Source organism: Heterocephalus glaber, unplaced genomic scaffold (assembly GCF_053883595.1).
Source record: "Heterocephalus glaber isolate CG9 unplaced genomic scaffold, H.glaber_assembly_v1.0 deba00001532, whole genome shotgun sequence".
Classification (NCBI taxonomy): Eukaryota; Metazoa; Chordata; class Mammalia; order Rodentia; family Bathyergidae; genus Heterocephalus; species Heterocephalus glaber.
In genome coordinates this window covers 33,018,996-33,091,084 of record NW_028258330.1, presented here as the reverse complement: position 1 = coordinate 33,091,084, position 72,089 = coordinate 33,018,996, and the positions used below count along the sequence as shown (strand labels likewise).

General features: G+C 39.0%; 1 protein-coding gene and 5 pseudogenes across 1 annotated transcript; 4 read left to right on the top strand and 2 right to left on the bottom strand.

Annotated features, from left to right (window-relative positions):
- Nucleotides 1-8,597: 8,597 nt before the first annotated feature.
- On the bottom strand, nt 8,598-9,715 carry LOC101714177 (reticulophagy regulator 1 pseudogene; annotated as a pseudogene).
- A 10,600-nt stretch (nt 9,716-20,315) lies between these two features.
- Nucleotides 20,316-21,152, top strand: LOC147824752 (olfactory receptor 7G2-like; annotated as a pseudogene).
- A 2,731-nt stretch (nt 21,153-23,883) lies between these two features.
- Nucleotides 23,884-26,250, bottom strand: LOC101699460 (phosphatidylinositol 3,4,5-trisphosphate 3-phosphatase and dual-specificity protein phosphatase PTEN pseudogene; annotated as a pseudogene).
- Nucleotides 26,251-36,540: 10,290 nt separating this feature from the next.
- On the top strand, nt 36,541-37,698 carry LOC147824751 (putative gustatory receptor PTE03). The gene is made up of 2 exons (XM_087188596.1): nt 36,541-36,564; nt 37,270-37,698. The coding sequence occupies exons 1-2, from the start codon at nt 36,541-36,543 to the stop codon at nt 37,696-37,698; spliced, it is 453 nt and encodes a 150-aa protein (XP_087044722.1).
- A 123-nt stretch (nt 37,699-37,821) lies between these two features.
- On the top strand, nt 37,822-49,991 carry LOC106008251 (olfactory receptor 7G3-like; annotated as a pseudogene).
- Nucleotides 49,992-65,002: 15,011 nt separating this feature from the next.
- Nucleotides 65,003-65,938, top strand: LOC110346910 (olfactory receptor 7G3-like; annotated as a pseudogene).
- The last annotated feature ends 6,151 nt before the right edge of the window (nt 65,939-72,089 follow it).

Here is a 72,089-nt window from a genome sequence, read left to right as displayed (position 1 = left end):
AGAAGGTTGAGTAGCTATGGAAATAGGAGGAGTGGGCTGCAAACACCTCTGTGCTCTCACCAGGTGCTGCAAGATCACCTTGATTATGTTGAACCTGAGGGATCCGGGACGGTCCGTATCCAGCATGGACTGCAAGTTCGTGATGGTGAGGTTGATGGTAAAGGGCACCAGAGTAGGGCTCATGGCTGCAACAAGAAAGACAGAAAAGAGAAATTGTAGTGAAGCCTCCCAAGTTCTCTGTCAAGGGCATCTTCCAGGGAGACCCTGCCCTCCCACAGGGAGTCCGCTTCTCCACCAGAGGGCGCCAGTGAGCTGGACTGGAGATCCTGGGAAGATGGGAACCACATTTAGAGTCCTATGCCACCAGGGTATCCCACATGCTTGCTCAGAATTGGAGTCAGGAGAAGTAAATGCAAGGTTAAAAGTGGGGAAAATATATACGATTGCCATTTACTTATTTTAAAAACTAAGCAGGAGAAATTAATATTAATGATAAATAAAAATTTTCATGCCTCCTTCCCTATAATGATAGGAAGCTCTGAGTGAAAGCCTATTAAACAATACTACCTAAGTACAGAATAAGGTTTTGGGTGCATATTCAGTGATTTGTCATGTCAAGTGTTCTATTTCGCTCGTTATCACCATTGTCATCACTGTCCCCACCATTTCATGACCATGTCATTATCAGCACCATTGTCATGACCATCACCATCATTACGAAGAGAACCATCCCATCAGCAGCAGCAGCATCACAGGCACTGTCATCATCACCACAGCATCATGAGCTCTCTGAGGACAGAGATGACCTCCTCTCCTTGATGAATCCCTGGACCTAGATCAGGTGGAACCAGGATTCAGTTGAGGTGGTGGCCTGATTCCTTATGTGTAGCTTTGCTGTGAGCTTTCCATCTCTGAGTGAGCCACATGAGAGGTGTTTGTAGGATCAAACCTGTTTCTCACAGAACTTCCAGGCACTGGTACTTACCTGTGGGGATGGAGGTGGAGAAAGGAACCCTGGAGGTTCTCAGGTCCAGTGTGGAGGTCCCAGGATCTGAGGAGAAGCTCTTATGAATGAAAGCTCCAAGGCATTCTCTGGGATGAAATCAGCAGGAGAGATTCCTTATGGGGCTTGCTGCACATGGGGCTGAGATGGGACTCTTCTGAAGCTGGGGAGGCATGGAGAGTAAATAAATTTTCCCCCACAGCCTTTGGTCCTGAAGAAGACATCATGGGGCATGAGAAGGGGTCAGCTCCTGCTCTGCCTGCTGTGGGGAAATCAGTTGAATACTCACTGCTGGTGAGGAGTGCAGAGCCCTGATGCATTAATCCTGCAGTGAGAAGGAGGAGGACAGTGGGTTAGGATAAAGGGAGAGGTAGGTACCAAACAGAGGGACAATGGTGCAGGGAGAGGGACATTCATAGAGCATGATCTGTAGAACTTTTTATCAGGATGCTCACTACAGAGAAAAGGCTCTGAAGAGGAAGCTAATCCAATCATGAGGTCCCTAAGAGTCAGCACACAGAGAACACATAGCCAAGGCTTCAAGGGCCAGGTTGGCAAGGAGAGACAATCCAGAGAGGAGAGTCCACTCAGCATGGAGGAAGAGACCCGAGCCACATCCTGATGCTCACCATTGACTTGGAGACTCTCTCTAGGGTGTAGAGGTCCAGGAAGGTGACACTATGGGTCATCTTGCTCATCCCCATACAGCCACTCCAACCAGTCTGAAACCTTGAGTTCCAGGGCTATGTAACCAAATGGTGTCCGTTTTCATGGCTTCTCTATGCCTCTCAGTCCTGGTAAGCACCACACATGGTTGATCCAAGGATCTCTACATCAGTTTCTCTACATCTCTCTCTCTCTCTCTCTCTCTTTCTCTCTCTCTCTCTCTCTCTGCCATCCCTAATGAGGATCTTGGTAAACACTAGCTAATAAGGAATCTACTGTCTTCAGGGTAATCCACACATAATATTAAGAATTATCATGCCAGCCAGCCCTCACTGGGCTGGCAGAAGCCTCCTGAAGGCCTGGATGCCTGGATGATACAGTGTGGGTGCTCTCCTTTAGAGCCAGGGCTCACATGATGTCAGAGAAGTCCTCACATGGATTCTGATGGACACACAGAGGTCCTGCAGGCTGAATTGCAGTGGATGGCAGAGGCCTTTGGAAACTGATCACAGCAATTTATCACAGGATCGTGTGTGGCACTTCCTCTTAGAGGTGGGGTTGTCAGAAACCTTAATGTGCCCAGTTAGATCTTGTGGCTCAGCCAGATTAGGACATTACTACAGAAATGCAATGATGCCAAACAGGCAGAGAGAGACCCTTGTTTGGTGAGTGTGTCTTGTAATGTGGCTGGTCCAACCTGAGGTCTAGATCTCTTCATGGCCCAGAACCTATCCCTTTCTAGAGGACAATGACCACCGACTCAGCCACACATATATTATTGGACAATTCAGAGGGAAAGGGGCTCTTAAGGACCAGAAATATGGAGGGTGCCACCTAGAGCAACAGTTACCTGCAGTCCAAAACTCACTGTTCACAAGACCCTGAACTTTGTACATACAGTCACATATCTCAGACTAAAGGCAAACTTATGGGCTGACATTATTTAATTCTCACAATAAGCCTGCTTTATCATATATGTAGCACAATTCTATATCATTGAATGTGTTCAATATGTAAGTATATGAGATATGCTTCTTTTATTTTTCATATGTTACCACATTACCTTCAATAAAATTATATTCTATGTCATGCCATTCTACCTATACCTATTATTTATGTTTAAATGTTTTATTAATTTTGTTCAGCTAGCTACCATATATATTTAGTAGATAATATGTGGTACATGCTAAAGCTCTATTGCCAAATGCCTTATATACATATACATCATGTATATAATTTACATATATAGCTCTATGTTTATATAGCCATATATGTTTCATGTAGTCATGTACTAAAACTATATGGCAGCATATGAATATGTTTGTATATGTCTCCAGATAGATAACTATTATATATACATGCATATAGACATATATATCAATCATACATCATACCTCTCAGGAGTCAGATAGGAACCCCCTTATATACCTAAATCCTTTGATCCTCAAGTCCCTAGTAAAAGATGAGGTAGTTTTTACACAACTGTGCACACTCTTCTGCATGTTAAACATCTCTAAGTTCCATGTAATATATAATTCAGTGACATGTTTTCAGCTCTCATCTTGTTTTTTTCAGGAAATAATAATGATAACATGGGAAGTCTGATGATCTGTTCTGGTATAATTCCTTTTTCTGAATGATTTCAGTTATTACTTAGTTGAATCCACATTTCTGGACTCCACTGATAAACAGGGATGAGTATAGAATGGGAAATCAGGGAACGGGCAGCTGTAAGCAGGAGCCCAGAGTCACAATCACAGACCTCAGTAAAAGTCAAAGCTGTGACTCAAGCTTTGATTGCTCTGATCTCACTCAGGATCTTAGTCCCTACATCCCCTCTCATCTGTTTCCTCGCAAGAAAATGAAGCCGGGGGTAGATGAATGTGACAAAATAGAAACCTTCAAGAGCCAGACCTGGTGAATATATATATATATATATATAATTTTCTCTCTCTTTTTTTTTTTTTTGAGACAGTCTCACTGTATTTCAGGATGGGCTTAACTCACTTTGTAGCCAAGTATGTTCTTGAAGTCATGGCAATCCTCATGCCTCAGCTTCCCAGTGCTGGGATAGATCTAGAGTCTGTTAGTGCCATGTAGGAGGTGAGAATGCAGGTTTAGAAATGTGGACCCTCTTTTGCCCCAGGTGTCCTGCCACTTGGGCTGTGCATTTCATGAGGAGGGCCTCACCTGAGTGAGGCTATTCTGCAGCTGGCATAGAGAGCTCCCACACTGCTGCTCTTGAGCAAGGGTTGGAGCTGTGAGGAAACAGAAGAAATGAGGCAGAATCACTCAAAGAGCAGACAGGGCCTTAGGCACTGTGGAGAGGCACTGGGCAGGGGTTAGGTGTTTGGGGCTGGTGAGAGTGGATGTGGCTTGGGGTGAGACGAGTGTGGTGTGGGGTGATGAGGTTGGACCTGCACAGGGATGAGGGTCATGGCAGGACCTAAATGATGTGGGCAGGCCCAGAGTGGGTGGTGAGGCTTAGTGTAGTGGGCAGGGCTCTCACCAGTTTCTGCAGGACTCTCTCAGTGAAGTTAAACTTCTTGGACCCAGGGTGACTCATGTCCTCCTCATACAGCAGGTAGAGGATGGTAAAGTTGATGGTGAATGGCACCAGGAGAGGGATGGCTGCTGCAGTGGAAGTGGGAGAGAGACAAGTACTAAGCCCGTGCTGGCCGTGTGAGCCTGAGACTGGGTCACATCCTATGTATATCTTCTGTCACTGGGAGCCTCTTCCTCTAGGATAGACAGGTCCTCCTCAGGCAGGGAGCTCCTCTGTCAGCACTAACTGAACTGCATCGTGGGTAAGTATGAACAATTGCTCTGTAGAGGTAAATACACTGCCAAGCTGAAGGCAAATAGATCTGACCTTCTGGGGAGCAAAATTCCCACAGTCTCTTTTCTGAAGGTTTAGCCCCAATTACTGTTCTCAGATCCACATATAGATTGATTTTTTTTAAATTTAAGAAACAAGTAAGTTCTGCTTCATTGTTCAGGCTCTGCTGTGATAGATTTAGACCCCTGCCGTCCCCAAAAATATTGTATTGTATTGGCCTCATTGCTTTAGCAAGCAACCTCAATATCTGTCTCTCTCTCTTACTCTTGATATCTGCTTTCTATTTCCTGTCCTGTTCCCTTCTCTCCTATGTCCTTTCCTTCTTTTCTTTCCCCTCTTCTCTGAAAATGTTTCTTAATCTCTCTTCTTTGTCTCCTTTCTTTCTTTTCTGGATCCCCTCAGTATTTCCCTTGGACTCTATATGTCTCTGTCTTTATTTTTCTGTCCTCTTCTCTCTTCACCCCAACACCTCTCCACTGTCTCTTGGCATCTCTGTGTATCTCTCAATATTTCTCTCCCTCTCCCTCTCTCTCTTCCTGGTCTCTTCTTTTTCCCCCTCTCCTCCCTCTCCCTCCCCCTTCTTTCCATCTGCCATTACTTGTCTGATGGAGGCCAGGCCAAGGGGGAGCTGCCCTCCCTATATTTTCTCTTGCCTCCCTCTCTGATCTCCTAGATACTTGAACCCTGCAGTGCTAGAGGCCAGGAGTCTGTGGAGGGTTTCCGGGCAGGCCTCTTGCTGGCTATTGGCAAGCAGCCATTACATTCACTAATGCTGATCAAATAGGGCTGCTCAGGGGGCCTGCAGCAGGGCAGAACCCTCCAGATCCTTTCCTGCTGGGAGGCCAAGAAAGCTGGGGAAAAACAAAATAGTGATGGAAGAGGCAGTGGGAGGAGGCTCAGAGGGGCAGGAGTTTTTTAATTCCCCCTCCTAAACATCACAGGGAAGCAAGAATGTGAGTTGTACAAAGTAGAGGCTGGAAGACAGTGATCTGGCTGTGTGACCAGGCTCTGGCCTCCTGCTGAGCTGCTGAGAACTGAGTCAGCCTGTGCTGGTTTAAACCTGGTTTTCTAGATTCCATCTCCTCAAGACCAGGCTGCCTCCATTGTATCTGACATTGGACCCCTGAACTTGGGAAGGTGGAGACTGTTGCAGAAAAGCTCCTGGTGGCTGTCCCTTTCTGTGATGGGCTCTCTGGTTTTGGTAAAAGCTTGAGGTGGGCTGTACACTTCCTTTCTCTGCTTGCCATCCATCCACTAAACTTCTACTATCTAATATAAACTAGATTCGGTAGAAACCAAGAATTAGATTATTATTACTATTATAATAGCAACAAAAACAATGACTACTGAAATAATTCCTATTCTGGACCTCCTACTTACTTTACCATATAGAGACTCTTCTCATTCCCTTATTTTATGGAGGAAGAAACAGAAGGGCAGAGACTCCCCCAAGTCCCTCAGCTGAGCTGGGATTTGAACCCATGGTGTCTGACTCCAATACTCTCCATAACCTTGGGCCTTGTCACCCTCATGCAACATACAGTGGAGTACGGGGGACACACAATTAACAAGCAAGGTAATTTCAGATATTTCAACACTCAACAGATTCTGAATCAGGGTATATTTCTTCTAGTATTTTTTTTTCTTTAGCACTACTTTATTTTTTCAGAGAAAAATACATGCTACACATCTGCTACACACTTTCTACAGGAAGTGAGCAAAACCATGGTTCACATTTTAATAACTGTATTTCACTTAGATCTCACAAGGAAAAAGCCATTCTTTATCAGTGTCTTAGATACTGGAGAAATACTGTTATTGATTTAATTTCTCATGGTAAAGGACTTACTGTCCCCTATCATATTGGATCAGCCATAGGGTTTATTTGGTACTATAGCAACACAGAAACAATGCCCCCACACACAGAATCTTCAGCATCCCTACATTCATTTGAATTAAAAGTTTTGAGAAGAGTACCATTATTGTTTAAATTTGTAATCACAAATTCTTATATAAACCCATCAAATGCATGTATAGTCATAGTGCTCCTCTCCAAAGACTGCTGGTATGTCTCCTCAGTAGTGCTGGTGACACAATCTTCTACCCTACCAACCTTCCATCCCCAAACCCATTTTAATTTGTAGTTTGTCACAGTTTATTCTAGATTCATTGTTCATACAAATACCAGTCCTTGAATTTATCTTCTTGTAAGCTTGTCCAGTGACTTATAACATATTCTTTTATTATTTGGTTATTGAAATTCTTATTTTCTCCTCAATGAAGAAACTGAAATGATGTTTAAACTTTTTGACCTCATAACCAAGAATATTTTTCAAATGAAGAAACACACATTTTTTTAAAAATAAAGAATCCTGGTAGCGACTATTTTATAAATATATGATTCTATATTTTTCCCTCATGTCCAGAAACTCTTACTGAAAAGAATTCAGGCATACTCTTCCAAACCCACACAGTTCAGAGATTTTCTAACACAGGTTTACATTTGTACCAAAATGGGCAAGAGAATGAAGGCACAGGCTCACTTGATACCATCAATAAAGGACATCAAACATAGTAGGAGACACTAACAACATGTAAGTATAGTCAATCACAAAAGCAAATGTTGAAAGTCTTCAGTAACTTTCTTCCCTTTAACATTTGGCAAAATTCAGTCAGATAATTTAATACCTCAGAAAGAAAATATAAATAAGAGATGGTTCATTACAAGATTAGTTACCGAGAGTTGTTCTTTACAAATGTAAGAAAAGGCATGAAATGAAAGGATGGGAAGACGGATTTCCTATACTGTTAGATTATCCTTCCTTTCTGAGAGTCTCAGATTCTGTGCATCTGTAGAAATGCCAGCCATACCTGAAAGTTTAAGAGATGTTTTAGACTTACTGACATGGTTCCTCAATACTACTAAAAGTCTATATCACAAAAACATAACTATCTTGGTTTCTGCTTTTCATTCCTTTGTTAAAAACTGTAAGCCAAATGTGATCATTAAAAGATGATCTAAACAAGTTTAAGGCAAAGGAAAAAATATATTCTAGCTTCCCAATAAGAAACAGGTGACATAGGTAGACTTCAATAGCAAATAAATATTTTAAAGCCAGCTATCTTTTCTATCTATACAGACTAAGAAAACAAGAGTTATTATTTCTTTATTGAGGTGATGACATCATTCCTAGAACATATCCATAACTAGTTTCACAATTTTAGGTGACATTTTCCATGACACAATATAAAATATGAGCAGTGAGTGTGAGCAGGCAGAATAGATCTGCACTCACAATGTCTATTACAAACAGAGGACAAAAATGAGCAACAAAACAACGGAATCTCTGGGTACACCATAACCTCCATCTATGTGATACACAACTACTTACTTTTTTTGGTTAAGACCATGCTTCATATGACCAGCGGTGGCACCCAATAAGACGTCACTTTTCAAGTGTGCCTATGCCTACGACTGCAGAAAACATGGGGAGATGCCCCAGCCTATCTGTACTTCTTATTTTTAAAATTTTTCCTAGGACACTAATTTTGATATTTCCCAAGTCTTTCAACTAACAATCCTTTGATAATTTCTGTCTTTTTACATCAAAATTTACCAGTTTTTTAAAAAATTATTTCCAAGTATTAGGAACAAGGGAGCTGAGACAGCATATATTCACAATTAATTGTTAATATTTTTAATGAGTTACAATAAACTTTTGCATGCTTGAAAATTAATTATAAAGAATACTTACAGAAGGATCTTAATAATTTGGTGTTTGGGTTTTTTTTTTCTTTTTGCTTTAAAAACAACTCCTAATATTTCTGACAACACGGTATATATGTTTATGAAGTCCATGCTTATTACATAAAAACAACTATCAGAAATACCAATCTATCAGTGTTGGCTGATATATATGCAATTAATTCACCACAGAGGGGAAAATAAGACAAAGAAAATCTAAAGTAATCATTAAAGCTTACAGTTAATTTTTTTTTCCATTTTTCTTTCTTTTTTGTTTTTTTTAACTTTTGCTGGGTTGAAACTTTTTGGTGGTGGCCTGTGCCTGCTGCAAGCCTAGTCCCTGCTTAATGGCCACCAAGAAGATGTGAAAGGAAGCCAATAGACTTCCTGCTTTGCTGTGTTTCTGCTTCCTGCTCTTATGTGAGTCCCAGATCACTCTCAATTTGATCCAGCTCCGAATGGCCAAGTAGTTCAAAGTCATCCCCTTCTTCAGTGTCTGTGTCCTTGCTCAGGCTGGGTGCAGCGGGAGCCAGGGCCTGCTGAGCCCCTCCTAGCTGGTCTTTGATGGTAGCCATCACTGGAGCTGTGATGATGTCCCCAGCCAGGCTGCTCATCAACTGAAGGGCTTGGTCACTGTTCAGAGGAAGAGTGAGCCCGGCTGCTGAAGTCCTCTCTCTGGTTGCTGCATGGCCCCGTCCAGCTGCTCCTTTTTCCTCTTCTGCTCAGTGGGCAATCCGAGGCTTAATCCATCTTTGTGGTTTGTTCCTGTGCCATTTTCTACAGATGGAAATCTGAGAAATCTTGAGAGAAAACATCCTCCCTAGGCCTGTCAAGATCATTGGAAGTATCTGTCTGCGGAGTATATCCTTCTGAGAGGTTGAAGGTCCCATTATTGGTCCAAGATACTTCTGAGATGTGTGTGTTAGACACTGATAACTCTTTGGCAGCAACCGTAAGGCTGATCTTAGGACAAATAGCAGAAAGGTCTAATTCACTGTCATCTTTGTGATTCTTTTCTTTGTCTGCTTCAGCCCTCTCGAGTTTCTTCTGATTAATATATTCTCTGATTCCAAAATCTAGTTTCAACTGAACCAACTTGATCCTGCTGTATATTTTTTGTCCAATATCATTACATTTAAACAGTGGACATAGAAATGCAAACAGTAACAGGAGATAGCTGAGGATAACCCCAGGAATATAACTTTCCAAGACTGTAAAAAATGTGCACACGCTGCAGACCAGGAGACAAAACTTCCAGGACTCTGCTATTTAAAAAGAGACATTTCTTGAAGAAATATGCTGAAGTTCACCCATGAATCTGCCATGCAATGACTGAGTCTGGGTCTCTCATCTGGTTTAGAATTGATAACTTTGAGCTTTTGCTGAGGCTTCTCAGAAGGTGGGTACCTCTTGTTCAAGACAGAACCATATCCTTTATTATTTGCATAATGACAAGTCCAAGAATCATGACAGAAATCAAATGATAAACTCTCCATGGAGTCAGTGCAAGGAACCAGAATGGCAGGTTGGCACCTGCAAGGCCCAGAAGGATGGGGCCGGGGCCGGGGATGGGGCCAGGGTGGCACGGGGTGCACTTGGCCATCCTGCGGCTGGGTGCTGTCTCTTCCAGTATTTTTTTATGAGAGCGACTGGTCAACAAGGAATGATGAGGAGTAGGCAACTCTGGGGAAAGCTCCAGAAAGAACATCTGATGGAATGATAGCAAGGCCAAGGCCCTGAGGCACAAATCAGCTTGAAATGTCCAGAAACAGCAGAGGCCAGGCAGCGAGCTGAAGGGGTGTTCTTTTCCCCTGCTTGGGAAGCTTTCTGCCATTACTTCTTGAACAGGTTTTTTTTTTAATGTCGATTGCACTCTCTCCTTTTCTTCATTACTCTGATCAGTCTTATGTTATTTTTCTTTGCATCGTCTATCAGCTAATGGATAGATTTCTTGTGACCCCTTGCTATTTTTAAGAAATATTTCTTTTTCTGGTCAATAATTGTAATCCTGTCTTCTATATCTGAAATTCTGTTCTCTCATTGGTTTGTTCTGCTGTGTAAACTTTCAATGGAGATTTTAATCTCCTGGATATCTGTTTCCATCTGTTTTATGGATTTCATTTGTATTCTATGTTGGGATTCTGTTGTGTTCCTCAGCTACTCTTTTTCTTTTACCTGTTTTTGCTCTAGATTTATTAATCCTGTCTTGCACTGTGGACACAATCTCTGTTGTTATCTGATAAATTATTTCTGATTTCACTTTTTCCAGATCCTCTTTCGTTACCAGTTCAGGGAGTCCATGTTGTTGAGTATCAGATTGTTCCATCTTGTTCCTCTTTGAGGTTTCCTTAGGTGACCTGGAAGTCTGGTTTTGAGGCTTGCTTGCAAGTCTTCTAATTTCAAAAGATGCAGCTGCTGTGCCTTTATTGAGGCAACTTTTTGCTCACCCAGAAGTCTTTAATTCTCAGCAAGCCGTATAGTGGACTTTTCTCTCCTGCTCACCACTACACAAATTCCTGGGTTCAGAATAGCGGCTTTCTAGATCCCTGCATTGCCCTTTTGTCTGAGTGGGATTCTGGCTACTGCCTGTGCACACTTGGGATAGTATCTAGGCGTGCCTCTGGCTAGCACTTGCCCTCCTACATAGCTATTGTCTGGTAGGGCCTTTGGCTGGGGCCTGAACATTTGGTTGGGCAGGCTTCTGGCTGCATCTGTGTGTACTTACCAATGGTATTGGGGCATGCCTCTAGCTGTTGCTTGTGTGCCTGTGTGGCTCTTTTCCAGGCAGCTTTTGGCTGTGGCTTCTTGGCCCAAGCAGTTAGGGTCTGGCTAGGGCCCTGGCTAGAAGTGCCTGCAGCTGCACCACTCTGGTCCCCTCAGACTTTTAACTGGGATCTGCACACACTTACCCATGGTATCAGGACAGGACCCCACCTTCAAGGGCCAGCATCTGTGCTGCTCTGGTACACACTTTCTTCTCACTGGGATCTGCAATCACCGATGGTATGGGGCAGGCTTCTGACAGTTGTTCATGCACCTGTGCAGCTTGTTTCCCCTGCAGCTTTTTGGCTGGAGCTTTTGGGCTCAAGTGGCTGGAGTCAGGGCAAGGCCCTGGCTGGGAGTGCCTACACCTGTGCCGCTCTGGTCCACACTGGCATCTCATGGGCTCTTGATCATAATCTTAAATCTCTTTTAATGTATAGAATTTAGTTCCTTCTTGTTTATTGCTGAAAGCATTTATTTGTTGAATAAAATTGGTCGAGATTTTGCTGATCATTTTTCTATGTCACTGTTTGACATCTTCTGTTAAATTATAACAATATGTTGATGTTTAGTTAATTACTTAATTTTGTAGTGCTGGGAGGTGAATGTATGGCTTTCATGCTGACCTGTACCCTCAGCCTGTTTTTATTTTTTATTTTGAGACAGGTTCTCACTAAGTTGTCTAGGCTGGGCTCAATCTTGCAATTCCCTCTCCTCAGCCTCCCACACTACTGAGATCACAGGCTTGTGCCATGATGCCCACCTACAGTAAATTGATCTTTAGGTCTAGATGATTGATTAGGTTCAGAATTAAATTATGAAGGGAAAAATACTCCATAAGTTGTGCTCGAAATTTTCTTTGATAATATTTATTTTTCTGTTGTCTCTCATCATATGTCATTAGCGATCACTAAGGATCATTGCCTAGATCCATAATTTCATGCTGAGTTGAAAAATGAGAACATTCCTTTAGAAATTCATTTATTAGATATATTTTCACTAAATAACTGTTTTTATTAACTCTTTGACTGAATGACTTTTTATTTTGTAAACTTGAAGCAAATGCTTGAGTCTTTAGATTATTTCCATATTTATGAGGTTTCAAAATATTGACTTGATTCTCTAGTGTCTCCCAAGTGTGATGGCCAATGAGTATGTGTTCTTTTTCTTTTTTAAAACCATTATTACAAACTAAGGGATTTTAATCTTTTATTTATTTTATTTTGTTTTTTGGTAGTGGAGATCAAACTCGGGACCTTGTGCTTGTGAGGCAGGTGGTAGAACCACTGAGCTAAATCCCTGGCCCAATTTTAATCTTTTAACTGTTTCTCTATTACCATTTTTATTTCTAAATGATACTGATATTGCCTTGTATTTTGTCAATAAGGCTTTCAAACTGTTCCCCGAATCCTTCCACATGACTGCAGTAGGCTTTGTTAGCAATACCTAACACAACAATGTATCTTAGGCTTATCTAGAATATTTTCTGCTTTGGATCTGGCATTTTCCATTCCTCCAAGGCACTCCAGATTGTGAAAAAAATGGCACTGCAAAACTACAATTTTGGTTTCATTTATGTCACTCAGTTAGGCATTATTTTTTTTCTCTTCAATAGAAAAAACTAATAAATATTTATTTTTTGCTTTTTCTTTCCTTCTTTCCTTTCTTTCTTTCATTAGTGCCCACTTGTAATACATAATAATAACTTCTATTTTGGGGAGTCAATACACACATATAACATATCCTGATAATTTTCAATCCCTTTATCCTTTTTCTTTAATTGTTCTAAAACATCTGGTGGTTGAATCCAGGTGGCATTTTTTAGCTTCTATGATAATTCCAATCTCCAAACAAAGTTCAACACATTCTGCAACAATATTTATTTTTTAAACGTTCAAGTTGATATTATGTAAAGCATAGTTAAGGCTGATAGATGTTGTGTCATTAAATTGGGTAAGAAGAGCAAAGAATACATCAAATGGAACCACTTTGAATTAGAATCACAGGAAGTAGTGTTCTGGAATAATTTTTTCCCTCTTCCTTTACATTTCCCTTTTCCTTCTACTTTCTTCTTTCCCTTTCTTTTCTTTCCTTTACTCTCCTCTCCTCCCCTTTCATTTCCTTTCTTTCCTTTCCTTCCCTTCTCTTCCCTTCCTTTCTTCCCTTTCTGCTTTACTTTCCATTCTATTTTCCTTTCCCATTTACTTCACTTTTCATCCTTTATTTTTCTTCCTTCTCCTTCCATCCCCCCTTCCCTTCCTTATTTTCTTATGTCTTCCTTCCTTCCTTCTTTACTGTTTATTTTCTTTCATTTCTGCCTTTTATAAATGGGAGGTACACATGTTGGGACTAGGAAGTGAGAAACCATTTATATCTCCAGAGGTAGCTGTTTTCTTTCATAATGCAACGAGTCTTTGATCAGGTTCAGGTTTTGCTCAGATATACTTCAAATCTGTAAAGTCCTCTTTCCACCATTTCTTAAAAAAGGGGCCCTAGTCTTCTTTGTAGTTTAATTATCAGTATTGTTCTAACTTCTATTTCCTTGTTTGAGAAATATAGTGAGATTTTGTTATAATGGGGGGAGGCTGAATGAATAGAACACAGGAAATGCCACTACTGTCCTCACCAAGCAATTGAGGGCTCTTTTGCCCTTTTCAGATGGAAATCATGAGCCAGCAAAGTTCAGCTCTGCTGGAGGCCCTGATGTCAACAGTTGACATGAGTCAGTGATGAATGCTGCCTGTCAACATTGCCAATTGTTGGTCTCTGTCACTGTGGGGTGCTGCTGCCCACCACAGTTCAATGCTGACTCATTCCAGATAACATTGGGTAGCTGTGCCTCTTGCTGGTCTCTATCATGATCTTTCTCTGCTGCAGGTCTCTGGAGTTCTTCAGGAATCACAGCCCCTAGAGTTTCTAGTTCTTTCTTATAAACCAATACCTGTCCATACAAAACCTTCTGTGGTCACACTACCTGAGAAATAAATCGTGAGCAGATTTACAGGACCACCAAAGTGAGGCTTAATTGCTGCAGCATGGGGTCGGGGTTCCAATACAACAGGAGTCTTCCTCTGAGAGGACTGCTGCTTCTATAGCCACATCAGGCCTGTGATTGGACCAAATTTGAGCCTGTTGATCAGTCCAAGCTGGTTTAAACTCAAGCCTTCTGATCTGACCCTACTGATTGGTCCAAATTAAATTCTATACTTAGGTTAAATTTGAGCCTGGTGTGTTGAGAGCAATGCTACATAATTCTAGGGAAATATCATTTGATTAGGCCTAGTTCTTCCACCTATAGGCCAGCTATGGCATTCTGAGACATAATTCCATTTTGTCCTAGGGTCAAAATTGAGACCTCAATGATCCCATGATGCTGTAATGCTCCAGGACAAGACCACACCTGTGGGAGACACCCTGGGAGGAACCAAATTTTCATCTTCATTGTTCTTAGATTTCCACAGCCCCTCAGTCTTTTGTTACACTTTGTTTATCCCAATGTGATGTACTGAAATCTACACATTCATTTGTTACATTTGTTTCTCCTGATGTACTGAATAAAAAGTGCTGCAAGCTAGGGGTTTTTGTCTTTGCTGTCCAGAGCAGTACTGATCAGACCCAAAGCTCAGCTTCTCAGTCTCATTTTTCTACCTTTCCTGTAATTCACCTTGTGCTGCCATGGCTCACAGGAGACTAGAACTTGCTGCAGAAGTTCTGGTAATGTCCCCTTCCTCTGTTCCTTACACTGGTGGAGTCCAGAAGACATCATCTGGAGCAGGTATGGGGTCTATAAGACAGCCACAGCCATCACGGTAGTGGTTGGGGAGAAGCTAGGGAGACACCAGCTATTTCATTGACAGCTGTTACTTTTCTGAGAGAAATAGCACAGTTGAAATGGAAGAATCTTCAGAAAGGCTATGCTAATCACAGTAGCTTCTGAGACCTGACCACTTTTGGGTGAATCTTGTCCATTTTAGAGGAATAACCCATCCCCGGGATTCCTGGTTGGTAAGAACTTTGTGCCCGGAAAAGCAATTAGCCTGAGTTTTAGTCATGGGAAGGTATCTCAGAGAGAACCACAATGAACTTGTCATTTAGCTCCTCTTGAAGGACTTGCCCTTTGTTAAATGTGAATGAGAACCCTGGTGTCAAGCTCTCTAATAATCTGAGGCAGAAAGAGTCTAAGGTAAATTTTTCCCAACTGAGATTATTTTGTCTCCCAGCAGGTTATGTGCTACCAAAGTCTGCAGGTGTTTTTGGTTATTATGGATGAGAACTGTACTGTTGACCTCTAGTAGATGGAAGCCAGGGATGCTGCTGAACATCTCACAAAGCACAGGGCAGCACCACCCACCTAAATAGCAGAGTTGATTACCTTATCCATAGTGGCAAGGCTGAGAGTCCCTGGTCAAGAGGAAGACAATTAGTAATGTTTCAGAGGGCGAATGGATTTTGCATATCAATTCATTTTCAATGAATATTTAGAATATACTATCAGATCTTATATATTACCCCAAGGCAAAGGAAACAAAATCAAAAATAGACAAATGGGACTACACTAATAATAAAAAATAGATTAGAATCCTCTATGTTAAAAAATAGAAAAAAAATTAAGATTCATGAACTATTCAATGACAAGAGGACATACCATGAGTGCAGTTTCACATCTTAGTCATATTTACACTGCTATTATATTTAAAAAGACCTTTTTTAGAGAAAGTTAACCAACTTTGGAGACTTCTGCTCATATTTAAACCACAGGTGAATCCTACAACTTCAGTGAAGTGTACCTTTTAACGTTCTTTCAGACTAGGGTCAACAAATTGTGACTCGGGTTATATCTGGCTTGTTACCTCTTTTTATATGGCCTAGGAGCTTAGAATCATACTGAAATATTTCAATGGCTTAAGAAATTAAAGATATATTTCATGACCACTCAAAATATATAAAATTTAAATAAAATTATGAGTTTCATTAATAGAAATTATATTATCCATACCCATGTATTTTCACACCTTTCCAATATTGTGAAATCAATATAAATGACTTGGTTTATAGAAAAAATGGAAGAGTGACACAGGTTATGTATGCAAGATCTGAGAAGTGAGCAGAGTATAAGCCGTGGGAGAACTGGAGGTGGTACACATGACACTGGAGGTCAGGAAATCACAGGAAATCAGCTGGCCTGATTTCTTCTTTTCTGTACTCTCAGTCTTTAAGGACACACACTGCTGGGACAGTAACGATAGGAAAATAGGTACTCTAGTGAGTAGCTTTGGATATCGAGGCCCTCATGTGCTCTGGAGAGACTAGGAATTGGCCTGTGACCAAGTCACTCCACAGACCGGGCTAAGTAGGAAACAACACCTAAACCCACTTTCAGGATGACCTTCCTGAGCGAGACCCTCCTGCCTCAGTCAATTTGTCTACCAGTGCTGACAAATGATCTTCTGCCTTCCACACCCTGGATGTGCTGAACATCATTCTCAGTGAAGCCAGTCTCCTAGGTGATGATTTGGACATGAGGAATGGTATTCTGCTTAAATTTCACTCAGGGGAAGCAGTGATGACATTATATGCATAAGATGATAAAAAACAAATTAAATCCCCAGGTGACCCCTGCCAGTCTGTTATGTTGCACATTCTCATGTTCCCTCACACCAATATTCACACACTCTCCTCCTGCTCTCCTTATACTTTCCATGAGGATGAGGCCCATTTTATTCTGGGCAGAATCGTGCTCCTTCTCAGACCTGATGACTTGTAAAATATCTTTAAGTTTCCTGAAGTTACTTGGGGAGGGTGGTGGGGAAGGTGTTTCATTTGGAGTATACAGTGCTGGAGCTATTGACACAAAAGACCACAGATGGGTTAACTTAACAACAGAATTTTTTCTCCACAGTTACAGAGTCTAGAAATTCAAAGATCAACACATTAGCAAGGTTGGTTTCTTTCCTTGGCTTATAGCTGACCATCTTCTCCCTGCATCTTCAATGTGTGTGTATGTGTTTGGATGTGTGTATGTGAGTTTGTCCTAGTGACTTCTTATAAAGATACCAGTCCTATCAGATTAGGCTTCACCCTACTGAGCATATTCTAACTTAAGTTCTTTTTGAAAGAATTATCTCTAAATACCACCATATTCTTAGGGATAAAGATTTCAACACATGAATTTTAGGGGATACAGAAGTTGGCTCAAAGCAATCAGCTCCTTGATTTATCTTGGTGGTTTTGATCCACCATTATAAAGAAAGCTTTTGTTCTACTCTGGCAGGTGATTCAAGGGCACTGGGTAGAGAGGTAGAGATGCAGAGGTACTGCCTTTCCTTTTTCTGCTTCTTAAAACTCTGAAATAGTTCACATAGGAACAACAGAGTGACTAGAGTTAATAATGATAACAATACCACTCACCTCATTACAGAATTAAAACCTAGGACATTTTACTATTGTTTCAGATCTTTTAAAATAAAGTAATAAGTACACACAATTTGTAAACTATATTCTCCTGCATTCTTCTTCTTCCTTTCTCTAAGATAAGATATCATGAATGTAATGGGGTTCCCCAAATGCATAGCTCTATTTTGTAAATGTAGTCACACCTATCCATCTAGCTTTCTATAGAACTATTATTTTATCTGTCTATTATCTACATATCTATCTGCCATCATCTTCCTATCTGTTAAAAGGCTTATCACTTATAGACATTAAATTGTATTGTGACAAGTCAATGGGATACTCTAGTAGTAAAAATTTAAAAAGGACTCAATATGCAAAAGGTAATTTTACAAAATTACCAAGGAGCATCAATTATAAATAGCATATGCTATAAGACTGTATGTATATAAAACTCACCAAACATATTATGGAATTTTTATTTTTTGAAAGAATAATATCAATTTGATGAAAAGTGAACAGAATAATTATGTCATGTGAGTGTGGTAGTGTCCCTGGGGAAAGACAAAAATCGGGTTTATGCAAGAATATAAAGTGGAGGTATCAAATATACACCAAATATTTTTGCACTAAAGATGTCTAAAAGAAAAATGGTGAAGTTTATGAGTTTTTATCCTAAGATAGCATTTATTTTATTTTTTATTAGTATATGATTGCAGTACATGCAGTTTGCAATCATCTCAGGGAGTGGTTACATGAACATAATACAGATTGGTTCTTTTTTAAATCCCCTGCCCCTTCATAAAGTAGACTAGGTTATAATTGGTGAGTGATGAATGCCGACCAGCATGATTTTACTTGATGCCTCAGTAACCTGTAGTAAAACACATTTATCTGGGAAGGTTAAAATATTTTCAGTTTTCTCAAGGAATGCTATTTATGTATACATTTGCTTCTAGTTAAAGTAGTCATAGTTTTGTGATTTCTGTGTCTAATGAATTTAGCATTTAATTCATTTTCAGTGTTAGATATTATATGCCCATGCCAAAGGAATTTCGGTATCACTGATACATCTTTCTCTACTTTTCTGCAAACCAATATTCCCAGTGGAAGGTGCAGCACATAAACACTTCCCCGAAGTGCACATTTCATATGCTGGAGATGTTCTGTCTTTCCTCTCTCCCCTACTCCCGACTTTTATTCTTTCTATGGGATGAACACCATCGTTTGCTATTATCATACACATGACAGGAGAGATAAATACCACAGTTCCAATTGCCAGCACTGTGTTGACTGCTTTGCTGTATTCATTTCTCATCAATCAAAACATCTGCATGCAGTTTCCTCCCAATTTACTTAAAAACTGTGTATATTTAAAGAAAAACTGTATATTTAAGATACACAATGTGTGGAGAACTCTAAACTGAGAAATGATTATCAAAGTACAGTTAAAGAGCACATTCATCGAGCAGTTTCATTAAGCACATGGGGACACCCTGGCTTCTTATATAGTTGAAGACTTTCCCTCATTCAGAAAGCAAATACCAGATCCTGAATTAAATTCAGAGTGTGTGAATCTAATGTCACATGAAATGATGATCAGCATGGTACTGCTTCTGTCTTCCCCGAGAGAGGAAGACCTTTGCTCTCCAGGGACCCTATTAGGAAACCTGTTTAGCCAAGTCAGTGTCATCTTGACATCTCTGCCATTTGAAGAATAACAAATTGCTTTTTATTTCAATCTGTCTACATAGGAGCCTCTGCATTTCATTCTTTCCCTCATGGGACTAGTACTTGTTTATTTTGTGTAATGACATGCTACCTCTCTCACTAGGGAAAATATTCACTTAGGATAAGACAGTATTTTCAACACGGTTACCCATTTCTTCTAGAATTTATTGCTAAAGCAGATTTCTTGCACTTCCAGGGAGAGTCTTATGGGCTTGAATTTGAAAGAAACCTTTTCTAATTATTGTTCAAGTCTACCTGGATGGATTTCTCCCTCCCTCCATGCTTAATTGTAGAAGTGGTGGAAGTGGGCATACCTAGAAAGAAAGAGAAACAAAAAAATCTGTGTTTATGATGAAAACTATACTCAAAATTTCAAAGACCTATGTGATCATTTAGCAATACTGACTTCATGCTGCTAGCAGACATTGGCAGAAATTGGTCATGAGAATCAACCCAGCAGCTAGACAAGATAAATTCTGACTCAGTGCTTGCCAAACATGAACAGTGTACTTTATGTCCATTACATGTCCTTGTGAATTCATTTCCTGGATCAGAGAGCATCAACTATCTTGACAGTAATTTGACAAGCCCTTCAGATGCCAACACCACAGACTATGACTTTAGAAGACATATTTGATAAGTTTATTCTCATCTTTATTTTTACTGAAAGCGTGAACAAATTCTCATGGAAATTGGATGCTTTATTTCATATAGTCTCAGTGCTTACACAATGTGTGAAAAAGTGTTGGTTTCCAATAAAGTGTATCGAAGTTAGAGGAGGAGAAGAGAGAAGAGGAATGGAAGGGATCAGTGACAAAAATATCTGAATAGCCTTTTGGTTCCATAGTATACACAAGAAGATAATTTTTTAGGAAAAACCCTGGTTCTCAATCTTTAGATATATGAAATCGGCTTGAATCATGGGTCCTCATTCCCATATCTTTTCATTAGTGAGATTGAAAAAGTACCAAGGATTTTCCTTTCTAACAAGTCACCATGTCATACTCCTGCTGCTTGTCTAAAATCAAGTGATTTTATTTTATTTTCACACCATCTTTTCTATGAGATTAATCAGTTACTTAAAACTCACTAACCAAACAGCTGTTTTAGAATTCCATCCTTTGAAACTGACATATGACCCAGAGATTCATCCCCTCATCTTCAGCCTGTTTCTGTCCATGTACCTGGTCACCATCTTGAGAAGCCTGCTCATCATCCTGACCGTCAGCTCTGACTCCCACTTCCACACCCCCATGTACTTCTTCCTCTCCAGCCTTTCCTTCACCAGTATCTCTGTAAGCACATCCGTGCTTCCAAAGATGCTGGTGAGCATCCAAGCACAGGGTCAGAGGATCACCTACACAGGCTACCTCTCCCAGGCCTTCTTTGCTCTGCTTTGCAGTGGCTTGAAAAATTGTCTCCTTACAGTGATGGTCTATGACTGCTATGTGGCCATTTGTCACCATCTGAGGTACACAGTCATCATGCACCCCCCACCTCTGTGTCCTGCTGGTTCTACTCTCCCTGCTCATTAGCACTGTGAATGCCCTGCTCCACACTCTGGTAGTACTGCAGCTATCCTTCTGTGGAGACCTGGAGATACCATACTTCTTCTGTAAACTTGCTCAGGTCATCAAGCTGGCCTATTCTGATACCTTTATCAACAACCTGATGGTATAGTTAGTGGGCATCGCATTTTTTGGTGTACTTCTTTTTGGGATTATTTTCTCTTGTATTCAAATTTTCTCCTCTATTCTGAAGATATCATCAGTGGGGGTAAGATATAAAGCTATTTCCCTCTGTGGGTCTCATCTCTCAGTGGTGTCCTTGTTCTATGGGACAGGTTTGGAGTCTATATGAATTCTGCAGCTGCTGACTCCTCCATTAAGAATGTAGTGGCTTCAATTATGTACATTGTGATCCCTCCGATGCTGAACCCTCTTATCTACAGTTTGAGGAATAAGGAAAGGAAGAGTGCCTTGAGGAGTCACATTGTTGTAATATCTTATGTGTGATTATGTCATTGGCCTGGAGCTTTGGATTATAGAATAAGTTTAAATTACAATAATATCAAGGAGCCAAAATACCTGAATCTATGATGTTTGAGTACTTTGCAATGTGGATTTCAACCCTGATTTTGCTGTTTATTCAGAGGTGTGATGTTTGAGAAATGATTTCAATCTCTAAACCCCATCTTGTTGCTTGGACTTTGTGGAAGTAGCAATGGAGTTAGGCATTCAGTTTTAGCAATTCTGTATGGCTGAGCCTCAGAGGGAATGTTGGAAAATGTGGACAAGGCAGAGAAAGATCTAATCAAGGTGGTGTTTATATCTGGGGCTAGCTTCCGTGTTTGATCTTCATGGCTAGATTCACATGGGATGCACCCCCATGTACACCTACTATGAGGCAAATTCAATCATTTCATACTTCATGAAGAAATTACTGAGACTTGTCATGGGAAATCAGTCAGTCTTCTGTAAGGGTCATATTATCATTTACTCTACTCAGTTTCATTAATTATAAAATTATCACAATTATATTACCTCAACGGTTTGAGACAGTCTTGTGATATTTGAAATTTTGAACTTCATCAGTAATAAATGCCTTCATTTCTCATAAAAAGGAGCCATATAGCTATGATGCTTAGACTATACGGAGGGCTGTTGTTCATTATAAGGACTTTAGAAATTGGGAATGTATAGCTTCAAGGATTAGGACTTTATTCAGAGGTGCTTCTTCCAAGGATGATTCTCAGGTTTTATATGTAGAGGAGGCCAGAAACTGAAACTAGGTGTTCTTCTCTCAATGCATTGATGATAGACCTCTCTATGGAGTCACTCAAATATATTTCTGACTGGAGTTATGTGGTGTCTGTCCAAATAATACTTCCCTATCCTGATCCCATTGCATGGTGACTATGAATTTATAACACGAGTAGGGGAATGGCTCTTTTGTACAACAGAGGTCTTTGCAGAGAAAGTACATATGCCAGTTTATTGACTCTAAGTATACTTTGACAGTCTTTGAAGGTATACAGAAGTAGAGGTAGGCACTGGATTAATACAACCAAGGGTTGATGACTTTTGTTTACATATTTGTCCCCAAAACTAATTTCCTATTACTATAATGGCTTTTGATCATCCTTTTAAAATGCCCAGATAACTCATTGCATTAGTTTGCTTTTTGTGACCGTGATAAATTTAAGGTGATGAATGATTTCTATACTTTTGTTATTTTCCTCATTAAGCATCTGATATTAAATCATGTCATCTGGTTTAGCAACAATACATTAAGTTACATGGTTCTCCTTTTTAATGTGATGTATAGTGACAAAAATGAGTCCTTCTAATATTGATGAATTTTAGGTAGTTGTTTTCTGACATTGTGAATAAACAGACTGAATGTTCTCTCACATGTCTCCTTATGAAAATGAAAGATAGCTTTATTCTTGGGGTGAAATTATTAGTTTTAAGACTATAAATTTTCTTTTTTTGTGTAATCCTCAAAACTCTTTTCTAAACAGTTGAACTAACTGAACTTCCCACTTGGTGGTTTGGAATTTCTACGTCATCAGAAAACATTTTTACCTAACTTAACTTCTAGCAAGTTTAGTGTTTCTGTTTTAATGTTTAGACCTTTAATCCACTTTGATCTTAGTTTACTGCATGATGATAGATATGGGTCTAGTTTTAAACTTTGACAAGTTGAAATCCAGTTTTTCCAACACCATTTATTAAATAGGTTATCTTTCCTCCAATGTGGGTCATTGGCTCCTTTGTCAAAGATGAGATGGCTGAGTATGGCTGGAGTTGTTTCTGCATCTTCTAATCTATTCCACTGATCGTCAGGTCAGTTTTGTTGCCAGTACCATGCTGTTTTTAACACAGTAGCTTCATAGTATAATTTCAAGTTGTGGATTATTATACCCCCTGCCATGTTTCTGTTGCTTAGAATTGCTTTGGCTATTCTAGGTCTCTTCTGGTTCCAAAAGAATTTTTGGATGATTTTCTCTAGTGTTATAAAGTATATATTTAGAATTTCAATTGGCATTAGGTGCCATTTGACCCAGCTATTCCCCTGCTGGTTATCTTCTGAAAAGAATTAAAAGACTCATACAGTGATATATGTGCACCCATGTTTATAGCGGCACAGTTCATAGTAGCTAAAGCTTGGAAACAGCCCAAGTGCTCATCAACTGGAAACTGGATAAAGACGTGTTTTATTTTTTATAAAATGGAGTACTACTAAGCCATAAAGAATGAAAAACTGGAGCCAATTATAGCTAAATGGATACATATTTAGGCCATACACTTAAGTGAAATAAATAGGACACACGTGTAAATACTGAATAGTTTCTCTAGTGTGAGAAACTGAAAGTGTAAATAAGGATTGAAACAAATAATTGATAATTTGAAATAGGAAGAAAAGGTCTAAAAGGGTAGGGGATGTGGGAGGGGAATGGGAAAGGGAAGAAGGGAAAGGAAAAATTATGAGAAAAGAAAAAAATTGGAAACAGTCTGTATAAATAGGGAAGGGTGGAGTGGGGGAAGGGTACAGAGGTAATGGGGAAAAATAACAACCAAGATACATCATGTACAGGTACAAGCACCCAATGATAAATGTAAATGTATTGTATACCTAAAATGTACCATTAAAAGAATTTAAGCAAAAAAATATAGAAAACATTTTTAGTTACCCTGATAATCTGTAAAATATTGCTTGATTACTTTATATTTGTCTTTCTTTTCAATAGGCCATATATTTATTTGCATTGTCAAGATCATTCTTTTTTAAAATAAGACCTTGAAATTCTTTATCATTATCTGTGTGCTCTGTACTGAAAATACCATAAATTTTTGAAGCATACGGACTTTCATTTTCTGTTTTTTTTCTGAGGCTTCTTCTGGTCTAGGTATGAAAAAAATATGTACCCCAAAGTGGAATATTTTGTTTCTTTTTTAATCACCTTTTTCTGTTTGTGGAGGGAAGCAATTTTGATTTCACTATACATAGGCAATGGCTGAGGGAACTCGAATTACATAAATTTACCTTTCTGTCTTGTGGCCCTGAACTGGAGGGCCATATCTTCACCTTCAGCTGGCAGATCATAAACAGCACTGCAAGTTCCCCCACTGAATATTGCAACAGTTTCATGTATCAGCTTGTGAAACAACAGTGCCACAGGTGTATAATCGAGATGATTTTTTTACAGGTAGCTCTAATAACCTTCACAGTGTCTCTGAATGGGGCGATTTTCTGCTTTTTTGTCTTCTGGTTTTGACTTTCCCATAGAAATCTAGGGACAGTTATGCCTTTAAAAATTTGCCTTGGTGTAATAAATATGCACAAACCATTTCACCAATATCTCCCTTTCCAGCTTCACAGTGAATTGCCTCAAGATAATTGTCATCTTCCCTTAGCCAATGTTCAAGATCTTCACAAAAGCATACTACATTCTACTTGTGGTAAGAGAGGCTATGTAAATGGAAAATCTGCAACTGCAGAAAATTTGAGGTGTTGTAACGTGTTCCAGCACATACACTATATAGCTTGTAGTGACACTGTATATCTTGTAATCCTTTTTTGCTTGATCTTATTCCAATGTATACCTTCAAGTCTCTCTGCAGGAAATGCCATAGCAATAATATTTGGATAAATATAGATCAAGCGTAAATTGAATCTATTTTCTTGATATCTCCCTTTGTTTCTGCTAAACATCTCTTTGATGCTTGCTGCCATGTCTGTGTGGCTGAAGCAAAAGAAGAGAGATGGCAGAAGATGCTGGTGGTGGGTATTCTTCTTCAGGATGGAAATGGCTCTGGAACTGCTGGTTGTCGATGCCCCTCTCTGTGGCAGCTTGGCTCTGGACCACAGCTGCGTAGAGGCTGCTGCAGTAGCTGCTTGATGACTGCAATGATTTACACTGTTTCTCCTGGGCCACCACTGGGCTGGCAGTGGCAGTAGCTGTAGCTGCAGAAGAATGTGTGAAGACAGTGCTTGCAACAGCTGCCCCTATCGTTGCCTCCAGAACCACCCATTGAGTGTGCTGTGGCAGGGAGGAGAGGTTTAAAACCAGCCCCAAATTGCCAATAAATACATAAAAAATAAATACAGCATCTTAGGCCATTAGAAAATGCAAATCAAAACAATACTGGGAATCCATCCTATTTCAGAAGTCATGACCATCATCAAGAACTAAAACAGCAACAAATGCTGATGTGTTGTGGGGAAAAGAACCTTTCTCCATCATTGGTGGGAGTGTCAACTAGAACAACCAACATGGAAATTAGTACTGAGACTTCTCAAAAAACTAAAACTAGAAATTGTACTTGACTCAGCTCTTGCACTTCTAGGTATCTTCCTAAAGAGTTAAGAATATCATATTATTGTGATCCATGCACACCACATTTATAGGAGCACATCTCTAATAGCTGAATCTCCAAAGTGGCCTATATGTATCTCAACAGATGAATGGATAAAGAGAATATAATGTGTGTGTATATATATATATAAACAATATCGGGATACATTTCCGTCATTTGTAGGAAAATGGAAGCACTTTGAGAAAAAAGATCAGATACTGGATTTTAAATATCACATAGTTCCTCTTAAATGAAAGACCCAAAATTAAAATAAATAGCAAAATAAAATATAGATAATAGAAAACAGGAACATAGACTTGGTGGAGATGGGAAGGGGGTCAGGAGGTGAGGGAGAGGGGAGAGAGATGAGAGGAAGGAGAAATAAAATGATTAATAGGTGATATGTATTTGTACCAATTCCCCAAGATGAGGGTGATTATTAGGTATTGCAAACGGATCCTTAAAAAAATGCCATCATGTGTTGCTGCCATGTTGAAGGCAGCAGAAGGGAAGAGTGTTGCCAGGCCTGGGAATGGTGACAGGTGACCCTGGTCCCCTCTCTGGACCTGCAGCTACCATGAAATTTCTCCTCCTCTCTGGAAGTGGAAGATGCATCCGTAGATCCTCAACAGTCTCCTGCCCTAGCCCATGGCTTCCATGTTACTTTCAACGAGAAGTCAACAGGCTGCTGCACAGTTAGGGAAGAATTCCAGGAGGAGGTAGAGAACACTGCTGCTGTCAACTCTCTCATCTCCCTCGCCCAAGGCAGGGCTCCCATCACAGCAGATAAACTCGCAAACTTCCATCATGGCTGCAGCTTCTGCTGGGACTGGGTTCTATGTTTCCCTTATTCTGGCTCTTTCGTATATTACAGGGCATTTAAGTTTCCTGTTTTGGAGCACTATGCTTCTAAAATGTTTCCTTTGTCACTCTTGTGGTTTGAATCCAGCACCTTGTACATGCTAGGGCAAGTGTTCTACCACCAAGTCATGACACCCTGCTTGTCTTTTTAAATTGGTGTGTACTTAAAAGCATTCTTAAATCAGAGTACTGTGTCAATGTTTTGTGAGTTATATGAATTGCTAATTTCTTTAGATATGTGGCTCAATTAATTTTCTTAGGTCCATTTATTGGTACATTATAGATATACAATATAATGACATTCATCATTAGAAATTTGCACCTTTACATACTCTCTTGGTTTTTCTTTTTCCCTCTTCCCCTGCAATCCATTCAACCCCTCCAATGCTCCCTATTTACAAAGACTTTGTTTCCATTTTTTCATTTTCTCATATTAATTCCTTTCCCTTCATTCCTTCCATCTACCCTTCCTACGTCCCCTTCCCCTTTGCCCCTTTTCTTCCTATTTCACATTACCTATTATATCTTTGAGTCCTTATTTACACTTTCAGTTTCTCAAACTAGAGAAACTATTCAGTATTTACACGTGTGTCCTATTTATTTCACTTGAAAGTATTGCTTCAATGTGCATTCATTTAGCAATAAATTTCTCTAATTTCTAATTTTTATGGCTGAGTAGTACTACATTTTATTTTTTTTAAAACCCACATTTTCTTTATCCAGTCTCCATTTGATGGGCATTTGGGCTGTTCCCAACTTTTATCTATTACAAATTGTACTGCTATGAACATGGGTGCACATATATCACTGTGGTATGATTCTTTTAATTCTTTGGGGAAGATCCCCAGCAGTGGAATAGTGGGGTCAAATGGGACTTCCAGTCCTAGCTCTTTGAGGTATCTCCATACTGATTTCCACAGTGGTTGCACCAGTCTACACTCCCACCAGCAGTGGAGCAGGGTTCCTCTTTCCCCACAGCCCCACCAGCATTTGTTATTGGTTGATTTCTTGATAGCAGCCATTCTTTCTGGGGTGAGATGGAATCTAAGCTTTGTTTTCATTGGCATCTCTCAAATGACCAGTGATGTTGAACACTTTTTCATATGTTTATTTGCCATTTCCACTTCTTTTTGTGAGAAATGTATGTTCATTTCAGATGCCAATTTTTGGATTGGGTCTTTAAATTTGGGAAATCTGATGATTTTTAGTTCTTTATAAAGGGACTGCTGGTGAAAAATTTTTGCCACATTATGGGTTGTCTCCTCACACTGTTAATAGTTTCCCTTGCTGTGAAGAAGCTTTTTAGTAAGAAGAGATCCCACTTGTTGATTGTTTGTGTTAGTTCATGGGAAACTGAGGGTTTTTTCATAAGATCTTTTCCTACACCAATGTCTTCAAGGGTTCTAACTAATCTCTGTATGAGCTGGTTCAGATTTTATGTTTTAATATTTAGATCTTTAATCCATTTTGATTTTAATTAGGTGTGCTGTGAGAGATATAGGTGTAGTTGTAGTCTTTGGCAGGTTGAAACCCAATTTCTGCAGCACCATTTATTAAAGAGGCTGTCTTTCCTCCAGTGAGGGTGTTTGGCTCCGTTGTCAAAATGAGGTCACTGAGTGTGTCTGGAGGTGTTTCTGCATCTTCTAATCTGTTCCACTGATCTTCAAGTCTGATTCTTTGCCAGTACAATGCTGTGTTTAATCACAGTACCTTTTTAGTATAGTCTCAAATTGGGGTTGTAACGCGCCCCCTGCCATGTCTCTGTTACCTAGAATTGCTTTTGATATTCTGGTCTCTTCTTGTTTCAAATGAATTTTTGGTTTTCTCAAGGCCCATGAAGTATGCTGCTGGGATTTCTATTGGAATTGTATTGAATCTATATAGCAGTACTGGAAATATGGCCATTTTCACTCTGTTGTTCCTTCCTACCCAACAGCAATGGTTGTCTTTCCATTTTCTGATATCATCTTCAATCACTCTTTTCAAAGTGCTATATTTTTCAGAGAAGAGGTCTTTGATTTCTTTTGTTAGGTTGATTCCTAGGTATTTCGGTATTGTGGATGCTGTTGTGAAAGGAATTTTTTGCTCAATTTGTCTCTCAGTGAGTCTGTTGTTCATGTAGAGGAAAGCTATTGATTTTTGTGTGTTGACCTTGTATCCAGCTAATTTACTGAATTTGGTGATTAAGTCTGGAAGATTTTTGGTGGAGTTCTTGTGGTCTTATATATAGAGTATCATTCATTTGCAAATATTGACAATTGGACTTCTTCATTTCCTATTTTTATTCATTTATTTCTTTCTCTTGTCTAATTGCAATGGCTAATATTTCCAAAGCTATATTGAACAGGAGTGGTGATAGTGGACATTCTTGTCTCGATCCTGATTTTAGTGTGAAGGATTTCAGTTTTTGACCATTTATTATGATATTGGGTCTTGGTTTTTCAGAGATGTCTTTTATCAGATTGAGGTACCGAATGTCTATTATAATTTTTTGCAATTTATATCATAAATGTGTGTTGCATTTTGTCAAATGCTTTTTCTGCATCTATTGAAATGTTCATATGATTTTTGTCCTTGGCTCTATTGATAGAGTGTATTACATTTATTGATTTAGGTATGTTGAACCATCCCTGTATCCCTGTGATGAATCATATTTTGTCAGGGTGTATGATCTTCTTGATGATCTTCTGGATTCTATTTTCCAACATGTTATTAAGGATTTTTGCATCTTTGTTCATTAGTGAGATTGACCTATAGTTTTCTTTTTCATTTGAGTCTTTCTCTGCTTTGGGGATCAAGGTGATGCTTGCTTCCAGGAAGCAATTGAGAAGTATTGCTTCCCTTCCAATTTCAATTAAATATTTAAAGAGCAATGGCAGAAGTTCCTCTGTAAATGTCTTGTAGAATTCAGCAGTGATGACATGAGGACCTGGGCTTTACTTAGTTGGTAATTTTTTAATTATGTTTTCAATTTCATTGATTGATATAGAGTTATTTATAATTCTTAGGTCTTCATTGTTCAACTTTGATCATTCATACAAGTCTAACAATCTGTGCATTTTTTCTGTGTTTTCCATCTTATTGGCATATAGGTTCCCATAGTAGTTATTGATTGTCCTCTGGATTTCTCCTGTGTCCATTGTAATTTCATTCTTTTCATTCCTAATTGCATGAATTTGGACCTTTTCTTTCCTTTTTCTGATAAGGATGGCTAAGGGTTTCTCAATTTTGTTTATTCTTTTGAAGAACCAACTCTTGGCATCACTGATTTTTTTGTATTATTTTCTTAGTATCCATTGCATTGTTTTCTGCCCTTATCTGTATAATTTCCTCCTTTCTATGCCTTTGGGTTTGTCCTGCTCTTCTTTTTGTAGAAGCTTGAGGTTCAGTATCAGGTTGTTTATTTGGGCTCCTTCTGTTTTCCTAATATGAATAGTCACTGCTATGAATTTCCCTTGTAAGACTGCTTTCATTGTGTCCCATAGATTCTGATATGTTGTATTGTCATTGTCATTTAATTGAAGGAAATTTCTGATTTCTTCTTTAATTTCCTCTGTGACCCATTGGTTATTCAGAAGTGTGTTGTTCAATTTCCACGTGTTTATGAACTTTTTTTGGTTCTTTTGTTATTGATCCCCAATTTCATTGCACAATGATCTGATAATACACAGAGGATAATTTCACTTCCTTTGCACTTACTTAAACATGTTCTATAAGTGAATATGTGGTCTAATTTGGAGAATGACCCATGTGCAGTTGAAAAAAATATGTATTCTTATATTGTGAGGTGGAACACTCTGTAAACATCTGTTAACTTCAATCGTTCCAGAGTTTGATAGAGTTTTAGTATTTTGTTTCTTGTTTTTTGCCTAGTTGATCTATCTATTTGTGATAATGGGGTATTGAGGTGCCCCAATACTATTGTATTAGTGCTTATATGATTTTTCATGTCCGTTAGTATTTGTTTTATATAGTTGGGCACACTAGTGTTTGGTGCATAGATATTTATGATTGTCATCTCTTTCTCTTGTACTGTTCCCTTAATAAGGATGTAGTGTTCTTCTCTGTCTCGGTTAATCAGTGTGGGTTTGAAGTCCACTTTATCTGCAAAAAGGACAGCTACTCCTGCTTTTTTCGGGTTCCTGTCTCATGGAGTATTGTTTTCCACCCTTTAACTTACAGCCTGTGATTTTTTTCTTGAATTAAGTGTTTTTCTTGTATGCAACATATTGTTGGATCTTGCTTCTTGAAACATTCTGCCAGTCTATTTCTTTTGATTGGTAAGTTGAGCCCATTAACATTGATGGTTATAACTGATATGTATTCAGTTATCATTGTCATGACTTTTTCTTTTTTTTGGATTCTCCCACTTTGCTTTTAATTTCTTGTCTTGCCCAGAGGATTCATTCTGCTTGGCTTCCTGCGGGTTGTGATCCTCATTTTCTTTTCCTAGGAATTTGTCTAAAATTTTTTGGAGTGCTGGTTTGTTATTCATGAAGTTCCTAAGGTGCTCTTTGTCATGAAAGGTTCTTATTTCACGATCAATTTTGAAAGCTAGTTTTGCAGGGTACATCGATCTGGGTTGGAGGTTGTTTTCTCTTATGGCTTGAAATACATCGCTCCAGTCTCTTCTGGCCTTGAGGGTTTGTGTTGAGAATTTTTCTGTGCTTTCATTTGTATATGATTTGTTTCTATTCTATAACTGCTTGTAGAACTTTGTTCATCAGTTGGGTTTCTGGAATCTTAACAATTATATGTATATGTGTAGTTTTTTTTATCAAGGCTAGTTAGATTCATATATGCCTCACTTATCTGTATGTCAAGTTCTTTTCCCCTGCTTGGAAAGTTTGCTGACATCACAGTATTTTTATGTCATCTGCACTCTCTCCTATTTCTTCATTGACTCCAGTCAGTCTTATATTGTTCTTCTTTGCATCATTTAGCTGCTGCTGGATTGATTTCTCTTTGTCCCTTACAATTTGAAAGATATTTTTCTTTTCCTGGTCACTAATTGCAACCTTATCTTCTATATCTGAAATTCTGTCTTCACATTGGCTCATTTGCCTGCATAGACTTTCAATGGAGTTTTTAATCTCCTGGAAATCTGTTTGCATCTGTTTTATAGATTCCATTTGTTTCCTATGTTGGGATTTCATCGTGTTCTTTAGCGCCTCTATTTTTTTATTTGTTTCCTCTCTAGATTTATTAATCATGTCTTGCACTATGGGAAAAATCTCTGCTGTTATGTGAGAAATTATTTCTGATTTCATTTTTTCCAGATCCTTTTCTGTTGGTAGTTCAAGGAATCCAGGTGGTTGAGTGTCATAGTCTTCCTTCTTGATTCCCTCTTGGGTTGTTGTAGGTGATCTGGAAGTCTGATTCTGAGGCCTGTTTATGTGTCTTCTCATCTTGAGGGTTTGGTGTGCTGCTGGCACCTGCACAGCTCACCTCCTCTGTGCTGGGAGTGGTGGTATGTTGGCTTGGAACCTTCCTACTCTGCACTGGGAGCTGTGGTACACTGACACAGAAGATTCCTCTGTGCTGGGAGTTGTGGCACGTTTACCCAGAAGCCTCCTCTGCACTGGGAGCTTTGGCACCTTGACTCGGAAGACTCCTCTGCACTAGTAGCTGTGACACATAGACCTGGAAACCTCCTTGGCACTGGGAGCTGTGTCACGTTGATCTGGAAGCCTTCTCTGTTCTGGGAGCTGTGGCATATTGACCAAGAAACCTCCTTTGCACTGGGAGCTGTGGCACATTGACCCAGAAGACTCATCTGCAAATGGCTCACTTTTAATCATCTATAAAATATTTAGTATTTGCATAAAAAGTCTCAGTTTCAATATGGTTGAATTTGGCAACATTTTTCCTCATGGTTTGTGGTCATTAAAAAAGTAAACTTTGTCATACTGGGAATGAACACAAGGTCTTCACATTGCTTTATACCTCGAGGTTTTTGTTAATTTTTTTAAAAAGTTTCTTTCTAAGTTGTTAAATTGCTCAGACTGGCTTCAAACTTGCACCCCCTCTTCCTCAGCCTTCCAAAGTCCTGGGATTACAGACATGCCACAATGTGCCCAATAATTCTTAATAATGAAAGGCATACTTACACAAGTACACTTAGAACAATTTCTTGTAGTTTAGACAAATACAACCTGGTATTTAGCTTTGTCTTTGAGTTGAGACAGAAATCTAGGTTCATTTTTTTATACAATTCATAAATGAATAAATATTATTTATGTGATTTTTTTCTGGGCATATTTTTCTGAACAATAAAATGATCATATCTATCCTTGCCATAATCCTAATCACATGTCATAACAATTATAGTATCACAGTGTGTGTGTGTGAGTTAGTCTTTGTTTTTGGAGGGTGATAACAAACAAACTTGATAGTTTTGTATTTTTGTACTGGGGATTTGAATTGGGGCCTTCATGCATCCCAGGTGAGTAGCCCCACCACTGATCTGTACCATTTTCTTCCTTTTAATTTTTTATTTTTAAAATTATTTGTTAAATTCCCCAGACTGCTTGGAATTTTTGTTCCTCCCCCCTTAATTTCCTAAGTGGCTAGGATCACTGGGTTTGTGTCATCATACCCAGCTCCATGAGTTACTCTTAACTAAAAAAAAAAAAAAATCACTCTCCAGAACTCTCATTCTGTTCTCACTACAATTTTATTCTCTCCTCTCTTTGTAACAACACCCCTCAAAGGTATAGTCACTCTTCTTAATTATTCTCCCATATTTCTCTGAGGTCAACACAATCAGGCTTTAGTCTGATTTTTCATCTGTAAGGTCCACAGTTGCTTTCATTCTCCACCAGTCAGATCTCTGCTTCTGAATTCAGGTTCCTGACTTCTGGTGCCTGATGTGGATCCTGACCCAATCCATCCAGCAAGCCAACAGTTAACTTGCATACATAGTTCCTTGGAGACATTTTGGGCATTTCAGGTGTTCTGAATCTATAATCATGGGGTATAAAATTAATATAAATAGGGCAGAAAGAAGTCAAGCTATCTTCATTTGGAGATGATATCTTTTATATAAATCAACAAAAAATTCCACCAGAAGACCTTTGAGATAACAGTGCAGCAAAGTGTTAGGATACAAAATCAATAAAACATCAACAGTATTCCTGCACAACAATAATGAATCTACCAAAAATTTTATAAAGCAATTTCATTTATGGTGGCTTCAAAAGAGTTAAATCCCCGAGAGTCAACCTAACCAAGGATGTGAAGATCTGTATAATGAAAAGTAAAGTCTTTGAAGAAACAGATTGAAGAGGATGTTACAAAATGGAAAGACATCTGTTCCTGGATGGACAGAATGTATATTAGCAAAATGGCCATATCACCACCAATGATATATAAATTCAATGCAACTCCAATCAGAATACAAATAGTATTACTTAACGAACTAGAAAAACCAATCCTAAAATTTATAAAATGTATAGGAACCTAGAAGAGACCTAGAATAGCCAAACCAAACTTGAACATAAACTCCAAAGTAAGATATTTTTATAATCCCAGATTTCAATTTACACTGAAATGCACCATCATGGTACTGGCACAAAAATAGACATATAGACCAATTGACTATTATAGAAGACACTTAAATAGCCCCACATATCGAGAATGTTATTGAATGTTTGTCCCACCCCTGCAGTGGGACAAACATTTGAGTCATTTGTAGAAAAAATGATTGAGTATTGAGACTATAATACTAGTAAAGTAAATCAGACTAAGAAGGTTAACTATCATATGACTTCCCTTAAATAGGAAACCCAAAATATAAAAAATTTAAGGAGAAAAACAAATGAAAGATTTTAGGAAACAGGAAGCAAATATTTTAGAGATGGGGAAAGGGATGGAGGAAAGAGGGAGTGGGTAGGGTGGTGAGGAAAAGTGATTAAAAGTAATTGAGATGTAATATGTATATGTAAAGATTATCCCAAATGAATGTAATTATTATGAATTGCAAACATACTAAGAAGATAAGTAAAGTATTATATCATCATAAAAACAAAAGACAAACATGATATCTCTCATAAGAGGAATGTAACTGATTTGGTCTTACAGAAGTGGGGAGCAACATAATTGATTTTTCCTGGAGTCAGGGAAGATAAAGAGGGAGGGGTGAGGAGGTGCTGTCCAACATATTACTGAATGAAAATCGTAAGGATTTCCAGTGTTCCAAGGCACAACAGGGTGACTATAAATAGCAGAAATGCATCATATATCTCAATTTAGGTAGAAGACAAAAATATTAATGTACTCACCACAAAGAAAAAACAACTATTTAAGGAAATGGATAGGCTAATACCCTAGGTTGCTCACTATCTAATGGATGCAAGAATCAAAACATCACACTGTATATCAGAAGTATGTGAAAATATTGTCAATGAAAAAGGAGAAATATTACATATCTATCTATATATTCCTGCCTGCCAAACCATATACATACATATATATATATATATATGCTTATAACTATGTATATCTATACTTCTGTTTATACGTCTGTCTATCCTATTTATCTATTTATGTATTTATCTATCATCTGAAAAAGCAGGTGTCTTCTCTTGGAGACTCATCTCCTTCCTGGGCCTTTGATTGTCCTTACCTAGAAAGAACTACTTTCTTGCTCATGGAGATGAATGCATAGTGCCTTTGACATTAACCCAATCAGTGGGTCTTGTTTGCATTTAAAAAAATTTTAATTTTCATCACAGGGATAATTTTATCTACTTTTTAATGTAACTGTCCTCTCTGTGGTTCCTGGAAAATTTGAAATTATTTTATAATCTTATTAATGATTTTCTATTTTTATTTGTTATTCTTTTATTTTAAAGTAAATGGAGTTAAAATGGTGAACAAATATACTGACATACATTATTGTATACCTAAAATGTACCAACAAAATTAATGAAAAAGAAAAGATGGTGAACAAAGATATCACAACACCATCTTATCATGAATTTCAAATAATTCTCTTGAAAATTATAAATTTGTATAAAATCATTAAATCTGTTATGAACTGTGTTGATAGACACATGAAAATATCTACTTACGTTTCTTGGAGTACCACCTCTACCTATGAAATGATTGTTGAAATCTGACCTTATGTGCTGAGACTGTAGACACATGTGCATAGTACTACCACTTAGTGATTTTTGTAATCGAGTTAACACCTTTCTTTATTAAAAATGAAAAATCAGGTTAGGAATGGTGGTGCATGCATCCCAGAGTCCCAGCAGTGGGGGAGGTTCAGGCAGGAGAACCTCCAGCATGATCACTGCCTGGGAAATTTTGCAGTTTAGTGAGAGCCTATATAAAAATACAAATTAAGTGGCTGGATGTAACTCTATGTGCCATTATGCCAGCCCCAAATAAAAGACAACCTATAACTTCCACTTCCAATCTCTTTCTGTGAAAAAATTATTCAAACTATTGTGACAATGGTGAAAAAACTGATAATATTTGGGTTTTTAATTCTAATCAGTGATTAATGGTCCTGTGTGTGTTTCTCACAATGTGTATTGACCAAACAAATGGATTAAATCTTCCGTGTGAAATATAAAAAAATCTTTTTTGGGGACATCAATCTAATTTAAAAAGACACTCCAGAGTGCTTGCATTTTATAATAATTGAGATAATATTAATAACTATGTTGTTTGTACTGACATGTATATGACATAAATTCATACCTAAGTTGGGAATCAAACTTCCTGATTTAATTACAGTAATTAAATAGAGATGCCTTCAGTTGTAACATAAAGGAACATGGGAATATGTTAGAAGAAGTGCTCTGTATTTTGTATCAAAGATCCATTAAATGGAGAAGAACACAGCAAACAGCCTCAGGGAGTCAGGTTACTATGAAATGCTCATTTCAATAGATTTGGTCAATGAGAATATGGACCTCTGAGATGAGTGATCAAAAAGTAGCTGGTCTGATGAGGAGCTTTGGATATAGATCCCCCAGGATTGCAGAGACTTCAGGAATCAGAGTGTATCCACCTCTTTCAGCAGCTCTGCACCTGTCATGAGTCAACACCTGTGCGTCTTCCAAGATTTTATGCTTCCTGACTTAGAGCCTGGTGACTGTTTTATTCTATTTTAACTTGCTGATGACACAGCTTTCATCATACATATGCAGGTGAGTTACTACTGATCATGGTTTCTCTTGAAACCAACCAGGTAACAGAGTGCCTCTTACCAATTCTTTGGAAGTGGGGACAGATATTCTAATAAAATTTCATTTTGTGAAGAAAGGAGAAGGCATGTATAAAATAAATTGGAAATAAAACCTGTGCCTCTCCTATCCTCTTGGTATGTTTTCCTAAATATTTGCATCCACACTCATTTACTCTATCCACAAGGACTACGTCTCTTGAGAAATCAGCCTTTTCTAAAAAGTGATGGGCTTTACAAAATATTTTCACATTCACTTTTATTCTCATGGTAATTTTGGGCACTGGACTTGATGAGTGTAATTATGGGTAGTTCTCTCAAAAACAATTACCAGAGATTACAAGAATTAACAACAGAATCTGTTCTCACATTTTCAGAGGCTAAAGTCCAAAGATCAAGGTGCCCACAGAGAAGGGTATCTAATATATTTCCATGTACTGCTGTCTATATATTTTAATATTTACCCCATTTTTATCAGATTCTTCAACAGCATGAAATCTATAAACCAAGCATGTGCTTCAGAATTCCTTCTCCTAGGACTATCAGATGGCCCAGGGCAGAAGTCTGTCATCTTCAATCTCTTCCTGGCCATGTACCTGGTCACCATCCTGGGAAACCTGCTCATCATCCTGGCTGTCAGCTCTGACTCCCACCTCCACACCTTGTGTGATTCTTCCTCTCTAACCGGTCCATGGCTGACATCTTTTTAAGCACCACCACAGTCCCAAAGATGTTGGTGAGCACACAAGCACACGATCAGAGAATCAGAGGGAAAGACTCTCTCAAGTTGGCTTTGTCATCATTTTTACATTCTTGGAATACAGCCTCTGTGGATTTTTGGCCTACAACTGCTTTCTGGTCATTTGTCGCCCACCCCAGGTACACAATCATCATGAATCCTCACCTCTGTGGTATGCTGGTTCTGTTGTCTCTGTTACTAGCATTGTGGATGCCCTGCTCCACAGCCTGATGCTGCTGCAGCTGTCCTTCTGCAGAGACCTGAGAGTCCCCCAGTTTTTCTGTGAACTTACCCAGATTATCAAACTTGCCTGTTCTGATACACAAATTCATAAGATCCTTATGAATGTTGCATCTGGCATATTTGCTGGTGTTCCTCTCTCTGGGATCACTTTCTCTTAATCTGCACTGAATTCTCTATTTTGAGAGTGCAGTTCTCAGGAATATTGCATAAAGCCTTTTCCATCTATGGATCTCACTTGTCTTTTGTTTTCCTATTCTATGGACCTGGTTTTGGGGGTGTACATGGGGTCCACAGTTACTGATTCACCCAGGAAGGCTGCAGTGATTTCAGTGATGAATACCATTGTACTTCAAATGCTAAATTCCTTTATCTACAATTTGAGAGACAGGAACATGAAAAAAAGCCTTGAAAACAACTCACTGGTAGGTTAGCTTCTTATCCATGATGATGTTCCATTTGCTCTGACTTATGTTTCTAAAATGAGTCAAAGAAACAGCATCCCTAGTAATCACAAATGTATAAAAATTCTGTCACTATTACCTGTTAAATGACTAAGCAATTGACTGGCGAGGTATATTTCAACTAGAATAGATATGGCCTATTGCTTGAACATCTGTCCATCTCTGTGATGTTTAACACGTGATTTATATTCTCCGAACATTATCAATTTGTTAATTTTCACAGAAGGAAAAAGAGAAACAAGTGTTCCAATTCTGTCAAATATTTTTGGTACACACTTTAGACATGGCAAGTCGGAGAAGATGTACAGGGTAGGATATTATTTAGCAAAGTCTTTGGCCATATCAAAAGACTAATTTCTACCTGATGGGTAGTTGAAGTCATGTGAATCACATCCTCCAGTGGAGCTAAGCAGTGGACACTCGCTGTATGTGAACCAATTACTGGGACCAGCTGTTGATAAACTATTTCTTTCTGAGGCAAATACAGTGTCCATGACATTAAGGGTCACTGTTTAACAAAATGACATTATTTGATGATAATGTTAATTTAGAAGGGTTATGTGATATTTAGAACTGATCAATAAACATTTTCAACTGAAATAGAAAAGAGAACAAAACCTTAGTTTCAAAGAATTAATATCCTTAAACAATAGAGTTGCCTTTTGTTATAAACACTCCAAGGGCAGATTTATATCAGATCAGTTCTTAGAGCCTCATTATAATTTCCATGATCTATCCTCATCTTAGAACTATTGCTCCTTCATGTTAACAGGTAGTTGTGGTAAATGCAGATGCCATAATTTATCATGACGCCAGAGACAAGATTGTCTTGGTTGTCTTGGTCCATTGATTGTTAAGTTTCCCAAGGATCATTTGTACTATCTCTGTAATGGACAGAGTTAAGCCCATAAAATATGTTCAGATTTGTTCCACTAGTATCATATTTTCTCAAATGTCATATAGGTGAATATTGTTTTTTGGCAGAAAGGAATAATTTCTTGATTGTATGTTTGACTCCTAAAATGTGATCATATGTTCTCTTATTACAGAGAGAGAGAGAGAGAGAGAGAGAGAGAGAGAGAGAGTTCACTGATAAAATATGAGCTATCTATGGGGGCAGTAATTGGATTGATCAGCCCACATTTAATTGCTCATATCTACTCACTTTTGTCCACCAAAACCATTATTTCTCACATCAATTCCACAGGCAACCTCATACAATTTCTTTAACTAAATAGTCTTCTTTTTGATCCATTAAGTTTCAAACTGCTAGAAGCATCTTCTATCTTGTTATGTTCCCCAATATTGTGTTTCAGAATCAATTTGTTGGTTTTAGCTCTCATATATCTGATTTCAATGTTCTATTTTCACAATCCATTTGATGGCATTAAAAATAATGGGCTTTAAGATGCCGAATCATCCCACTGCATACAGTCAGCCACCTGGTTCCACACTACAAAGATGCAGAGGACACCAGACCACCAGAACAAGGTACTGAGTCCCACTGCTCCTGGCCCATAGATAGGGGCTTCAGTGCTGCCATCCCACTGCTCCTGGTCCAGAGGAAGGGGTTTCCTGGAAACCATCCCTCCTGCTCCTCCCAGCCTTGAGGAAAGGGCTTTTGGGCCACATTCTCTCATGCTGCTCCTGGCCCAGAGGAAGGGGTTTCCGGGCCACCATCCCTCCTACTGCTCCCAGCCCAGAGGGAGGGGTTTCTGAGACTCCATCCCACTGCTCCTGGTCCCGAGGAAGGGGCTTCCCGGCCACCAACCCTCCTGCTGCTTCCAGCCCACAGGAAAGGGCTTTTGGGTCACCATCCCTACCGCTGCTCCCAGCACCTGTCCCACCTCTCCCAGCTCAGAGGAGGTAATCTGTGCAGGCGCTAACAGCCCCCTGACCCAGTCGAAATGAGAAAACACATAAATAAGTCTCAAAATCAGACTTCCAGATCACCTACAGCAACCTCAAAGGGAAATGAGATGGAACATTCTGATACTCAACCGCCTGGACCCACTGAACTGGCAACAAAAGGGGATCTGGAAAAAATGAAATCAGAAATAATTTCTCAGATAACAGGAGAAATTGTGCCCCTAGTGCAAGACATGATTAATAAATCTAGAGAGGAGCTGAGGAACATAATGAAAGCCCAACATAAGACACAAATGGAATCCATAAAACAGATCCAAATAGATTTCCAGGACATGAAAATCTCCACTGAAAGTCTACACAGCAGAATGAGCCAATGTGAGGACAGAATTTCAGATATAGAAGATAAGATTGCAATTAGTGTCCAGGAAAAGAAAAATTGCTTCAAAATTATAAGAGAACATGAGAAATCAATCCAGCAGCTGCTAGATGATGCAAAGAAGAATAACATAAGACAGATTGGGTTCAATGAAGAAACAGGAGAGAGTGGAGATGACATAAAAAATCTCTTCACAGAAAAAATGGCAGAAAACTTCCCAAGCAGGGGAAAAGAGCTTGACATACAGATAAGTGAGGCATATAGGACTCCAAATAGCCTTGATCAAAAAAAAACTACACATAGGCATAAAATTGTTAAGATTCCAGAAACACAACAGAAGAACAAACTTCTCCAAGCAGTCAGAAAAAAGAAACAAATCACATACAAATGAAAGCCCATGAGAATCACAGCAGACTTCTCAACACAAACCATCAAGGCAAGAAGAGCTTGGAGTGACATATTCCAAGCCCTAAAAGAAAACAGCCTCCAACCCAGATTGATGTACCCTGCAAAACTATCTTTCAAAAGGGATGGAGAAATAAGACACTTTCATGACAAACAGCACCTTAGGAACTTCGTGAATACCAAACCAACACTCCAAAGAATCTTACACAATATCCTAGGAACAGGCATTGAGGACCAGAACCCCAGGAAGCAAAGCAGAATGAACCCATCTGACATGACAAGAAATTAAATGGAAAGGGGGAGAAACCAAGAAAAAGAAAAAGTCATGGCAATGTGAAGTCAATACATTTCAGTTATAACCCTCAAGTTTAATGGTATCAATTCACCAATCAAAAGAAATAGACTGGCAGAATGGGTCAAGAAGCAAAATCCAACAATCTTGTATGTATGCTGCATACAACAAACAAACTTAATAAAAAAGGAAACTCATAGACTGAAAGTTAAAGGGTGGAATACAATACTCCATGCTACAGGAACCCACCAAAAAAAGCAGGAGTAGTTATCCTCTTTGCAGATAAAGTAGATTCCAAACCAACACTGATTAAGAGAGACAAAGAAGGACACTACATCCTTGTAAAGGGAAGAATCCAAGAGGAAGAGATGACAATCATAAATATCTATACACCAAACGCTAGTGCACCCAACTATATAAAACAAACACCCGTGGACATGAAAAGTCATATATGCACTAATACAATTGTAGTGGGGGATCTCAACACCCCACTGTCACAAATAGATAGATCAACTAGACTAAAAATAAGGAATGAAATACTAGAACTCAATAGAACTCCTGAACAAATGACTTTAACAGATGTTTACAGAGTCTTCCACCCCACAAAATCAGAATACACATTCTTCTCAGCTGCACATGAGTCATTCTCCAAAATAGATCACATACTCACAGAGAACATGTTTAAGTAAGTGCAAAGGAATTGAAGTTACCCCTGTATATTATCAGACCACAGTGCGATGAAATTGGAGATCCATAGGAAAAGAAACTCATTTCATAAACACGTGGAAATTGAACAACACACTTCTGAATAACCAATGGGTCTCAGAGGAAATTAAAGAAGAAATCTTACAGTTTCTTCAATTACATGACAATGACAGTACAACATATCAGAATCTATGGGACACAATGAAAGCAGTCTTACGAGGGAAATTCATAGCAGTGAATACACATATTAGGAAAACAGAGTGAGCCCAATTAAACAACCTGATGCTGAACCTCAAGCTTCTAGAAAGAGAAGAGCAGGACAACCCCAAAGCTCATAGAAGGGAGGAAATTATAAAGACCAGAGGAGAAATCACTGCAATGGAGACTAAGAGAATGATACAAAAAATCAATGAAGCCAAGAGTTGGTTCTTCGAAAGAATCAACAAAATTGACAAACCTTTAGCCAACTTTGTCAGAAAAAGGAAGGAATAGGCCCAAATCCATGCAATTAGGAAAGAAAAAGGTGAAATTACAGCAGACCCAGCAAAAATCCAGAGGATCATCAATACCTACTTCCAGAACCTATACGCCAATAAGATGGACAACACAGAAGAAATGCACAGATTCCTAGATACATGTGAATTACCAAAGTTGAATGAAGAAGACCTAAAAATTCTGAACAACCCAATATCAACCAATGAAATTGAAAATGTAATTAAAAACTTATCAACTAAGAAAGGCTTGGGCCCTGATGGCTTCACTGCTGAATTCTACAAGACATTTAGAGAGGAACTGCTGCCACTACTGTTTAAATTATTCAATGAAATTGAAAGGGAAGCAATACTCCCAAGTTCATTACTGGAAGCAAGCATCACCTTGATCCCCAAAGCAGAGAACGACCCAACCAAAAAAGAGAACTATAGACCAATCTCGCTAATGAACATAGATGCAAAAATCCTTAATAAGATACTGGCAAACAGAATGCAGAAGATCATCAAGAAGATCATACACCCTGATCAAGTGGGATTCATCCTAGGGATGCAGGGATGTTTCAATATATGAAAATCAATCAATGTAATACATTATATCAATAGAGCCAAGGACAAAAATCATATGATTATCTCCATAGATGCAGAAAATGCATTTGACAAAATCCAACATGCATTTTTGATAAAAACCCTACAAAAACTTGGAATAGATGGTCTCTACCTCAAACTGATAAAAGCCATCTATGAAAAAGCAACAGCCAATATCATATTAAATGGTCAAAAACTGAAATCCTTCACACTCAAATCAGGAACAAGACAAGGATGTCCACTATCACCACTCTTGTTCAATATAGTTCTGGAAACATTAGCCATGGCAATTAGACAAGAGAAAGAAATAAAAGGAATAAAGATAGGTAATGAAGAAGTCAAATTGTCATTATTTGCAGGTGACATGATACTGTATATAGAAGACCCCAAGAATTCCACCAAAAGTCTTCTAGACTTAATAACCAAATTCAATCAAGTAGCTGGTTTCAAGGTCAACACACAAAAATCAATAGGTTTCCTCTACACAAAAGAGAGACTCACTGAGAGAGAAATAGGGTAAATAATTCCTTTCACAATAGCATCCAAAAAACTGAAATACCTAGGAATCAACCTAATGAAAGGAATCAAAGACTTCTTCTCTGAAAACTATGGCACTCTGAAAAGAGAGATTGAAGATGATATCAGAAAATGGACAGACATCCCCTGCTCCTGGGTAGGAAGGATTAATATAGAGAAAATGGCCATACTTTCAAAATTGCTATATAGATTAAATGCAATTGCAATTGAGATCCCAGCAGCATACTTCATGGACCTTGAGAAAACAGTCCAAAAATTCATTTGGAACAAGAAGAGATCCAGAATAGCAAAAGCAATTCTAGATAACAGAGACATGGCAGGGGGTATCACAATCCCCAACCTGAAACTATACTACAAAGCTACTGTGATAAAACCAGCATGGTACTGGCAAAGAAACCGGCTTCAGGACCAGTGGAACAGATTAGAAGATGCAGAGACAATGCCAGACACACTCAGCCATCTCATCTTTGACAAAGGGGCCAAACACTCTCACGGGAGGAAAGATATCCTGTTTAATAAATGGTACTGGAAAAATTGGGCTTCTACTTGCCAAAGATTAAAACTAGACCTATATCTCAACATGCACTAAACTAAAATCCAAATGGATTAAAGATCTAAATATTAAAATAGAAACTCTGAACCAGTTGGAACAGAGGTTAGGTAGAACCCTTGAAGACATTGGTGTAGGAAAAGATTTTATGAACAAAACCTTAGTTGCCCGTGAACTAGAACAATCAACCAAAAAGTGGGATCTCTTCTTATTAAAAGGCTTCTGCACAGCAAGAGAAACCACCAGCAGTGTGGAGAGACAATCCACAATGTGGTAAAAAATCTTCACCTGCTTTTCTTCCGACAAAGGTTTACTATCTCAAATCTATAAAGAACTTAAAAAGATCAGACCTCCCAAATTTAAAGACCCAATCCAAAAATGGGTATCTGAAATGAACAGACATTTCTCAGACAAAGTAGAAATAGCAAATAAATACATGAAAACCCATTCAACATCACTGGTCATTCGAGAGATGCAAATGAATACAATGCTGAGATTCCACCTCACTCCAGAAAGAATGGCTGCTATCATGAAATCAACCAATAACAAAATGCTGGCAAGGCTGTTGGGAAAGAGGAACCCTGCTTCATTGCTAGTGGAAGTGTAGACTGGTGCAAGCACTGTGGAAATCAGCATGGAGATACCTCAAAGTATTAGGACTGGAAGTCCCATTTGACCTCACTATTCCCCTGCAGGAGATCTTTCCCAAAGAATTAAAAAAATCATACCACAGTGATATATGTGCACCCATGTTCATAGCAGCACTGTTTGTGATAGCTAAAACTTGGAAATAGCCCAAATGCCCATCAACTGGAGTCTGGATAAAGAAAATGTGTTTTTTTTATATAAAATGGAGTAGTACTCAGCCATAAAAAATGAGAAATTAGAGACATTTATAGCTAAGTGGATGCACATTGAGGAGATACTCTTAAGTGAAATAAATAAGACACACATGTATAAATACCAAATAGCTTCTCTGATGTGAGGAACTGAAAGTGTAAATAAGAAGTAAAATGTATAATAGGTAATGTGAAATAGGAAGAAAAGGGGCAAAGGACAAGGAAGTTGGAGGCCTAGGGGAAAGGATAGAAGGGAATGGGATTAATATGAGAAAATGGAAAAATAGGAACAAATCTTTGTAAATAGAGAGGAATGGAGAGGTTGAAGGGAGGGCTGAGCAAGGGTGAAAAATAAGAACCAAGAGAGACTATGTAAAATTTCCAATGATGAATGTCATTATATTGTATACCTAAAATGTACCAGTGATTAGAATGAATAATCGATAACACAAAATAAGAAGAAAAGGTCCAAAGGGGTAGGGGTAGTGGGAGGGGCAGGGGAAAGGAAAGAAGGGAAAGGAAAAATGATGAGAAATAGAAAAAATGGAAATAAAGTCTTTATAAATAGGGAAGGGTGGAGGGGGTGAAGGAAGGGCTAGGAATGGGGAAAAAGTAAGAACCAAGATGCATTATGTAAAGGTATAATTCCCAATGAGAAATGTAATTGTGTTGTATACCTAAAATGTACCAATAAAAGAATTTAACACAAAAAAAGTCTTCCAGATGATAGATACGTCATTAGTTTTGGTGATGAACTTTCTGATATATCTTTGTATACATGCATATATTTGTATACATTTATATATATATATGTATATATATGTATGTATATGTGTATATATATACAAACAAGAGTAAATATCAGGTATGTAGTTAATGACAAGTTTTCTTATACATAAATACATATTCTGGTCATGTGATGAGGAATATTCAGATGTGTGACTATATATATAATATATAAATGAAGTTTTATCTACATATGTATGCAAACATATAAAAATTTGAACAGTTTTAATATATTGTTACTGTTTGATAAGTACAATTCAATATAGCTTTTAAAAACAATAATAAAATTTCCTTTTTTCATACAACTATAAAGACTATATCCATAACTTTAATATGATATACATAACTGACATACTATATATCATCTACACTACATGGTGTATAATATAATATGTACTTTTCACAAACAGAAACATGGTTCCATGAACCATCCATGTATTAAACATCTGAGATTTTATTTTTAGCAAGCATAAATTATATTATCACACATATTTATAGAGGAAATACAGTATGTATTTAGTGACAAAAATAAAATTTTGCAAAACTAAATGTGATTTTAATCATTCATATTTATTGTTAGGATAGGGTTAAATAAAACTAGAATTCAACAACTGAACCAAAATGTTTTAAAGGACAAGGTACTTGAAATGAAGGCCACTCCCCACCCCCTGCAAAAAAAAAAAAAAGGTGGTGTCCCTTGGTCTCTTAAGGTTAAAGAATCAACATAAGCCAAGTTCTTCATCTCTCAGTCTTGCTCCCTATGGATTTTGTACTGCCCTATAATCATATGAGACTCAAAATTTTGATTAATGAGTAGCGTTGGATATTGAACCCCAAGGGCCAAAGAGACTGCAAATAGTCTACCTGTGCCTGTGCCCCAACAAACTCGTCCAGGTCTGGAGGCAGCACCTCTGACCTGGATCAGCAACCAGTATTTCTGCACAGGATCCAGGTGCTTCTCTATCTTTCTGTGTTCTGGGAGAATATAGCATCATTTATCTCTGTCACACCTAGCCAAGATCTAAATGTCCTTCCTTAGTGTTGGCAACTAGGTAATGTTAAGTATGGTGCGTTATGTTTTGTCAGTAGTGACAGGTGTTTGTTTATCTGTTCTTGTGGCCAGCTCATCTTACATTTCCTTTCCCTGTCTCATTATAGAGCACATCCTTAGCTGACACTTTTTCCCTGTTCTTGATTATTGAAGAGAGGATAAGGATAGCAGATGCCAAGACTATACACTAGCCTGAATGTTATTTTGTGACATAATGAGAACTGAAAATGCAGAAGAGAGAGAACAAATAAACACATACCATTGCATATAATCTTAGCCAGTGCTGACATTTTGTAAGCAGAGGGCCATTCTTAAAATAACAAAATCTCACATCTCAATAGATGTAATATTTATGCTTCACTCCTTCTTTTAAAAAAGTTAATTTTCCTTCAGATATTATTCTAAGGTTTTACACATTACATAACATTTCATGTGTATATACGAGTGTCTGTAAATGTACATTTGATATACAAATATGTATGTGTGAGCTTATGTAATGTATGTTTATATAATGTGATGTAACCGGACATTAGAATTTGGTAAGGTCATTAAAATTAATGTACCATACCAAAAAAGATGAAGACTCAAAAGTAACTAAACACACTAATTTTGACAAACAAATGAGAAAATGCCATGTATAATATCATGTTTCAATGAGATGGTCCGTCTCATACATGGAGTCTATAAATGGTCTACTTGAAAGTAGACAGGTGAATAGTACACATTTGGAAAGATTTAGGAGGGAAGATAAAATACAAGCATTGGATTTTATCAGTGAACACTTCATGCAGGTATGGAAATACCACACTGAATTCAATTAAAAGAAAACCAAAACATGGTTTCCTGGAAAAAAAATTCAATGTATTGAAAATGCACCGCAATAATCATTGCCCAGTTCATGGTGGGCAATGGTTCCTTTGGGAAGAAAAAACAGTATCTTTATATGATTGAGACTATGTATAAGTAAATGTGTATCATTTTATATCCAATGCAAATATGACAATCTAATTATGACTGGTGTATACCTAGGTCTTTAATGCCTTTGAAGTGTTTTTTTTTATTTGAAAGATAGGGAATTAAGAATTAATATCAATATCACTGGTGTCCTGGGCAGAGACAGGTGGAGCATCTCCTTCATCCTGGGTCTGACTCTCCCAACCACTGGAAAGGTTGTGGAAGATTAAGATAAGAGATCAAAGCATAGAAGCAAAGTTTGTACTTTTATTCAGCAATCATGCAAGAGTACAGATGCCTTCTCTCAGAGATACAGGCAGGGGTTCCCAAAATGCAGCCACTGTTTAAGGGGGTCTCAAGGAATTGACTTTATAGTAGTTGGCGGCCTATCAGGTCTCTGGGCTGAGGGTCCCTCTACTTGATTGGTTGATTAGCTTATTACTAGGGAAGATGGGGAAGGGCCTTTTGGGGATTTGCCCACTTTAGGGTCCGGTTTCCTTTTTTCCTTTTAACTTTTGCAAACCTTTAAGCTTTTCAGGGTGCAGCATAAAGAGGAATTGTGACAGCAGTAGGTCAGCTCTCCACAGGTGGTTAAGCCTGTTCAACCATCTGTCTAAACTCCTTGTGGGGGGACACCTCGTCTTTCCCTACCTACAGGTCTCTATCCCTAAAGTGGTATTTTAAAATCTATTTAAATTTTATCATTCCATAGATATTTTATTAGGCAAATTATTTTTCTCTCTTACATTTCTCTTATGTTTGCTGCCACATGTAGGTTATTTATTCTAGTTGCTAGATATGTACATGAGAATTTAACATGGAGCTGATTGACTTGTGCATTCTTCTTGCTTCTCTATAAATGCAAGATTCCCAATGAGATGTTGAGTACATCAATCCTTCCTGCTAGTGTGCTATTACCCAGCTAAGGAGTTTTAACAAGGTTATGTATTATTCTGTCACCCTTCTACATTTTGTCCTACCTATCATTTTTCTTCCATTATCATCCATTCCAAGCAGTGTGATCATATCCATGGCAGAAACAAATTACAACAGATATATTAAGCAACTCATACTTAATATTCTGTCTAAAGCATTTGGTTTTCTTATTTCTCATTCTTGCAACATTCTTGTAAGGTTTTGTAACATTCCCCCATTGTTCCAGTGAGAAGACTGAGGTTTTTTACACAGCTCAAAACCATTTCTCATTTAAAGAGTAAGCACTAGAGCAATTCTCTCTCAGTTGAAATCTTGATTGAAGCTGAGATTGTACATTTAAATTTAACATTGGTTTTGGTTTTCCTGCTGATTTAAGTTTTGGAGAATTTTCAAGAGAAAAGCCATGTGTGTGTTTTTCTATTTGATTCATATTTCAATGTAGGAAAAGAGCAGATTTCAGCAAATAAAACTTAGTTGATAAGGTAGCATAGGACAGTAGAGGAGAGAGAACAAAGAAGGTGGAAAGGGAGATGTGAGCAGAAGATAGAGGGAAAGAGTAATATTTGCTTCATTTTATTATATAGCTGTAAGAATTTTCTAAAGTAATAAATCTGATCTCTCTCCCATTACCTGTATTTTCCCACTAGTCTCCTCACAAATATGAAAGAAAAAACCAAACAAGTACAGCATAATTTTTACTTTTGGATCTCTCAGAGGACCCAGAATTGCAGCCGCTCATCTTTGGACTGTTCCTGTCCATGTACCTGGTCACAGTGCTTGGGAACCTGCTCATCGATCTGGTCATCAGCTCTGACTCTTGCCTCCACACCCCCATGTACTTCTTCCTCTCCAACCTGTCCATTAGTGACATCTGTTTCAGCTCTACTACAGACCCCAAGTTGCTGGTGAACATCCTGAGATGAAGCAGAACCATCAGTTACACAGGCTATCTTACTCAGCTCTGCTTTGTCCTGGTTTTTGCTGGAATGGAAAACTTTCTGCTTGCAACAATGGCCTATGACCATTACATAGCCATCTGCCATCCACTTTGGTACACAGTCATCATGAACTCCCGCCTGTGTGTTCTGCTCACTCTGTTCTCATTGTTTATTAGCACTGCAGATGCCCTGCTACACTGCCTGATGGTACTTCATCTGCCATTCTGTGCAGACCTGGAAATCCCTTCACTCCTTCTATGAACTGGACCAGGTCATCAAGCTCACCTGTTCTGACACCCTCCTCAACAACATCTTGGTGTATGTAGTATCCAGCATATTGGGTGGTGTCCCTCTCCTTGGGATTATTTTCTCTTACTTTAAAATTACCTCTTCTGTTCTGAATATGCCCTCAACTGAGGGAAAATACAAAGTGTTTTCCACCTGTGGGTCTCATCTTTCTGTTGTTTCCCTGTTCTATGGAACTGTTTTTGGTGTGTACATCAGCTCTGTTGTGACTGACACATCCAGGAAGACCGCAGTTGCCTCAGTGATGTATACAGTGGTCCCTCCAATGATGAACCCCTTTATTTACAGTCTGAGGAGCAGAGACATGAAGGAAGCCTTGAAGAAATTGATCAAGACATCTCACCTTTTGGAACTGTGTCATTTGCTTTAGACTTAGTCTTCTAGAAATAATCAAAGAACAGGGAAATGGGGTGAGCCAAACTGGTAGACCCTTCTACAACTAAGTGCTTAGAAATGGGTGTTTCAACTTAGATTATAAATCTGACTTTGGTGTTTTATAGCATAGAGAGTCATATAAAGCTCCTACATTTCTGAGCTTGATTTCCTGGTCATTTTACATAGAAGTAGAACCTGAGCAAATGATTCTTCTTGTAGTCCATAGGGAGGGGGTTGCTTCTTAGGAGAATATTAGTAACAGCACAATTATGGGACAAAGTAAGGAGCTAAGTAAGCATTTCATCATAGTTAAAGAACCGGGATTAATCCATGGATAGTGCCATATATCTAGTTTCCCAGAATTATTCTTACCTGAAGGCCTGCTTTATATCCCCCTGTGATACCCTAAGTATTGTTACCTGGGTTATGACAATGGATTTCCTGACAGGTTTCTGTTCAGCTGCAGTAATTTGCCAGAGAACAGAACATCTATTCATTATCATCAGTAAATGCTGGCATTCCTGATGCTGGGCTCAGTGGTTAATAAAAGTGTTCTTTGTACACCACTAATAGCACCAACTACACTTGGCTTCCCATCAATGAAATTGTTCTAAATTTCCATTTCTAGAATTTAACATGATTATGAAATGTATGAATTCTACCATGAGTATAGCTCTGTCTCAAATATCACAAAAGTGATTCCAGTCAAATTTTCTCAAGGAGTATCATCATCTTTAATAAACTGAGCAAAGGAGAGGTGCCTCCAGGCAGAGCATACTGTATTCACCATATCTGGGTGAGCTTTACACTGTGCTATGCCTCCTCATGGCCAACACATAAAGCTGGGATCAATTGCAGTTGTCTTATTCTGATGTGACACAGAGAGACTGAAATGTGACTAGAATTTCCTTGGGTCTGCTCTTAATGGAGTTATTCAGAAACCATACTTTGACATATTGTAGACCAAACTTGGGACCTCTGCCCATGTGAAATCTAGTCCTTGGTGAGATGAATGGGATTATCATGGGCAGAGTAGACTAAGCAGCTCTGTGGATCACAGCCCTTTGTGTGTATTTGAATCAGCAGGACAGCTTGTGGCAAGTTTCATTGGTCCAGTTCCATTGTTCCAGACCTGAGAGACTGGGCTCCAGCATGTGGAGTGGGTCATCAATGTGCATTTCTAACATGACCATATGTGATTCTAACATGAGCAGTGTGAGGATGGTCTTTTCAATGCTACTGATGTAGTGTGTAATTTTGGCATGTCTCTTAGCAGAATTCCTGGAAAATAGAAAATATTCAATAAAATTTAGTATGATTATATTCCACACCTATTCCCCTTTCTTATTTTATTGCAAGTGAATTAAGCCTGCATCAAGATGAAATATGTTAACATAGAGAAACCCCAAGTTCTGAAATGCCTGCATCAGATATCTCTTATATATCCTTCCTCTATCAAAAGTTATGTGAAATAACTTTAAATATGTGTATGACTCACTGTTTGAAAAAAAATAAACACAAAACTTTGAAGCTACCGTGTTATGAACATGTTTGGTTTTGTCTATATGTGTGTGTTGTGGGAGAAAGATTGATTCTTTTACTTCCAACTAACTACAATTATGAACAAGTATACCTCACAGAAAAGCAGGTTTTCAACAATTTTATTGTTGGAATAGTTTTGCAAAATATAATTATATTCATCTTGGAGAATTGCTACATATACACATCAAATCATTTTTCTTATCTTTTAGTTTATTAGTACATGTGTACAGTAAGTATGTAATGCTTATATTCCTTTTGTAAAATGGGTACAGGCACATAAAACATCTTATATTCTTCACATGTTTTTTCCCATCCCTCCCTCCTCCTTTACCTCCCTTTTCTGTATGTTTACATAGCAAATCTTGACCATGTTTACTTCCCTTGGCTTCCTGATATTCTCTTTTCCTCCTTTCCTCAGATCCTTTTCCTATCTTCATAGATTCTACACCTCATTTTGCTATTACCTTTTAATAAATATGGATGATTGTTTCATAGATATATGTTTTTAGTAGGTAAAACTTTAATTTATGTTTATAATGCTTCTATGTATTTATAATTTTTATAGGTCTTATTTTGTGGAAAGGTCTGTAATAGGGCTGGGGGTGTAGCTCAGTCATAATGCTTTTGCCTAACATGTGCAAGATCCTGGGTTTCCTTAGAGTAGTACATTAATGAGATGATGATGATGATAATGATGATATTAATAACAATGACAGCAATAGTCCGTAATGAATCATCATACCAAGATTGTGAATACTTAAATTTTCCATGGAATTCTGTAATGTCTTACAACACACTGCTGCTTTCCTTTAACATGTGTTCAAAATCTTGTACATCTATATGGTTTTACAAGACAGAATTACCTGTTTTCAGGCTGAACATTGGTAAAGATAAAAGGCACAACAACTCCGCAGTATTTATCTGTAGTGACTAATTTCCCTGTTTCTGCCCCGGATGTAAATATTATGTGTATCCCAGGCTTTTGAATGCTTTTGTAATGTTACCTGCTGCAACATTGGCAAAGCTGTACCTGTACATGATGTATCTTGGTTGTTAACATGTACAGGTACAAGCACCCAATGTTAAATGTAAATGTATTGTATACCTAAATTGCACCAATAAAAGAATTTAGGCAAAAGATTAATTAAAGTTAAAAAACAAAATGCAAAGATGTGTGATTCCTGGTATATTTACAGAGTTATAAGAATTTTATATGGAATATCATATTGAGTTCTTTATGCCCAAATTCTCCTGCTCAACATTACATTTGTGATGCTTCTATAGTTTATTCCATTTAGCACAGGTTTATTGTCATTATTCCACCCATTTCTACTGTGTGAGTATGCAGAATTAATTTGTTTAATTGTTTGGGGAGTGATTTGTCTACAGCTAGAATTATATTTTTATTTTTAATTTTTTTTTAGTTTTCTGACAGAGGATGTCACTATGTAGCCCAGACTGGTTTCAGACAGCTGCTCCTCCTGTTTTAGCCTTCTATGAGCTGGGATTACAGATGCACACCACTGTGGCTGGATAGATCTGGAATATTTTCTCAATAGCACCACAAGGAGCATTCTGATGTAGGCTGTTGAGTGCACAGTTGTGCATATTTAGCAGTCCAATATTTGCATCCTAGGAAATAGATATGGATACATTTATTGAACACCACTATACAATGCTCCAAAGGTGTTGCATCAATTTAAACTCTCATTATCTTGCCAATATGTTATGATACCTGCTTTTTTCATTTTGACCATGATGATTAGTATGTAATAGTGTCATACATTTAAATATATTTTTCTTTTCTTTTAATTTTTAAAACCAGTGCTTTAGTGATCATATCTACCTCAGAATGAGCTGGGATTTTAAACTAAGGAGGATCTCTCCCACTGTCTAGAATTCAGAGCCTGTATCCAAGCCTGAGATACCTGGAAGCAACAGGAGGTGTGGTAGGAAGAGAATGGTATGTGCCTGCACTCTCAGGGTCTGGAAATCATTCACCCATGAGTTCTGTCCTTCTGTCATCTCTGGTTTAAGGCTCTGAGCTGCCTTGGGGGATAAATGAGAATGCACTTCTGGCTAATGAGGAGCTTTGCTAATTTGATTCCTCAAGGCCACAGAAACTGAAAATAGTCAACCTGTGACCACCTTATCAGGAACAGGGCTCAGATCAGGGAACACACACTTGAATCTGCTTCCAGAGATGAGAACTCACACCCAAGAGCTCCCTATCTATTGTTCCATCTTCCCTTCCTCAGGATACATTTTCCACCTTCATCTCTCAATATCCAGTGAACACATTCAGAATTCCTAGCTGATATCTTCCAGGTATTCTGAAGTTCTTCCAAAAGTATGAGATATTGAAGTACTTTTCTTTGCCCTTTACCCCCCTCTCTTCATCCCTTTTTCCTCCCTCCCTCCCTTCCTTCCTTCTTCCTGACTTCCTTTCTTCCTTCTTTCCTTCCTTCCTCCCTCCTTTCTTTGCTACCTCCCTCCACTCTTTCCTTCCATTTTCTTTCATATATTGCTCATTCTTCTCTCTCTTTGTCTTTATTTTGTATGTCCCTACCCAGTGAAGTAAGAGAATAGTCACCAGTTGCTGGCCATAAGGAAAAAAAAGCAATATTCTAATCTAATTTGTAGTGCTTTCTTTATATATTTACACCTTTGTACAGATTTTGTAGTCTGCTTTCATTATATTCAGCTCTTATTCTATTTTCTGAATTCCAGAGATACTTTCCTTCTCTTGAGTATGAATCATTCCCTTCCAAATGTGTTTTGTAATTCTCTGTCTTCTTTCATTCTTTTGGCTACTGCTGAAGCTGAGGTGGAGTAAGTCTGGCTGTTCAGTTTAACCATTTTGGATTCTAGCTGTCACCCTTACAGAACTCAAGTTTTGTTCCTTCTTTAAAAAAATATTTCATTTATGCATAACAATGGTATATATTTATAGCTTACAGTAGTCATTTTGTTAAAATTCAGGATAACTAGAGTAACCATTGCCTCCTACATTTATAATTTCTTTGTGGTGAGAAATTGTTATTTTCCTCCATCTGTTTCAGAATAAACACAACACTCCTATTAACCTCAGTCTCCCTACTGTGCATCTGTGTACTAATACTTGACTGAGACAACTCCAGAAGAGAAGGTTAAGCCCATGGAACCCCAATGAACTACTTTTCCACTCTTCCTCTTTCAGAATTTCAAAAAATTATGAAATATATTAAAACAGTCAAAATGCACAGTGAGCATAAAAACACAATTGTAAATCAACCTTCCAGATTTAATCATTAATTCTGCCAGATAGCTTCAGAAATTTATTAAAAGTTTAATAATGCCTATTGAAAAATAATAATGAATTACAAACAGAGACAAGAAATTTCCTTTATGCTATTCCTTTATGCTCCTCCCTTCCTTTCCAGGAGCCTCCACTCTGGAATTTCATTAAACCTCACAATTTTTAGTGCAACACTATTGTTATGTGGGAATGTAGTAGAAAAAAGTAATTTATAGCTAATACAAATAACAACTGAAGCAAGAATATGTGTTAAAATTAACATATGGTGGCTTAAATCAATATTGAGCAACATATTAAAATAATATTAAAGTAGTATGTCATTGCCTGGCTGTGCCTTAGTCCATCTATTCCTGTATGGATACATGTTTAGGCTCTTTTCTCCCCTTCACTGGCCTGGCAGGATTCCCACTTGGGGTTTGAGCACATCTCTATTTGGCTCAGCCCTGTAATATTGTTCCTGGGGTGCCCTATGTCTCTCTTTCCTCCTTTCTCTCTCACCCTCAACATCCCACATAACTTCCAGCCTTATCCACAGCTGAGCACAAACTGATAGGTAATTCATCACAGGGTTTTGTAAGCTGAACCCTGTACTTAGCACTTTTCATTTATTTTTCCTCTTAGCCACATCTCTGTACATTTTCACATCATTCCCACTACATAAATGAGACAATTGAGTCTTCTCAGAGTTTCAAATACCTCCACATGTCACAGATCCACATTACAGTTGTGTCCCGGCCCGCGGGTAAGTCAACAGAGACCCTAGAGGGGGAGTGAGAATGACAAAGGACAGGGGACATGAGAGATGGAGACAAGACAGGTTTCTGATCAAGTCTCCTTTATTGCGGAAGCTGCTACTGCATATATACTGTAGGGCTAGAGGGAGGGAGCAAGGGGAGGGTACTGGGGCTACTTCCTTGTTGCCGGGTAGACTTGCAGCAGGCTTAGACATGCCCGTAAAAGGCACTCAAGAGTACTAGTGGGGGGGGGGGACAAGGCCCCCCACAGGTCCTCCCTTTAAAATTATAATTTTAGAAAGGCGTCAGAAGAGCCAAGCCTGTGGGGGCTGAGCCTGTCTTGGGTCAGAGCGACATACGTGTCTGCACCCTGTACCTTACCCGTCATCGGTTAACCAGAGAATCAAGGCTCTGGCACCTGTCTTAGGTGGCACACGAGGGCTCTCTCATTGTATGGCATGCTTGTTCAGTTGCCCGTCATTGGCTTGCCAGCCCACTCACCAGGTGGGGCGAGAACACTTTGCCACGGCGAGGACCTAATCAACGGTCTGGCATTTGTCCTGGTCAGCCATTGCCAATCTATGATAGTAGACCTGTATGGGTGTTGTTTTTATTGTCTCTACCCCGGCTCTAAGGAAGGCCATGATTTTGTTGTATATTATGGGCCCCAAGGAAATGAGCAGAAGTAAACACAATAAGGGTCCCAGCAAAGGGAGGAGATAAGGGAGGAAACCAGTGAGGCCAGTCCAGAGGGGATTTTGGGAGAATTTTTGTTGTCATCTGTTTAGATCTTCCTGAAGTTCGTGAATTTTTCCCCTGACGATCTCAGATTTATTGGCATAGAAACAACAATGTTCATTTAGGGCTATGCAAATCCCTCCTTGTTTTGCCGTGAGGAGGTCCAGGCCCCTTCTAATTTGAAGGACCACCTCAGCCAGAGAATCGATCTGATCTTGTATATCTGTAAGAGTGTTGGAGAGAGCTCGAACATCATTAATCAACTGGTTGGATAATTTGGCATAGGAGTGTAACGCCACCCCGACACCAGCAGAGCCAGTGGCAAGGGCGCTGGACACCCCTAGCCCCACGAGCAAGGGGACCAGTGAGACGGCCCTTTTATGTCACCCAGCGATATAGTCAAAGCTGGGCAAGGGAACTGGCTCATCTCCAGGAATAAGGGAGATGTCTGGGAGGACAGTCGCCACCACGCACAGCCCAGTCCAATTAGTGGGGAGGGAGGTGAATGCCAAGCTCCCTCCACAGACAAGCACGTGACCCGGGGCAGGGCAAATGGCGGCAGGGCCATTAAGCACTACCGAGCAGAGAGAGAAATTTTGGACTCCAACACGTATATTGAAGCTATTGTTGTGGCCCGAATTTAGATAACAAACTGAGGCATTGAACTGTACTGGCTGGACCCTGAAGGGCAGAGAAAAACTGTAATTGTAACTAGAACTGTTGGCATAGTCAGTTTGGTCGACAACTGGCAAGGCGAGGGGCAGGGGTGTGCCAAGGGTCAAGCATAGCCAACAATCTGCAGCAAAGGCTGGGTTAGATGTATTGATCAAATGGTAAGTGGCCTCTAGGACACTCAGGGTTTGGGCATCAGGGTCTGGGCCTCGAGGTTTGGGAAGGGCCAGTGGATGATAATTTAGGGAGGGGTACATCTCTTGGATGATAGTCTCCAGTTGTTTTGTATTTGCCCTTCCCTGAGCTGATCTGAAGGCCCGCCACCATCAGATACATGAATTGGGGCCTGTGGCGGCCAGCAGACATCTTTGCCGGGACTGCCATTGCAGGAGGGTTGGCCAAATTTAGGATATCCAGTGGGGCTGGAAAAGTCCCAGTCACCTCTGACGGAGGCCCTGTAAGTTTTTTGTAGAACAGCAGTTAGATATATTTCTCCATCAGAATGTGTACATTGTTGGGCTTCAGTGTAACAGGTAGAATGCATCTCTGTGGCCTTGGCACAATTGGCAGGGCATGGCCCTGGTTCGCCATTGACTGTTGGTATGACTTTAGGCTTAGGGACACAATCTCATTTTTGGTTATATCCTTCCACTAGCATGGCCTCATAAACTAAGTAGGCAATCTTGTCACTGCAATCAGTACTATGAGTGTAACTTGGGGGTGCAGCCCTGCCAGAACCCCCAGCAGTCACAGGGGTTACCATACAGGGCAATGAGCAATTGTTGTTTGTTAACTGGTTGAAATCCACTTTTTGTTGTCGGTGTCAGGAACAGCAACAGACCATGCAACAGATTCAGGGATGTCATCTTTTTAACCTGTAAGCAAAATTTCATCCTGCGATGTGAACAAGGCTGGGCTGTAGATAAGAGAGTTAGGCTAACCTGATTAAGCCTTTGAAGATAACCAATGTGGACATACTACAATAACATATTCAGAACTTAACCAATATAAACATTTTGTAACAACATATTCAGTGCTTAACTATCAAGGACAACCAATACAATCAATTTATAACATATTTAGATAATATTCATTGTGATATGTCTCCCATAAGATTATATAATATAAAATTTACTAGGGTGTCCCTTTAATGAATTAAGACCAGAATAATCATTTTCTGGGTGGCCACTTCTATATTCATCAAAGGGAGTTCCCATCTATAATCGTTTTGACAAACAATTAAGAATATATATCTTTTTATTTTATAACTGTTAATTGCAATTTGATTGTTGTATGTGGGTGACAATACACGTCACTTTCATAAAATAAATTTCAGTGGTACTTTGATCAATTAGCAACCTGGGAAGGAAAGCATGTCTTTAATTTAATAATATTTATCTATAAGTCAATTTAACAATAGGCGAATATCCTTTGAAAAGGAAGGAACATATTGAGCTCAACTGTACGAACACAAACAACAGACAGTAGACAAACATGAGACAGTGTATAAAATTAGGGTGCACTCAAATATAACTGGCCAAATTGAATTATACTATTCTCTTTATGATTATTAGATTATAATTGTAGGCGCCATTGTTAACTGGTTGAAATTGGACAATGTTAGGTCATCGGCATCATCAACACGCTTATCAACTTGTTTTACTAAGCGTTCTGGAAGCCACCTGGCTGACTTCATTTCCTTGGAGTAAACACACACTGACCCTCGGCCCCAGAAGAGTACGGGGTCAGGCCCATGCCATGAGTGGTCCAGGGGGTCTCTCCACATCACAAAGGCAAATTGTTTTTGCATCTCTGGTTGCCAGAAATGGTTGGCTGCAGATAATACTTTGGCATCCAAATTTAAGAAGTTAAGAATAAATAGTGCATGTGATATCAGGTTTCTAGGTGACCCCTTGATAGGGTACCATTCCCCTCTTTTTATTTTATCTAATGTAATTTTGAGTATGAGGTTGGCTCTTTTTATAATGCCTTGTCCCTGTGGATTATATGGGATTTCCGTTATGTGTGGTATTTTTAATTGTTTGTAAAACTTTGAGAAGCCAGAACTGGTATAGCCTGGACCATTGTCTGTCTTAATTTGCAGTGGACATCCAAGTACTGAGAAGGCAACTAGAAGGTGGGCAATTACATGTTTAGTAGCCTCCCCGGATTGTAGGGTGGCAAATACAAATCCACTATATGTATTAATGTTGACATGTATATATTTAAAATTTTCAAATTTAGGGTAATGTGTGACATCCATATAGTGTATAACATACATTTGGGCCCAAGATTTACATACGGCCTGAATAGCTGAAGCTACAAAGGACTGGTTCAATGGGCTGTACAATACCTGTAGAGTGTTTACCTAGCCCTTTGTCTGGAATGTACCCATTTTTAAACATCTGTATAGTGACAATTTCATTAGGGCTAGAAATAATCATCCCCATTTGTGATAATAGGTCTCTCCCCCATAGATTAATGGGTAACCCTGAGATGATATAAGGTTGAATGGTGTCCTGATTACCATCTTGGTCTCTCCAGGTCAGATCTTTGGCACTTTGTTTAGGATTTTGACTCTGACCTATACCCCTGAGATGGGTGAGGGTGTCTTTTAATGGCCACGCCTGAGGCCAATTTTTTCCCTTGATGATAGTTACATCAGCACCAGTGTCTACCAATCCAGAAAATTGTCTCCCATCTAACCACAAGGTCATGAGAGGCTTTTGGGCTGAAAGCATCTCCGACCAGTAGACATCGGATGAGTCAAATCCCTGCCTGCCTCGGGCGTTGTTAAGAGCCTTATTAGAGGTAGAGAGAAGGGGAAGGAGTAACAATTGAGCAAATCTCTGGCCTGATTGAATGGTGTTAATGACTTTGGGGGAAGAAACCATAACTCTAATCTCTCCGGAATAATCACTATCAATCACCCCCGGGTAGATCAGCAGCCCATCCATAGTGTTGTTGTTCTTGTCTATTATAAGCCCAAGGTCTCTTTAGGTAGGGGTCCAAAGACCCCTGTCGGGGGGCCTGTACCCCTATTTTTGGAGTCAATACTGTGTGGGCGGTGGAACTGAGGTCCAGTCTGGCACTTCCTGTTGTTGTTCTGAAGAGGTCTGAAATGGATTGTTGTTTGTTGGAGCAAAATTGAGTGTCCTGTAAATTTGTTTGGGTGTGGGGGCCTGGGGCTGGCCCCCTTTTCTGTTTTTCTGGTCCGGGTTATGGACAAGCAGGAGGGGCCAGCCTTGAGCGTCAGTCATTAACTTGTATTTATTTGTCCAATATCTCCCTTTATTGTATCGAGGGCAAGGCCCCACGAGGTGTGGCCCTAGGGGCCAACGCCCTAGGGGCCTGACATTTTTTGGCAAAACGACCCGTTGTCTCGCACCGGAAACATTTGTTACCCGGGCGGTGTGACAAAAACTGTTTGACCGTGTAACCCTGTATGGCCGCAGCCCTGGCAAGTCCCTGTTGGTAGGCGGTCCCAATTTTTGAGCAAAGGCAAATGTAACCTGAGAGATCAGTTTTCTTTTATAAGGGCGGATGGCGGCCTGGCAAGCAGCATTAGCATGTTCAAAAGCAAGCTGTTTAACAAAATCTGTCCCGGTTTTTGTGCTCCCAAAAATCTGACCCGCTGTTGTGAGCAGGCAGTGAACAAAATCCGTGAAGAGCTCATCAGGCCCCTGTCGGATATTGGTGAGAGAAGTCAATTTTTTGTCACCGATTTTAAAATGGCCATTGTGTAAGGTGCAATGGTCCCATATTGAGCTGTGGCCGTTTTAAGTTCTTTAATAACCTTAAAATCGAAACCACTGTGGTGTCTCCACGCCTGTCCCTGTGTGTCAGTAGTTTCAGTTACGGGAAAGGCTTCCGCATTTTTAAGTTTTAGGGATACTCCGGACCCAGATGGCACCCTAGGGGCCGCCCCTCTAATGGGGGGTTGTGGCTTAAATTTGTCCTCTCTACGGACATTTTTATGGGCTTTGCCTGTTCTTAAGCCTTTGAGCTGGGCAATAAGTTCTTGATGTTCCTTTTCTAATCTTATTTGTACTTTTAGAAATTTTATCTTGTCCCGGAGTTCCTTTTGGGGATCAACAACAGGGCATGTCAAAGCGGGCGCAATGGGAGTGTTGGGTTCTGGAAGATAAGGAGGCTGACATTGAACTACGGGTGGCCAATCAGGATTGCGATATCTGGTTGCCTCCTCCTCAAGATTGGTCCAGTCAGCCTCCCCCGGACCGTTCTGTGGGAAGGGGGGGTTTCTGAAGGGTCAGAGGGAAGGGTACAAGGCCGGTTCCTCCTTAACAGGCGGGGCAGGGTCAGAGGCAGGGGCTGAAAGAGCTAGGCGGAAGCTGAGGAGGGCCTAAGCTTTTCTTTAAAAGGCTTGGAAGAGGCAGAGCTCGCCTGTAAACCCTTATCAATAACATTTTGGTTTTTTTTGTCTGAGTCATCGTCGCTATCAAAAGACATCAAGTTTTCTCCTTCATCCTTTGAAGGAGTCCCGTCCCGCAGGGGCTCGGGCCTCGGCGCCATCTTGGTGTCCCGCAGGGTATTTACAAACTCCTCACTCCGAGGGAGAGTGATCGACCCTTCCTCCGATCGGAGAGCTATCTCCCCGACCTGGATGGCTTGAGCCACCACCGGATCTTTGGTTTTCTGAGAGATAATGTCATTAATAAGATTCCAATAAGAAAATGCAGTGATCGGGACCTTTCCTGGTCCGCAAGTAGCATAATAATCATTAAGGGCCTCCCCTACTCTCTTCCATCACCTCTCGTCATTGGTACCCTCGGCGGGAAACCAAGGGAAGAGATCTCTAATATAATCAAAAAATTTTAACAACTGTTTGACTGTAACCTTTACCCTCGTGCCTGTAAAGTTTCTTTAAGACCTTGTACAAATAACTCATGCTGGCTAATGCCCTGTCCCATAATCGCTGCTCAACTCACCGAGGTGCAGGAAAGATGGCAGGTTCACGTCAGACACAATCCTCTTTCTTCTATTTTATTTTATTGGGCCCCCGAGCAGCGTTCTTCACTGGATCCCCCATTCTCTGGCCCCACGTTGGGCGCCACTTGTCCCGGCCCGCGGGTAAGTCAACAGAGACCCTAGAGGAGGAGTGAGAATGACAAAGGACAGGGGACACGAGGGATGGAGACAAGACAGGTTTCTGATCAAGTCTCGTTTATTGCAGAAGCTGCTACTGCATATATACCGTAGGGCTAGAGGGAGGGAGCAAGGAGAGGGTACTGAGGCTACTTCCTTGTTGCCGGGTAGACTTGCAGCAGGCTTAGACATGCCCCGTAAAAGACACTCAAGAGTACTAGCGGGGGGGGGGGGCAAGGCCCCCCACACAGTTGGAGAACTCATGATTGGATCTGCACCTCTCTGAGCCCATGTCTTATGTCCAAGGGCCGATTCTGCTACCATCACTTGCCTCTCTCCAGGGAAAGTCATCTCCTGCTCAGACTCTCAATTTATGATGCAGAGGGCTTAGTTACCTGGGCATGGTGGCTCATGCCTGTAATCCCAGCCACATAGGACATTGAGATAGGAGGATGGCAAGTTTGAGGCCAGTCTGGGCAACTTAGCAAGACCCTGTCTCAAATAAAAATAAAAAGGGCTGGGGATATAGTTCAGTAGTTGATCACTTGCCTAGCATGCATGAAGACCTAGGTTCCAAATAGATTAAAATTGTGCTCCCTTCTCCATTACATAGAACTCATGGTGGTGCTGATATTTTATGGTGCCTCCTGGGACATCTTTGCAGAAACTTACTCTTGGTTAATAAGACCAAGAGGCAGATACTTTGAAATTGACAGCATGTGCCATTTATTTTTATTTTAAATACAGTTTTTAAGTATTTAGCCAATAATAATGTTCTTTTTTCAAAATAAATATGGTTAACTTACACCAATGGGCATATAATACAACTTCAAAGCATTTTCTTTCATTGATTTTAGAGATTGTTTTTTTTTTTTTTTTTTTTGGTACTGGAGATTGAACTCAGGACCTTGCGGTTGGGAGACAGGTGCCAGAACCACTGAGCTAAATCCCCAGCCCTTCTTTCATTGAAATCTTACCTTTATAAGATCTTAATATTAAATTTTAAAATAAAAACTCTTATTTTGTTGTAAGTATAAGGACAAATTAGTATCTAGCAGAAGGAACTTCAATAATACTTCCAGATCTTCTCCAAGGACCAGCATTGTTATATTATTTTCATTTATATTATTTCCAAAGTCTGATCTTATTTATCAATCTTACCTTATGATGTGATTTCAAACTCACTAAAAATTTCAAGCAATATTTGAGAAAGTCATAGAATCCTTGAAATGTACCAGCAATTTGTTTATCAGTCCTCATCAGCATGTGAGTTTTTCATTCTATACATTTGTTCACAGGCTCTAATAAAGATGCTATGGGGGGTTGCAAGATATATATATATATATATAATGTTCTTTTTTCAAAATAAATATACCACATGGGGACTGAATGAGACCAATTCCTCATTGTCTATTCTGGGATACCAAGATTCATTTCTTATGAATTCAGGAAATCTACGGAATATAGGCTAGACTTAAAGCAATTCCTGGGCTGGTCCACACAGGACTTCTCCAGGGATCAGAGCTTAGTCTTTATCCTACCTGAACCAGAGACTGAGAGGACTGAACCAGAAATGTTAGGAGGGAGGGCATGATCCAGAGTGGACTTGTAACATTTCCTTTCTTAATTCTATGTAGATAAAAAATCTAGGTTGAAATAAATAAAAGGGGGATTTATGATATTAGCTAAAAGGGATTTTTATTACCACAAATTATGAGAAAGGGAAAATTATAGGAAAAAATTACCAAAAAAAGGATACCGCTAAAATGTAAAGAAAAGAGCAAGTAGATTTCTCTAAAACTATCCATGGAGATTAATTATATCAACTCCTATTAATATTTAAGTCCTTTTTTTTTGGTACCAGGAATGAAACTCGGGACCTTGTGTTTCCAAGGCAGGCACAGGAATCCCTAAGCTAAATCCCTGGCGTTATTTAAGTACTTTTGCAAGTAATTATTTACTTCTCCCTTTTAAATCTGTACTCATGTGATCAAATGTTAGCATTGTAACTCTCAATAAAATAATGGATTCATGCAATAGTTATTAATAGAAAAAGATAGGCTGATAATATGGATTTTCACCTGAAAGTACTGCAGGATATTTATGAAATATTGAGATTAAGTCTACTTGAGCTTCTGGACAATCAGGAGTCAGAATTAGTGAAAAGCCAGATAGTAAAGAGTTTGAGTTTCGCAACTATATTATATTTATAACAAGTGCTAAACAGTATTGTTGTAGCCCAAAAGCAACTATAGAAAATACATAAAGGTGTGAATGTTTTCCAGTAATCTTTTACTTACAAAATCAAACAGGCAGGGTTTGGCCCAAACACTGCATTTCTCCAAACTGTAATGTACATCCCTGACAATATTATTATAGAACTCTGTTTGTTAAGACATGGTAGGGAAGAAGACACTATTTCCTTTGTGTTTTATTCTTCAAAAGTGGCTCTACTTGAAATGCAACAAGTAGAAAATAAAATCATTTTTGCTGTAGTTAACAAAATTGATCTATGCATTTTAAAATAGCTGGAAGAGAGGGTTTTGAAAAACTCACTTTGAAGAGAAAATATAAACATATGATTTGGTGGATGTGCTACATTCCTGATTACTTGATGTCATCAAGATGAATATTTTGATATTTATACAATGTATACATGTTTCAAAACAAACCATTATACCTTATATATATGTGTGCAATTAATATGTGTAGATTTAAAAATAAATATAGAAAAAAATTTGGATAGGTGGAGAAGTATTGAGGGCAACAAAAGATAAGGGAAGGAGAGTGGGAAAATAAGTGGGAGGAAAAGTCTGTAGCTGATTGTGTCTCAAAATACAGACGAGATTGAGGAGGTTTCAGCTAATTTTTGTTTCCTTACCAGTCCTATCTTTTATTTCAGACTCATTAACAAAAATGAACCCAGAAAACTTCTCAGAAACTGCAGAATTCTTTCTTCTGGGATCTCAGAAGATCCAAACCTGCAGCCCGTACACTTTGCACTCTTCCTGTCTATGTACTTTGTCACAGTGCTCGAGAACCTTATCATCATCCTGGTTATCATCCATGGCTCTTACCTCCACACCCCCATGCACAACTTTCTCTCCAATCTGTCCTTTGTTGACATCTGTTTCACCACTATCACCATGCCAAGGATGCTGGTGAACATCCAGGTGCATAGTAAATCCATTAGTTACACCGGCTGCCTCACCCAAATCTGGTTTGCCTTGGTTTTTCTTGGATTAGACAATGGAATTCTGGTAACCATGGGATATGACTACTTTGTGGCCATCTTTCACCCCTTAAGGTACAATGTCATCACGAACCCTAAACTCTGCTGGCTGCTACTTCTGCTTTCCTTCCTCATCAGTGTCCTTGATGCCCTGTTCCACATCTCTATGGCACTGCAGCTGTCATTCTGCAGAAACCTGGAAATTCCTCATTTTTCTGTGAACTGGATCAGCTTCTCAAGCTTACCTGTTCTGATATCCTTGTCAATAATATACTGGTGTATTTGGTGACAGGCCTGTTGGGTGCTGTTCCTCTCTCTGGGATAATTTTCTCTTACACTCAAATTGTCTGTTCTATCCTGAAAATTCCATCAGCTGGTGGAAAATATAAAGCCCTCTCCATCTGTGGGTCACACTTAAATATTGTTTCCTTGTTCTGTGGGACAGGTTTTGGGGCATACCTCACCTCTACACATACCCATTCCTCCAGAAAGAGTGCAGTAGCCTCAGCAATGTACCCTGTGGTCACGCCATGATGATCCACTTTATCTACAGCCTGAGAAACAAGGACATGATAGAGGCTCTAAGGTGACTTATTTCTAGAATATCATCTTTCCCTTAATGTGCCAGGTACTTACACTACTAGGCCATGCCAGAGAGAAATAGACAGTGATTCAGAAAGTCTGACCAATGACTTTGAACACACAAGACCAGAGATATAATAATGAAGAATTGAAATGGTATAACAAGACCATTTGTTTGAATTCTTCCTTTGCTATAAAGTAGCTGTGTGTCTTTAGACAATTTATGTCAACTCTTCATGCACGGTTTCATCATCTCTAAAATTAACAACATTAGATTAGATTAGATCCTTTGTCCCTGAAACAGAGTGTCCCAGATGCTTGGAAAAATTACTGTATCAAACCCTTTGGGTTTTGTGATATTCCAATGAAAGTTATGTTATTGATGACTTTAAGTTACTTTTTGTTTCTAAGATGATTTCATTTCTCTTTTTCCATGAGAGATCTGTGTTCATTTCTATAGGTACTCATTCTAGACCAATGCTCCTATTTGTTCATTGAGCTCATTTACTCTTTGTCACAGCTCTGTAGATTCTCCTGTCTTCTCCACCACTTTTTAAATTTATTAGACCTTTGCCAATAGTAGTCAATGTATATAAGCTTCTTTGGAAAAGTAAAACAAAATCCTTATTTCAACTTCTCATCCTGCTCCAGCCAGTCTCATTCTCTTTTCCCTTTGCAAAAATCTCCCCAAAAGAAATCTCTCTGCTTGCACTTCTCAATACTTCTCCTCACCTATTTTTCTGATGTTCAGCCAACCAGCCTTTGCTCTGATTTCTAAACTCCAGGTTTCCAGTTGCCTTCATTCATCATGGGCCAGTGTCTACTTCTGAACTCATTTACTGATATCTAATACTGCATGAGATGGAGAACATTGCAAATCCATCCAGCAAGCCAATAGTGAGCTTCGTTAAGTTCTTCCTTAGAAGATTGTCTCAAGCTTTGAAGTGCTCCAAGTTGATGATCTGAGTGCAGACAGTGCACCACTCATAAATTCACCCTAATTTCTCCAATAAATATGCTCTGTCTCTGCTATTTGGTAACTAATCTCCTAAAATTTGTAATTCGCATTACAAACAAAGAGATGTACTTTCTTACTCACAGAAATAAGCCAATAGGACCCACACAGGAAGCCCTATTTATATACTTTTTTGTTTTGTGACCAGTATTATTTTGTCATATTTCTTCAATATCGTATTCTATTAGTTACTCACTGAAAAAATGGACTTTGTTTACAAGCCCATTGATATGTTTGTACATTTTTCTGCTTTCTGATTTTAATGTCAATAAGGTTAAAATGTTGTAGAAGTGCTTATCTAAGATGTGGGGAGCCCTGTATTCAATCTTCAGTATTGAAAAAAAAGATATTGAGGAAAATCATCTCAAGGTCATCTCATCACAAATTTAAATAGTAAATATTGTGCATTATATATTCATATAGGAAAAGTTTATTTTTCATTGGAGTCCTGGATATTGGACTCAGGGTCTTGGCCTGGCTAGCCAAGTGCACTATCACTGAGCTATACCCTCAGACCTTTTTAAATTTTTGAGACAGGGTCTCTCTGAATTGCCTGGGCTACTTTTGAACTTGAAATTTTTCTGCCTTGGTCTTCTGAATATCTAGTATTACTAGCTAGGATTAATACACCACCGAAAACTAGGTGTGCATGTGTATTTCTGATAATTGTCTCCCATCCTGGTGTGCCACTGAGAATATAATAGAGTGTCTCTGTAATTGTTAGTGGTCCTGTGACTATGTCCTATTATCCATAGTTTGGTATAGTGTCTACGTTGTGACAATGGTAGTTCCACAGTTCTTTCTCTCCATGACTGTATGTACAACTAGAGTCAGTTCTGTGCCTGGGTGGTTTTGTATGTACGTATGTATGTATGTATGTGTGTAATGCAATGCTAAATATTAGACACAGGAGTTTGTGAATGCCATTAAGCACTCTACCAGTTGGCTGTACTGCAGGCACCAGAAAGTGTAAAAAAACTATAAAAGTGGCAAAATAATTTGATAGACACAATATGGATGTTTTAAGATATGAGGTATAAAATCAACTCTAAAAGGGAACACCATCTCCTGCTAAGAAATAATGATTGAAAACTGATTGGTTTTGCTGAGCATATTATAGACACATTGTACTCTATGGCTTTGTTGAGTTTTCAATTAAATTAACATAGCAATTAAAAATGAAGAGCTAAATATTCAATTCAGGCTCCTTATTTAAAAAAACTACTGAAAATTGCTAAAGGCATTTACCAGGTGCTAAACAGGCAGTCATGGTACTGTCCACATTTTTGGCCATGAACAGTATTCATAGAAAACAGATTAGAATACTCTCTGTTAAACAAAAAATAATTAAGGGTCAATCAGCATCTCTGCCATATAGGAAAAGGGACCCCAAGTGTTTGCATTTTAACAAAATTTATAACTTCATTATTGATACACACATGTATAATTTTCCCACTTTCAATAGGATATATGCTTCCACATATTATGGATGAGGTAATCCTTCATCTATAAATGAAAGGAAACAATAGGACATAAGAGAAAATTCTGTGTTCTGTGTAGAAAGTCTGAAAAATTCAATGAGCATAAACAATGGAGAAAACTGAATCATGGAAACATGGCCGGCAGAGGCAAGGAAATTATCCATCCTAATTTCTTCTCTTCCATAGTCTTTTTCTTTGTGAATGTGTCCTCCTGGGGTTAGAATGACAGTGAAGTAGCTGGTCAAATGTGGAGCTTTGGATATTGGGCACCCAGGGATAGAGACCACAGGAACCAGCTAGTGAAAAACCTCACCCAAAATCCCTGTCTTGTTAGGAATCTATACCTGAATTCCCACCCAGTGATGATGCTTTGAACAAGGACTCATGGCACATTTAGTCACAACTCACCCCTTGTAAACTTGACAATCAAACACATCTCCTTAAACCATATGTAATTTCTGGTACAACAGCAAGGCCTTACTTACACCTAACATGATAAAACTATTCTGCATGCAAACAGGAATACAAATTCTCTTCCCAAATAAAAGGCAAAATTTTTCTTTGGGTGATGATTACTCTTTTCCTGAGATTCCATAACTTAAATATTGTAATATAAACATAACAATATTAAGTACTAATATTAAGTCAGTCAACATTATGGTAAAAAGAAAGAAAATAAAGATACTAGTTTAGTATGTGTTCATATGTATGCACGAGAATATTAAAAAATAGGATAGAAATTGTCATGACAATTACCATCCTTGTTTCTGTAGCTGTTCACATTGGTATAGGTGGTTTTTATAGCCACTTTCTCCTACTTCTCATTTTTTTTCACTTGGCCTTCAGTAAGCACTACAGCAAGTCTTTACTTAGTACAGTGAACCATGGCTGAAGGTTCTGGGCCTCTTATCCTGCTTGGATTGGGTCATTGTAGTTTCACATTGACCTTAATAACAGGCAAGGTAATACTAAGAGATATCTTATGTGATATCCTGCAGTTCCAATGTGTTCTTTTTACCTCATAATAGAATAGTAGTTCAATTCCCTTTGCATTGATCACACCCAGCAGCACCACAACACTATAGCTTGTTCAGTTAGATACATGAGGATCCCAGAATGACTAGGCATACTTCTTAGCTTTCAGTTCAGTAGAATCATTTTCATGCCTCTTAGAACAAGCCTTACACATCTGGAACTAAGTCTTCTAGGCTAGCACAATAGAAAGTCTTGAGAACAGGAAGTGAAAATTTTGCAAGTGAGTCATTAGGGATAATTTTGAATGGTACCATTCTCACTTCCTTTGCCTTAGCCCTGTAAATCTTGGTGTTGGAGAAACAATATTATATATTGGAGGCTGATAGAAAGCACATGCAGCAGTCTGGAGGACTTTGCCTGGGCCCTACAAAGTATTGTCAGCCAGGTGGCACTGTAATTGCATCTTCACTAGGACATCGAACCTTTCTATCAATCCAACTGGTTCTCAGTGGTGAGGAATATGGTAAGACCAGTGAGCATGACCATGAGCCCACTGCCATACTTCATTGGCCATGAAGCATGTTCCTTGATCAGAAGCAATGGTGGGAGGAATGTCACAGTGGTGGATGAGGAATTCTGTAAAGATATGGATGGCAGTTATAGCAGATGAATTACATGCAGGGAAGGAAAATTTATAACTAGAATAAGTGTTTAGTTAAGTAAGAACAAAGCACTGCCCTTTTCATGATTAAAACGAACCAGTATAATCAACCTCCATCATGTTGCAGGCTGATCACCCCCAAAGAATGGTGCCATGCTGGAGACTCAGTGTTGATCTTTGCAGGTAGCAGAACAGGCGTTCAGCAGTGGTTTTGGCCTTGGTCAGCCCTGGTGAGTAAAAGGCCATGTCTTTGAGCCCTACCAACATAATCACATTATTCATGAGCCCATTGGACAATGAGAGGGGTGACTGAGGCAATAAACTTGACTGCTATCCACAGAAAGAGTCATCCTACATACTTCACAAAAGTCCTCTTCTGTTGAAGTCACCATTTGGTGAGAATTTTTATGGAACACAAATATCTTTACAATCTTCAACCATATGAATATTTCTATCCATATACTTCTTCCCTAAATGTCTTTGTCATCAATTTTCCAGTCATGATCTTTCAATATCGCTTACCATCTAGCCAGATCACTGGCAGTACTCCATCAATTGGTATATATCTTCACACTTGACCATTTTTTCTTCCAAGCAAAACATATGACCAGGTGAACTTCCCAAAGTTCTGCCCACTGTGAAGTTTTTCTTTCACCACTGTCTTTCAGGGATGTCCTGGAAAGGGGCAGTGGTGCAGAAGCAGAACACTTTGGATGGTGCCTGTATAATGTGCAGAACAACCTTTGTGCCAGGACCTAGTCTTCTCTTTCTGACAACTGATCATAGAATACATACCATGAAGTGCATTTTGTAGGGCAGAAAGATGTATAGCAGGAGTATGAACCATGGGTGTTTGGAAAATTTCTTGCAACTTACTTGTACCTTGCAGACCTACTCAGACGTGAGGTCATATATACTACACCATTTGATGATGGGCTCTTGTGCAGGCCCAAGCTTATGTTGTGGTGAATTAGATTGCACCCAGTTCATAATGGGCAGCTCAGTTTGCAAAGTAATCTGTTGCCCCGTGGTAAATTGTTCAGTTTCTATCACATCTTAGTAGTAGTCCAGGAGCTGTATATCAAAGGGAAAGTGATTTTCTGCAGATGATAGTGCAGCCTTTCTCCAAAATCCTAAAGGCCTCCACTGTGACACAATACAGAAGCATGCTGGAGGCTCCAAACAACATCTTTATCTGCCAATGACACCTCAAGTGTTACTATATCTGCTTGATTGTTTCAAGTGGCAGAGAGGCCTACATAGCAGCCTGACCCTGTTGCAGAGCATTCTTTTGTTTTCAGCCACACACAGAAGAAGAAGCCATCTTAGTCATTTGGCAAATTGGCTAGAGTAACAAACCCAAGTGATAAATGTGTTGCTTCCAAAATCCAAATACAGCCACAAGACAGTGTGGCTCTTTCCCTTTTGTAGAAGGTGCCAGATGCAGCAACATATCCTATCTCACACCACATGACTTCTAAAAATTTCACTGTGATAGAAGGCCCTTCAAATTTAGGTGGATTTATTTTCCATTCTTTGACATATATATGCTTTACCAACAAATCCAGAGTTATTGCTACTTTTGCTCATGTGATGTCATCAATGTAATGGACTGGTGTGATATTTCATGGAAAAGAAAGACAATGAATAACTTTCTAAATATGACAAAAAACTGGAGAACTGGTATGCTCCTGGAGGTAAGACAACAAGAGTGTATTGACATTTCCAGCAGAAAGTAAATTTCTTTGTGTGGGCTTTATGAATAGTTGTGGAGAAAAAGAAATTTACTTCAAACCAAGTACCAGGAGATGATCTGCTCTAGCAAAGGAATCAAATCCAATACAGAGCCACAATTGGACTCACCTCATGATTAACTTTATAGTAATCCACCATCATTCTGTAAGATCCTTCCATCTTCTGTACAGGTCAAATAGGAGAGATCAATGTGGATGTGTCGAACACCATCCCTGCATTTTTCAAGTCCTTGGTAGTTTCGCTAATCTCTCCAATCGATCCAGCAATGCAATATTGCTTTGATGTACTATGTTCCCAAGTAG

Bases quoted from the DNA above. Each gene is read 5' to 3' on its own strand.
- LOC147824751 (XM_087188596.1), top strand. From the start codon at position 36,541: ATGGTTTCTCTTGAAACCAACCAG. The intron at 36,565-37,269 runs GTAACAGAGTGC...CATCTTTTTAAG, and splicing joins TTTCTCTTGAAACCAACCAG to CACCACCACAGTCCCAAAGA.